Source organism: Pollachius pollachius, assembly GCF_949987615.1.
Source record: "Pollachius pollachius genome assembly, chromosome: 11".
Taxonomy (NCBI): domain Eukaryota; kingdom Metazoa; phylum Chordata; class Actinopteri; order Gadiformes; family Gadidae; genus Pollachius; species Pollachius pollachius.
In genome coordinates this window covers 1488934-1561022 of record NC_136944.1, presented here as the reverse complement: position 1 = coordinate 1561022, position 72089 = coordinate 1488934, and the positions used below count along the sequence as shown (strand labels likewise).

The following is a 72089-nucleotide window of genomic DNA, read 5'->3' as shown; positions in this document are numbered from 1 at the left end:
CTGGTCTGCCGTCCTTACCCTAATGCGTCCTTAGGGGTCAGGTTTATACTGTTTTAGGGTTCTTGCTGTTGAGTGGCGACCAATACTTTCAACATTCTTACTATCCTCCGGAATGATTGCCTGCTCTTCATGAGCCTCTTCAAGAAACATGGGTGTCGATGTTAAGATTCCAGTCGTGATAGTTTTGGATGTGAATGACGATATTGTGATATAATTTATCATAATTTCGGAATTGACCATTGATATTGCAGTTGCCAGTGTTTCTATATTATTCTCTTTTGGTGTCATTGTTGGGGTCACCTCTACTTCTGCTAGCATTGTTGTCTGTTTTATCTTATTCTGAACAGTAGCTGCTGTAGCATTTGTTGCTAGTGTGGTTATTGGCTCACTCATTTGTGAGCCAATAAATAAATTGTTGTTTCTGCTCTAATGGGAGTTACATTAGTGATTGCTAGTATTGTTGTTTCTTCCCTAATATAAGTTACATTAGTGGTTGCTGGTATTGTTGTTTCTTCTCAAATATAAGTTACATTAGTGATTGAAGGTTGTGCTAAATCCCTGACATCAGAAGTTTCATTAATCTTACCTTCATCTGGAGTCTAATTTAATCTATTAGCGGTTACAATTGAATCTTTCTCAATATCTCTAACTGGAACTTAATCTAATTTGTCGTGGCTGGGGTTGTATTTACTTTGTCATTATCTGAAGTTTTCCTGACTTATTTTGTTCAAATTCACTGCCCTTACCCGGTTGATTTTTGATTATGCATTGGAGTTCTGGTTCTAGTGTAAAGTTGAATGTTCTTTCGGACACTATTTTAATTTCATTTATAATTTGTACTCGCTGTTGTAGTCCCATGTTTTTTGTGATTTTACTGTCAACACCACTTCATTGGTTTTGGCTGAATATACACTTTACACTGACTTTTCCTCCAAGGTAGTTCATACTTCCGGTGGAAAGTTAATGCACATAACGTTTGTGTTCATTAACTCGGTTTTGCGTTGGTATCTGGGCATATAAGACTGTTCTCTCATTCTTTTTAACTATTCCTGAATGTGTTGGGGCTGGATTGTCCTGTGTTTCTTTTACGCTTCATTCAGTACCAGCCCCTGATTCCTGGCTGTTCCAGGTCTGTGTTGTCTCCGTAGTTTCATCCTTCGCCGGGATCTGTCCTTGCGCCAGCGGAATCTGGCCCAACCTGTTGAGGATCAGGAGCAGGCTCGCCATTTTCAGCATCATCGTGTGGCTGTGGCTCCTGGCTCGGCTGGGTCTGGTCCTGGGGTAGTTGGTCAGCCCCGGGCGTGTCTGCATCTGGCTCCTCCTCACGCTCTTCCCTTGTCCTGGGTTGAGCGGCTTTTGTGCAGTGGTTGAGGTGATGCCACGTAGCACTTCCTTCCACCTGGATGGCTGTTGGTGTTGTGTTGGTGACATTTTATGGTCCTTCCCTCCTGGGCTGGTTCCACTTCCTCCTGAAGACCTTTAGGTACACCTGGTCACCTGGCTCCATCCCTCTTGGTGGTTCCTCCTCCAACTCTGGAACTTTGTGTTTTTTCTGTTGGAATACAAACTCATGTACAGCAGTTAGATGTTCAAACATATTTTCCTTAATTCTATTTCTAATTACTCTAATGGAAGTCCCTTATGGGGCCCTCGAAATGTAGGTGAAGGTATGGGTCGCGTCGTGAGCATTTCATGCAGTGTTAGATGAGTCATTCTGTTTGCTTGCATGCGATAACTCATTAGTTCTAGTGGTAGTGCTTCTACCCAATTATATTTAGTGCTTGCATAGATTGTTGATTTTTGTTATCAGTATCGCATTCCATATTCTGAGCTAATTTCAAACCTTGGCATGACCTCTCTAGTCAAAAGGTTTGATTACAGTATCCACCTTGATTTATTTTCACACTACTTCCCTCTTTGCGCATGGCTAATGCCATGCACATTTAATGATAAGCAAACCTAACAACGCCGTTGGTGCAACCAACATTGAAGTGCCTAACCTTAACCATCCGTAAACTAAAACCAATCTATTGGGAAGGGAAATCAAAGCCAGTGTATCCAAAACCAAAGGTCGATATTGGTGGGTTTACCATCACCCTAACCCTGAAATCGCTGTTCCCAAAGTCATGCAGTAAACCGAAAACGTTACATTCGTAGGCCTATATACCGCAAAGGTTAAATAAACGAAAATGTGACATGCCCCATTCCAAGTCCACCACTTCCGCTGCCAGAGCTGACATATCTAATTCCTGTTCCTCCTCCACCTTTCACCAACTGGCTCTTCCTATGATGGTTGCAGCTCGCCACTTCATGATCAAGTGAGCCAGTGCTCACAGTGACTCTGCCAAGTAATCGTGAATGTGCCTGCCATAGGTTGTCAAGGTTTCAAGGTGGGATCTTACCCGTCGTTGGCCAACCAGCCTTCCATACTGGTTTATTGCAGGATGCCGTGCCTGGGATACAATCAATCCCCACCCATAAGGTAGTATAGATTGCAAAGTGGAGGGATGGAGACAGAGTCTTCAGTCCCAGTTACCCATGCAGCCAAGTGTGTGCGTAATGGATACACATCAGGGCGATTACCCTGTGTGTGTGAGGGGGCGCATGATGGGGTAAATCCAAAGGTAATTTATCAGAGTTAATAATATCATATCAAATGCTATCATTTTATAAAAGTGTTAGAGCAGTAGTAATGGCATTTGAAAGGTAAAACCACTACTTCTGAATGTAAATTGAGAATCTAGCATGTAGGATCCCTTCCCAGCAGATGTAGCGTCAATCCACCAACAAAAAGCACAATATTTTGGTTGGTGGATAAAACTTTCATTTTCAATATTAGGCGACTCACTTCTGTGTTAATGGTTACTCATAATCACAAATCCCTTCATAATTCTACCCGATTGTCCTACACTAACTATTTAAATTGGATGACTTAATCTTCTTTTATTCTACCTATTGCTGGCATTTGATGTTCTCCACATTTTGATTCACTTCTATGTACCCAACACGCCTCTCCGTGTTGTCCTTATCTAGTTTTTTAGTTGGTCAACATCGAAACAATACATTATTTCCATTTTCTATTTTACCTTATTGTTTTATCTGAAGTATGCGTTTAGTCGTCTACTCCGTCACTCTGAGTAGGGGAGGATTCTCCCTTACCTCGGTGGCCCTGACACACACACGAGAACAGGCTCACACACACACACACACTTTTTTTTTTTAAACCCTTATTTTTCACTGTGGATAACATGAATTAGAAATTTGGATAACATTTTATCATACTTATTTAGTCTAATTTTAAGTATTGCGGATTATTATTTCTAGATCACTTTTAATAAAATGTCTGTTATTACCGTAATCCCTAAGGAAATATTTTATTGTTTGTTTATTTGTTTATGTTTATTGTGTTGTCATTTTGGTACATAGACCTCGTCAGGTCTTGGTGAGTGAAACTGTATTTACCCCAGCGCTGGTTGACCCCTGGACTTCTGTGGACGAGCGGGCGGTGTGCATGCTATGGACAACTTTAAATGCAAATTGTTCATGTTATGGAGTCTCGATAATTATTCCTAAACCCTGTGAACACCATGTAACTCTAATACTCCAATACAGGGCTTTCCCCTGATTTATCATCTCTAGGTTGGTCCGCACCCGCCCTCTCGGCGTTCTTTACATTCCTCTCCCTTCTCCAAACAGTTACTCCCTCTGAACCAACCCGGTGTTTCACCAGTGCTCTGTGTACCAAGATCTATTGATCCATATCACATGGCGCTACGATGCGATGAAAAGTCTCCAAGGTTGTCACGACACACAGAACCACAGTCACTGATCCCAGTGGTGGTTTTAGGATTTTTCTAAAACGGGCCATTGAGGGGCCACAGGTTACATTCAGGGGCCAAGTACAGTGTACATCCAAGCACACAAATAATCTATTCAGTACAGTGCAAATACATTTTCTTTCTCTCTCTCTCTCTCTCTCTCTCTCTCTCTCTCTCTCTCTCTCTCTCTCTCTCTCACACTCACTCACTCACTCACTCACTCACTCACTCACTCACACACGCACACACATGTACACCTCAAAAATAAGAATTCTCAGATTGTCATGCTTTGAGCTGAAACGCATGACAAATTCATCCAAATCTAATGACCTGGGGTCTCATTTATAACCGTTGCCTACGCACAAAACGGGGCTGAACGTGGCGTACGTGACTTTCCTCGCCAAGGTTGTGATCTATAAAAAACTAATTTGACGGGAGAATGTGCACAGCCCTAAGCAAACTCTGACCCATGCGTACGCATGGTTTGGAGGAACAGGAGAATTGGCGACATAGACGGTGTGGTGGTGAACTGAAGTCAGACTGAAGAAATGTGAGAAGAACGATTATGTTTTATCATTGGCCTTCATAAGTTTAATTTCAATTATTATCTTTTATCATATCAATATTAATTTAAACAAAAATAAATAAATATAAAGAGAAAAGTCAACTCTCTAGCTTTCAATTAAATCCTGCTACATTTGTTCGATTTAATCCGACTGTACATTACTTTGAAAGGACGAACCTCAGTTTCGTGATTTAGACCTCACTTGACCTCACCCCCAGAGGTCCACGGTGCAATGTTTTTTTTTACCACTGGGATGCTGACGGCGTTTCCCCCCTCAGTCACTCTGCCGCAGCCTCAGGGAAGAGACCCTGACTGCAGCTGTGATGATGGAGTCGGAGCGGGAACCGGGCCCCTCGAGAAAAAACATACTTTTGGCGATGAGAAAAGGCGGTTTCAAGATAACTGGACATACGCTTACTTTGCCGTACCTCACGGGTCGGATAAAGTCATGTGCCTGATCTGCAAGCAGGTTAATGCAATGCTGAATGACTTCAACATAAAACGCCATTATGATACAAATCATAAAACCTACGACAAATTTACCGGCGAGGAGCGCACCGGTAAGCTTGAACAACTTAAAAGAGGCTACGCTGCACAGCAGTCAGTTTTCACAAATCTAACCAAATCCGGTGACGCTGTAACACAGGCTAGCTACATTGTAGCTCAAGAAATTGCCTGCCGGAGCAAGCCCTTCAGTGATGGAGAATTTGTGCGAGGCTGCATTTTGAAAGTGGCCGACATTGTATGCCCCGAGAAAAAAGCAAAGCTCTGTGACATAAGTTTGTTGAATGACACAGTGACACGACAAATTGAAGATCTGGCAAACAATCTCAAAGATCAACTGGGACAACGTATCGAGGGACTAGGAAAGGGAGCCTTTTCCATCGCACTGGATGAAAGCACGGACATTTCTGATACAGCGCAATTGCTGATTTTCATCCGAAAGGTTACAGAGAACTTTGAAATAGGCGAGGAGCTGCTTAGTTTGGAGAGTATCAAAGACAGAACAAGGGCAGTCGACATTTGTGATGCTGTGTGTCGCAGTCTTGAGGCATACAATATGAAGCTGCCGTCTATGGTCGGTGTCACAACAGATGGAGCACCGACAATGGTTGGAAGAAAGGCAGGTGCCGTGTCGCTGCTCTCTGAGAAAGTGGCCAACAGCGGAGGTGAGAAACTAATCAAATATCACTGCATAATACACCAAGAAGCCCTCGCTGCTCAAACGCTTGAAATAGAACATGTCATGGAGATTGTTGTGAAGACAGTTAATTTCCAGAGGTCTGAATCACCGCCAATTCAAGACTTTTTTGGAGCAATCGGAGGCAGATTTTGGTGATGTTATATACTTCTCTGCTGTCAGGTGGCTGAGCAGAGGTGCCACATTGAAGTGTTTTTTTTAACTTGAGGAAGGAAATAAGAGAGTTCATGGAGTCAAAAGGACAGGATTTGACACAGCTAAGTGACACAAAATGGCTCTGTGACCTAGCGCTCCTTGTTGATGTGAACACTTGTCTCAGCGATCTCAATTTTATACTGCAGGGCCATGGGAAGCTTATTTCCACACTATTTGACAACGTCAAAGCTTTCCAGAGAAAAATTTTACTGCTGCAGGGACAGCTCAAACAGGGAGATCTTACCCTTTTTCTGCCTGCAAGGTGCTCGTAGATGAAACAGACACAGATCGGTGCCACGTTCTGCATCACCTGCGTTCAGACCACAACCAAAACCAAATAAAAAAACCAAGAGGAGGAATTCGAGCACCGCTTCTCCGACTTCAGGAACCACGAGAGTCAATCAACCTCTTCTCAAATCCTTTCTCATTTGTCCCTGCGGAAGAGCCTGTAGAAATGCAGTTTGAGCTCATTGACCTACAGGAGAGCTCTGAGGCCAGAGCAGCATATCGTGACAGGAATCTCATCGAGTTCTACAAAGGACTTTCCCCAGCGACATACCCTGCACTGTGCCAGCATGCCATCAGAATGGTCTCTTTATTCGGGAGCACATATACTTTTGAGAAGACCTTCTCCACCAAGGCCACAAACAAATACAAGTTGAGATCCAGGCTTACAGATGGCCATCTACATGATGTCCTTCGTATTGCAACGAAGTAGATGGAGCCGGACATCAGACGAATCATGGCCAACCGAAAACAGCACCACAAATCCCACGCCAATACAAAAAGGTTTGTTGACCTAGTAACAAATATTGTGTGATTTAATGACAAGCTTATTCATGAAAGGCAATGAGATATTAGTGATGATGATGACTTGTTTGGTAAGCTTCTATTTTAAAAGTCTCTCTCTTTCTCCCCCTCCCTGTGTGTGTGTGTGTGTGTGTGTGTGTGTTTGTGTGTGTGTGTGTGTGTGTGTGTGTGTGTCTGTGTGTTTGTGTGTGTGTGTGTGTGTGTGTGTGTGTGTGTGTGTGTCTGTGTGTGTGTGTCTGTCTGTGTGTCTGCAGGTTTTCCTGAGGTGATTTTGTAGCTGGAATTGCTCCTGAATAAGGTTCATGCTGATAAGAAAGGAAGGCACACTGAGACTGACTGTTCTAAATAAGTTTTTATTCTGAAATGCACACAGGACTGTTATATCCCAAATTATACTGTAGGGGGCAGAGAACCCCAGGGATTGTGTGTTAGTTACAATGTTTCTTAAGGTTTTCTCAAGTTGTGCCAGATTTTGCCTAATTTGTTATTTAAAATGTGTTTATACTGGATGCAGACCAATACATGTAACTGTAGAGATGCAACCTGGTCATTAAAAGGATTACAAATGGGATTTTTTTCTGTTTTATAAAAAATGTTTCCTTTGGCGGCCCTCAGTCAAATTTTGGGTTCCTAAATTGGCCCTCAACTGTCAAAACTTTGAGAACCCCTGCTGTAAACACATAGTCAAATGTCAATTAAATCCCAAGTGTGGAAAACCAAGCCACATACTCCTCATCACAATCGTTATATTATTGTCCGTTCCTCTTGATGCTTTTCATGACAAATCAGGCATTAAAAAGGGGTTATGTTCAAGAACATTTTACGTGGGTGATTACAAACTGATTATCCAAGGTGTTCTCGGTCTGTCTTATTACCGTAACCCTATAAATACAGTGGTGAACCCCGTGCGTAATGCTGCACCATGGCACTGCTGGCACTGCTGGAGGACCATGCAAATGGCAGGATTCAGAGGGAGAGGGTCTTCAGGGAACATAACGATTTATTGGTACATAAAAATATGTACCTTTATGTCAGACCACTTCTTTTTTAATTCTGGGACTGTGCTCTCCGTGCCACTGACAGAGTTCACTGCTGCAGCAACATGTTGCCACTAACTCTGCTTTTTGTTGTTAGTGATCCCAATCCCATGACCGCCCAACAAAACTACTTTTCGGGCCTCCACCTCACCCACAAGTGTCTCCACTTCAACCTCCGTGAAATTTCTCTTTTTTGTTTTTCTCAGTCCTTCTGCCATTGTTCCCGACAAGACATAATACTTGCATCTGAGTCTGTTTCATATGCATATCGCATTCATGAGGTTGTTTGCATTGACGATTTATGGTTAAAAATGGGCGCGTACAGGGCGGAACATGAAGCTGATTCAGCTGTGCACACTTGTAGGCAATCTGTGATTTATAAAGCAAAGATTGCTTAGAGTTGTGCGTACGCAGGGTTTTAGGTCTGAATATTTTTTGGCGCACGCAAAACTTGGCTTTTGGGCGTATGTACACTTTTAGTAACGATCCCACGCACAGTTTTATAAATGTGAGCCCTGGCCCGTCAGGATTCACTTTAGGACACACTACCAACCACACACAAACACACATATACACACATACACCAAGTACACACACACACACCAAATACAGCACAGCAAATTCAGAACAAAAGCAAAAGTAAAAAAGTTTACTGACTTACAAGATTAGTTGTTTTCAGCTGCTGTTAGCTTTGTAATTTATTATTATTAATAAAATTGAATTTAATTGAATTATTACCTCCATGTCCCTACACATCACTGCATCAAAAGTCCCTCCCATGTGCCATATAGTGCTTGATTTTGCTGTCCTCTTCTCCCATTTCTCAGAGATCATTTTTATCTCATCTTTGAGCAGTAGACGGTCTCTACTCAACTGCCACATTCATCTTTTTGGTGTAAAAACAATATTATTAACACAATTTATTTGAGTTTATTCTACTCGTTAGTTTAATTGTTCTATTTTATCTCTGCCGTTTTGAATGTGCTCTCCTCCCCGGTGCTGCTCTCTCCTCTATGCTGGAATGTGCTGGGCTATTTTTAGTCCTGCTCTGCTCCTGTGCCCCATCCCTCTGCTCCTCTCTGATCACGGTCTGAGTCAACGCAGCACTGTTTAAATCCAGGAAGGCTTACACATTTACTTCAGACAAATTAATTATTCTCTTTCTGTCAAATTTATTCATGACAGAATAATCTAAAAGAAAACGGGCCATACAAGTCTGCAAGGTAACTTATCCTATTGCGGCTTGAATACACAAGGAAACGATTTATGCAACTTTTTATAGCTTATCGTAAAAACGGCCAAATTTGTTGTATAAGATACTGAGTGGAACTAGGCACTAACTCGTCATTAATTACAAAAAAAAGGTTGACCGAGCATTGAAGCTGGCCTTTTGCTTAAAACATGAACGGTCAAGTACTCCAGTTCTGAACTACCGAACCAGAACTTTAAACAAGAAACCTATTTCCTCAAAGTGCCAAGATCAGAAATAAAAATTCACCCAATCGATCCAAGACCAGAAAACTCTGTTCAATCGGCCCAAAATCAGAAAAGATTCACTCAATCGATCCAAGATCAGAAAACTGTTCAAACAGCCCAATCATAAAAGAAAATTCAGGAGTCTGCATTTCAAGGAAACCTTTCTCAAAAAAAACCCACCTCTCAATACATTAACAACTCTGAATTCCCAACTGACAAACCTCCACTTAGGACTTTGTCAGAAAAACCCTAAAAACTTACGCCGCTCCAGAGTCCCCGTTCTGGGGGTAGATCTACGGGCCTGCTCGCCCTGTCCTATTGGAACTTTCCCACAAATTCATTCTTCTAAAAGACAATAACAGGACTTAACAGTAGGCCTACAACCCGTATCAATTGAGAACCACAAAGCGTTTTGGTTAGTTAAAACCACAGAGCATTTATTGTCAGTGTGCACACGTCAATCCTTCCCAGGGCTCCTTTCTTTCTCTCTCTCTTTCTATAACAATGGTTTGTTAATTTGAAGCGACATTTTACCTGCCGCTCAACGTTCAGACAGGGCCGGAACAGATCAAACAACTTTTCCTATATATAGTAAGAACGTAGCTTACCTTTTTTATGATGAGCTCTGTTGGATGACCCGTTCGCACCCCGTTCTGCACCCCGTTCTCACAAAATCCTGTTTGTGACGCCAAATATGTGATAGAAAATAACCAAATTCTATCACTTCAACTAACTAAGAGAGCATGAGGAATCAAGGAGTCCGGAGCAAGTATGACATAAGACTTTATTGTTCAACAAGCAATAGCAAGGCCGAGTAGTTTGCAAAGCACTGTCGATCATAAGATACCTGCCATTTTATCCTCACAAACCAAGCTATTCCCCATATGGTATGCCCGCCCACAGCATGCATTTTTCTCCTTTTATGGTAAGGCCGGTGTTTGCACAGGTTGGAGAGGATACAGCACCAAAGAGATGGACCTTCATTCTGTATTCCTCCAGATTCCTGCTTATGTCTCCATCTGGCCACCACAGAAATCTGAGCAGATTTGTGTCTTTTTCATGAACACGTGCTTGGTGAAACATGCTCTCGATATCTGCCATAATGGCAATGGGCTCTTGTCGGAATCTGAGCAGAACTCCAATGAGAGAGTTTGTCAAGTCTGGGCCCTGAAGGAGTACATTGTTCAGTGAGGTGCCTTTATAGGATGATGCACAGTCGAAAACCACACGGATCAATTTTTTACGTTTATAGTAGACACCATGATGTGGTATATACCATATCTTGCCATTTTCCAGTTGCAGATCCTCTGGAGGAACCCTTTCAGCATATCCTTTTTCGATGATGTCACTCATGAAGCCTTTATACTCAGTAGCATAGACTTGATCTCTTTGAAATTTCCTTTTTAGGTAAAATGTTCGCTGCTCAGCCATTTGCCGGTTGTTTGGCATTATGATTTTCTGATCATGAAGAGGTAAACGTAAGTAGTAGTGACCATCTTTGAGTGTAAGAGAACTTGATACAATCTGCATGTACATTCGGTCATCAGCTGACATTTCCCTTTTTTCCTCATATCCTTTCTCTGGGAAGTCGTGTGCATACTGTTTCTCTAGAAGTTGCTAAAGGTGAACAATTGAGATCCGGTTCACTAATGCCACAGGATGTTCATCGTCCTTGATAGGGGACCTAAGTGGACCATTAACCACCCAACCCAGCAGTGTTTTTACTGCATATGGACCATCCTTTTGTGAATTGATGATATTCCATGGTTCCATAGCTTTTGGTGCATTTACTCCTATAAGAAGTTCCACATCAGCATCAATCTCTTTGACCTTGATCTCCTTTAGATGAGGCCACTCTTTAAGGTCCAGCTGGGTGAGTATGTTTCTCTATGTAACAGGAATCTTGTTCTGTGTATATACCTTTGGCAGTTTCAGGTATACATCCTATTCAATATTGCTTACTTCTAGGCCCGTTATTTCATAGCACTTGACCGTTTTTTCTGTACACATGGTCTGCAGAAGGACTTCAGTTCTACGGCCGCTAGCGTTGAGCGTCCTCATTAGGTTCTCTGTACAAAATGTGTCTGTGCTGCCCGGGTCCAGGAAGGCATAGGTAAGTATACTGTTACTTCCATTGCACATTTTTACTTGCACCGGCACAATAGCCAGGATACAGTCTTTGCCAGCCCCAGTTCCTTCACCTTCTCCCAGTGAGACGAGAGCAGTGCTGATGGATGTCTCTTCAGGCTTTGGTCTCTGCGGTGCATTATGAGGTGACGTAACATCCGTAGTTGGTTGAGATCTTTTAATGTGCAGAATGGTAGGGTGTTTGAAATTGCAAGTTTGACAGGTCATTCTTTTCACAAAGTTTTTGACTCATGTGCCCCACTTTCAAACATCCAAAGCAGAATCCATTCTTTCTAAGAAACTCAACTTTAGTTTCACGTGGCTGTGCATCCATCCTCTTGCATTCTGATAATGGATGCTTGCCAGCACAAAATGGTCATGAGTCATAAGGAGCAGCAGACATTATGTATTTAACAGGTGACTTCTCTGGTATCGTTTCTTCAACTCTGCTGTCGGACACCATTTCTACTGTTGTAGCAAAGCTGCTTCGCTTGCTCTTAATTGTGCTTGGTTTTGATTCAGCGAATCAAGGTTCAAGGTTCAAGGTTGCTTTATTCATACCCGTGGGTAAATATGGTTTGCAGGTCAAGAAAAGGGCGATCACACACTTAGCATACACAGTAAAAAAAAGAAAAAGGACACAACAAAATACAGAAGACAAGACAGACACGCAGACACACAGACAAAAATCACAGTGGTGCTCAGTACAACAGAAAGTGCAACAAAGTTATGCACCACTAGTGGCGCTGCAACAATTTATTAGTACAGATAATGGCTGCAGGAACAAAACTGTTCCTGTAGCGGTTTGTTCTGCTTTTGGGAACTTTGAGCCTCTGTCTAGAGGGAAGCAGCTGAAATGCACTGTTTAAAGGATGGGTGTTATCACTTTGAATGGATTGCGATAGCAATCCATTCAAAGAGTCTTTCTAAGAGTCATCAAACCATCTAAGAAAGTCATCTATAACCGGTCCATGGCTGCTCTCCCCACCCCTAAGCAGGCTGACTACTACCGAGTCATCTGCATACTTTAAAATCAATCTATTTTTGTACTGGCTCCGACACATGTTGGTATAAAGAATAAAAAGCAAAGGTGAAAGCACACAGCCCTGTGGGGAGCCAGTGGATGAGCCGACAGGGTCTGACAAAGTTCTGTTTTTTCTCACTCTCTGTGTCCTACGTGTTAAAAAGTCAAGAATCCACCCCGCAAGATTCTTACTCACATCAAATTGTTCTAAAAGCCAGTTAGTTAAAATATGGGGCTGGATGGTATTAAAAGCTGAACTGAAGACAACAAATAAAAGCCTGGCATGAGATCCGGGTCCCTCCAAATGATTGAGAATTGAATTAAATATAGTGACTGTGGCATCCTCTCCTCCCTGTGTGGTCTATATGCAAATTGCAAGGGGTCAAGCACACACTCAGTTTTCCTAAAAAGGTTTTCATTAAAATAGAGGTAAGAGCAACTGGTCTAAAATCACTGAGTATGTTTTGGACAGCTGGATTTGGGAACAGGGACTATGACAGCATCTTTCCATATTTCTGGCACATGCTGTTCTTTAAGAGACATGTTAAAAATGTAATTGAAGACATGACTGAGTTGAACTGCACATGACTTAAGCAGACGCCCATAGATATTGTCTGGCTCTTGACTTTTATTCACTTTGATTTTAGGAAATGCCTTATCTACTTCTTTTTGTTCAATTTTAAAGTGCTGAGTGTCTACAAGCATATCCTCCAGTTCCTGAGTTGTGTTGCTAAAATCCACTGTGTCAAAACGATTATAAAAAACATTAAAAGCATTTGACAACTCAATGTCAGAGTTAAAACCATTCAGAATAATACGGCTGCAGCTTTTTGGATTCTGGTGGCCTATTATGGTCTTCATGCTAGACCATACAGAACCCAGATTGTTTGATGCCATATTGTCTTCAATTTTAGATTCATAAGCATTTTTTGCTTTTGAGATCTCAGTTTTCAGCTCCCTGCTGGCTGTTTGCTGATCTGCTAAACTTCCTTGTTTGCAAGCCTCTTTTTTTCCCAGACCACCTTTAATTGCCCTGGTTACCCATGGCTTATTGTTTGGATACATTTTAACAGTTTTGCTAGAAATGATCATGTCTTTACAGAACACAGCATAAGAGCAACACACATCTGTCAGTTCATCAAGATCGTCACAAGTGTTTTTAAAAGTGTCCCAGTCTCTGCAGTCAAAGCATTCCTGAAGGCAAAGTGTAGAGTCTTCAGTCCACACTTTTACAACCCTAGTTTGCACTTTCTCCTTCTTTAAAACAGATTTATAAATTGGCAATAAATGCACACAGTTATGATCCACTGAGCCCAGCGGTGGGAGTGAGACGGATTTGTATGCATTTTTAATTGACCCGTAGCAGAGATCCAGTGTCTTGTCCCGTCTGGTTGGGCAGGAAACATACTGGTAGAAATTTGGCAAGGTCTTTTTAAGCGACACTTGATTAAAATCTCCTGTAATAATGATTGGCGCATTGGATGAGATGGACTGCAGTTTCTGCACCGAATCAAAAATAGTGCTGCAAGCTGACGCAGCGTTTGCCTTGGGGTGAATGTATACTGTGGTTATGAAGAGTTGTGGAAACTCGCGGGGCAAGTAAAAGGGGTGCAATGAGACAGATAAAAGTTTGATATCGGGTGTGCAGATGCGGTCCCTGATTGTCATGGAACTACAGTATGTTTTGTTGATGTAAACACTTACCCCGCTGCCCTGTCTTTTCCCCGTAGTTTCAGTGTCTCGGTCCAGGCGCAGGGGAGCTCCAAAGCCGTCAATAGCGAGTTCTGTGTCCTGGTCGCTTTCAGTGAACCTTGTCTCTGTGAAGGCCAAAACACAGCAATCTTTGTAGTCCTTTTGGAAACGAGCTATCCCCTGGAGTTCGTCCAGTTAGTTTCTTAGTGACTGTACGTTTCCCATGATGACAGAAGGCAAAGGAATCTTATCAAGATGCTGTTTCCTGAACCGGAGTCTGATGCCTCCCCGTTTCCCACGCTTCCTCCATTTTGCCTTAGTTTCTCCACTGGATACTGGAGAGGATCTACGAAGAAAGTCTGAAATTTCATGCCTTACATCTGCGGCGCGAGTTGGTCTTGCAAAGTTGATTTGCAACAACTCCTGTCGCGAGTATTGCGTCGCGGTCTGCTTGACAGCCCAGCTCTCCCAGGCAAGTATCAGGCAAAACAAAGTTTCCAAAGCAACGATGTGAATAAAATCCAGTCTTATGTGTTGGCACCAAGAACACTTTCCATAAGATAGCAATAAGCACACTTAAAAACACTTAAAACGAGTAAAAAACGGGTACAAAACTCAAACATACAGACGCCAAACTTTTCATTCCCTGCCGGTCGCAGCGTATACATGCGCTCCCGGTGTTCCCCATACTAAAGCCGTCTTACATGTTTTACTTTGGGAGGTTCAAGGATGTCACCAAAGAGTGGATCTTGTAATATTTTAGATTGCCTTTCAATATATACAACAAGGTCATCAAGTCTTGCCCTCCTTTGGCTTCGCTCGAGAATGTCACAGGCTTTTCTTCGTCCTCTCTCTTTTATTTTATAAGGCAGGTTTGATATAATGAGTTTTAAGTTGGAGGGCAGGTCAAGCTCGCCCATATCCTGCAGATCCCGCATTGTATTACAACAGCCCCTAACAAAGAGCGCATGAGAATGCAGTGTTTTTCCATCTTCGGCATTTATGTTATCCCAAGTAAGGGCCTTTTCCATATATGCATTGGCAATTCTTAATTCATGGCCAAAATGAGCCTTTAGCAGTCTCTTGGCCTCTGTAAATCCTACAATGGCTTTCATATGAAGACAGCTTTTAACCAGTTCTCTGCAGGACCCCGAGGTGAATTGCTCCAGGTAGTATAACCTGTCTTGGTTATTACTGGTCTTGTACTCAATGCCATGTTGAAATGCCCTTATAAATATTTGGTAGTTTAAAGGATTACCATCAAAAACTGGGATCTCCCTTGCAGGGAGTAAGGTCTCTTTGTGTTGAAGGACCAATAGGTTGGCAATATCATTTTTTCTTTCCATTACCGTTAATCATCATTCGAATCTGACAAGTTGATATTTTGGTCATTATTGTTGGTCACTTCAATTTGTGTATTTCCATGGATCCATCCTTGAAGTCCAGTAATATCCCTTTGTTGAGGAGGCACAGGACTTGGGCTTTAATGAGGGCTTACATTGTCTGCCCGTTCTGATAGCCTTGCTTGTTGGTTTAAAAGCCTCTGGAGTGGGGTTTTGGGCATGGCTCCAATTTCGGCAAATGTAATTGGAGATGGTTCGAGACCACTGTCAAGATTTCCCTCATAGTTTTCCAGATATTCATTCATGGCATCATGTTGTGTTTGTGGTTGATACGATTGGGGAGGTTTTGCATAAGGCTCCCCATTTTCCAGAACTCTCAATCTTGCATCGGATTCGGCCAGGCTTATCTCCAGTATCATTCGCTCCATTTTAGATTGCAATTGAGCCTCCTCCATTTGTAGTTCATGCTTTGCTTTATGGCCTGCTGCCTGGGCTAGGAGAGCCGCTCTGTCTGCAGCCACTTAAATGCGGGCTGAGGAAACTGAAGAAGTCATTGATTTTGTTTTCCCTGAGGTTCTTGATGCATTCGAAATGCTGTCCTGTGGCCCAATGAGCCTTTGAGGGTCCGGTTTATTCCACATTTCCACATCCTTTACAAAATTCCTGAATGTAGACATCTTTGGCTCATACCAGTTCATTCTTTCATGTTCCATTATTACATCAGATAATAACCTTTGAACATTTGCATGAATTTCCTCAAATTCCTTCACGGACCAAATTCCTTCAGGGAACATTTCCACCAGGCACCAGTAGAGTCTTTATTTCGTTCATTTTGCGTTCATGCGTCAAGTTTTCCTCTCCGCATTTAGGGCATTTAGCAGACGCTTTTATACAAAGCGACTTACAATAAGTACATTTGTGTGTGCGTGTGCGTGTGTGTGTGTGTTTGTGTGTGTGTGTGTGTGTTTGACCCTGTGTGTGTGCGTGTGTAGCTGACTGAAGTGTCCTCGTCAGGCTCTTCTTAATCACGTCTCTAATTGTTCAGACCGTAATTGAACATCAGTACCTGGTGGAGGAGTGGAGCTTCAGCCTCTGATGGTTTGAGAGGAGAGTGAGTACACCAGTGTCTGAATTACCTGGTGACTCTCAGGTTTTGTTGAGCTAGTTAACGGCGATTAACTAAGTATCTGCTGATGAACCCAGAGGGGGACAGGAATACGTCCTTAACAGCCCGCGGAAACGGGACTTGTGCAATGAAGAATTCATGCTGATTGTGTGAGGTGTAGTGTGTCACACACGGGGCCCTATCTTGCATCCGGCGCAATTGACTCAATCACTGGTTCATGTGTCGTTGCTAGTTTGCAATTGGTGAGGAGTTCTTTTCCCTCCTGCGCCACGAGTCGGAAAATTAGGGAATGATCTTGCGGCCCAAAGGGCGGTTTGGCAAAAGGAGGAGGAGTGTTCTGGCGCAAACATTCCCTGGTGCTATTTTGCAGTTTCAGAAACCACTTGCGCCACAAACCAGGAAATACCTGGTTTAAAGTCAGTGGCGCGTTGTTCAGATGCTATTTTAAGGGCGCATGCATAATGTTGCTTGTGCACCTCGCGCATACACTTTGCTTCTCTCATCTACCTAGCCACACATTCTTGGTACATTATTTGGGAAAGAACAGCTGATACAGCGGTAATAAGTTGTGCTTTTAAATCAATGCATCTGCACCGTACAGCAAACACATATTTTCTTGACACAGACATTGTGTACATGCCCATAACTTTTAGGATTAATGAGTATTTGATTGTGAGAAAACATTGTTTTACCGCGAGTGAGTGTTAAAAAGAATGAATGAATGCGGGCGCACGTGTGTGTATGTGTAAAATAATTAATGAATGCGGGCGCGTGTGTGTGCGTCCATCTGTTTAAACACACTCAAACTAAACACGTAACGCATAATACAGTCCATGGCAATGTATATTAACTGGGGGACACATGCATACTAGGAACACAAGTCGAAAACGATAATGCATACAATACTGATAAAAAACAATGTTTATAATGTATTGCGTTCATCATTAAATAGGACCACAGTTACCACATATCATGTGTTATATCATATAAGTTTTCTTTGCCGAAATTTATTTGAGGACTATTTCTGAAGTTGTGGAAGAAAACCTTATTCCATGTGTGAATCAGGCCGTATTATTTGGCCATAAACTGAGCCATTTGAAGTTTGAAATTCATGTGCATCTGTCTCATGGAGACTGCAGACGCGCTGTCAAAATATCAACTTGTCAGATTCAAATGCACTCATGGCTCTTAAAGGGGATGGGAGCTGGCACTCTCATTGGTTTATTGCACGCTACGCCCAAACCACACCTACGGGTAATTAGGCTACTTCAGCCTAACCCTTTTTAGATTAGCGCCGGGCGCAAGAGTCATTCTTTGCGCTGGTAAACTAGCGACATCGCCATAGAACTGCCCACAAAGTTACTTGCGCTTGGCGCTTCTCACTTGCGTTTCAGACCGTTAAAATAGGGCCCGTGGTGTTACATGGTGTCACGTGGTGTCACATGGTGTTAGAAGGTGTCACATGGTGTCACATGTATGTCTTTGGTGTCACATGGTATGGTGTATTTGCTGTGTGAATCAATGGCGCACAGCTTCCGGGACCCCACACCACCACCGCCCCTACGATGATTTGAAGCATCATCACCTGATCCACGCTTTGGCCCCCACGCCCCTGACTGCTGACCTCTGACCTCTGAACTCTCTCTGTCCGCAGGGTCCGCAGGACGCAGCGGCCCCCCCGGACCCCTCCATGGCCCAGGCCTACCCCACTGCCCAGTACGCACCCCCCTCCCAGTCCCAGGGCGGCCTCCCCCTCCCCGAGTACGCCACCTCTCACCCCCACCCCCACTCGGGGGTGCAGCCAGAGTACGTGGGGGGGCCGTCGCCCGGGAGGGAGCTCAGCATGTACCCCCCGCCACAGAGCCTCGGAGACACGGGGGCGCCGGAGAGAGCCGGCGGGGTGGTGGCCGGCATCGCCACGGTAACCAGCTCCCTACTCATCGTATCTATATCTATAGATCTAAAGATCTATAGATATAGATATCTAGCTCGGTCGGAGGTCACAACACGCTGATCTAAATCTTTGTGTGTGTGTGTGTGTGTGTGTGTGTGTGTGTGTGTGTGTGTGTGTGTGTGTGTGTGTGTGTGTGTGTGTGTGTGTGTGCAGTATATTAAGCAGTTTTAAGCCGTTTCTGCTGTTGTTGTTTTTAATACTTGCGTTTTTAGTCTGCAACCCTCGGCCTCTACAGCGACTCCAGCTCCTTATGGTCCAAACACAACTCTCTCTCTCTCTCTCACTCTGTGTCTCTCTCTCTCTGGGGGAGGGAAAAAAAGTACATCTGGAAATCTCATCACCCCCCCACCCACGTCAGCCTTTTTGTCTCCAAGTCACACACCCACCCACACACACACATACACACACACACACACACACACACACACACATACACACACACACACACACACACACACACACACACACATACACACACACACACACACCAGCCCTTCTCTTAGCTCTCTTTTTGTTTGCTTTCTTTTCTTACACTCTACACTCTCCCTCTCCTTCTCCTTCCTACCTTCCTCTCTCTTTCTCTCTCCCTCTCCTTCTCCCTCTCCCTCACCTTCTCCCGCTTCTTCTCCTTCCTCACTCTCCTTCCTACCTCTATGTCTCCCTATCTCTCTACCTCTCTTTCTCCCTCTTGTCTCTCCATTTCTCTCTCTCTCTTCCTCTCTATGTTCCTCCTGTTCTTTTTAAACGTAATGAATCGCTCAAGTGTTCAGTGATTTGCAGAACTTTTTTTTGTCTCTCGTTCAGCTCTCTCTCTCTTTCTCCTCCCTTTCTCTCACTGTCTCTCTCATTATTTTCTCTCTGTCTCTAAACCTGCAAAGTGTGTGTGTGTGTGGGTGTGGTTGTGTGTGTGTGTGTGTGTGTGTCGTTGTGTGTGTGTGTGTGTGTGTGTGTGTGTGTGTGTGTGTGTGTGTGTGTGTGTGTGTGTGTGTGTGTGTGTGTGTGTGTGTGTACAGGATCATCCAAGAAGAATTACCTCATCGGGCTTCATTGAGCTCACACCCCTCCCTCCGCACTCTGGAAATGTAGTTGCCCCTGTCTTTTTCTTTGTGTGTGTGTGTGTGTGTGTGTGTGTGTGATTGTATGATAAAGTTATAAAGGTATATCAAACGCTTCACGTTGATAAGTTGAGTTGACCTTTGACTGTCAGAAAGCATCCATCTTTCTCCCAGTCATTCTGTGCCTTTTTAATTGGCATTTTACTTTTACCTGAATGTATTCACGCTTCTTTATCCTTTAAGGCAATAAGACTCGTCACTATTTTCTTGTTTATCGAAATGTAATTATTTAGTTAAATTTTCGAATGGATTTCTACGAGTGGAGACTTCTAGTTTTAAAGTTTTAAAGGACACAGGGCTGTGTGAGTTTTAAAAAAGTGTTTCCATTAAGTTGAGGCAGAAGAGAAGGAGGGCGTGATGTGGAGAACCATGGCAACGCCTTGTTTACCAGACTCTAGAAGGTGGAGGAGAGCATCTCCTTCCCCATCATGGTTTAGGAATATCTTCAATATCACTCGTGTTCTGATGACTCCTTATGGGAGTGTTTGAGACACATATCATAAAGAGAACCTCCTTCCATGTGAAATGTGGAAGGACAGGGATCTGGTGCCAGATCTGGTGCCAGATCGGGTGACAGTTCTGGTGTCAAATCTGCTGTCAGATCTGGTGTCAGATGTGGAGCACAGATTTTTTTACTCTTGAATTTACTGTTACTAAATGCCCTTACTGTTACTGTTGAATAGAATAATTATTTTACATTTTCCATGTAGAGGGACAACAGGAGGGCCATATTCAAAAGTTTACATCTCAGTTCTGGTTTGGATGTAAATACAAATGTCACTTATTATAGAGTCTATAATAAGTGACATTTAAATTTGGTACTATAAAGTTAATTTTTATCGAAATGATCTTTGAATCGAGTTTAACCGATAACATACTGCAGTCTCTGCATCAGTGCTTTGGATTGAACTACCTGCTTGTTCCCTGGTCTAAACCCTGGTACTGTGTGGTTCCCTGGTCTAATCCCTTGTACTGTGCTGTTCCCTGGTCTAATCCCTGGTCTAATCTCTGGTACTGTATAGTTCCCTGGTCTAATCCCTGGTCTAATTCCTGGTACTGTGTTGTTCCCTGGTCTAATTCCTGGTATGTGTGGTTCCCTGGTCTAATCCCTGGTACAGTGTAGTTCCCTGGTCTAATCCCTGGTCTAATCCCTGGTACTGTTTTGTGCCCCGGTCTAATGCCTGGTTTTACCCCTGATACTGTGTTGTTCCCTGGTCTAATCCCTGGTACTGTGTTGTTCCCTGGTCTAATCCCTGGTAATGTGTTCTTCCTCTTTATAATACCTGGTATTGTATGGCTCCCTGGTCTAATCCCTGGTCAAATCCCTGGTACTGTGTTGTTCCCTCGTCTAATCCCTGGTACTGTGTTGTTCCCTGGTCTAATCCCTGGTTTTATCCCTGATTTTATCCCTGCTACTGTTTTGTTCCCTGGTCTTGTCCGTGGTACTGTGTGGTTCCCTGGTCGGTCTAATCCCTGGTACTGTGTGGTTCCCTGGTCTATTCCCTGGTACAGTGTGGTTCCTTGGTCGAATCCCTGGTAGTCTGTGGTTCCCTGGTCTAATCCCTGGTACTGTGTGGTTCCCTGGTCTAATCCCTGGTACTGTGTGGTTCCCTGGTCTAATCCCTGGTACTCTCTGGTTCCCTGGTCTAATTCCTTGTACAGTTTGTTGTTCCCTGGTCTAATCCCTGATCTAATCCATGGTACTGTGTGTTTCCCTTGTCTAATCCCTGGTCTAATCCCTGGTACTTTGTGGTTCCCTGGCCTAATCCCTGGTACTGTGTGGTTCCCTGGTCTAATCCCTGGTACTGTGTGGTTCCCTGGTCTAATCCCTGGTACTGTATGGTTCCCTGGTCTAATCCCTGGTACTGTGTGGTTCCCTGGTCTAATCCCTGGTACTGTATGGTTCCCTGGTCTAATCCCTGGTACTGTGCTCCCCCTGCAGCAGACAGAGGAGGCGCTGCCGTCGGACCTCCACACCCAGACCCCCTCGGAGAGCAGCGACTGTAAGGCTCCGCCAAAGAGGCTCCACGTCTCCAACATCCCCTTCAGGTTCAGGGACCCCGATCTCAGGCAGATGTTTGGCGTGAGTACAAGCCCCTAGTGACCTCTGACCTCCAGGTGGGGGCCGCTGGTCTAACAACACTTTTCATCGACCTGAGGGGCCGCCTTTAAGTGTTTCCTCTAGGGGCCCCCTCTAAGTGTTTCCTCTAGGGGCCCCCTCTAAGTGTTTCCTCTAGGGGCCCCCTCTAAGTGTTTCCTCTAGAGGGCCCCTCTAAGTGTTTCCTCTAGAGGGCCCCTCTAAGTGTTTCCTCTAGAGGGCCCCTCTAAGTGTTTCCTCTAGGGGCCCCCTCTAAGTGTTTCCTCTACGGGCCCACTCTAAGTGTTTCCTCTAGAGGGCCCCTCTAAGTGTTTCCTCTAGAGGGCCCCTCTAAGTGTTTCCTCTAGAGGGCCCCTCTAAGTGTTTCCTCTAGGGGCCCCCTCTAAGTGTTTCCTCTAGGGGCCCCCTCTAAGTGTTTCCTCTAGAGGGCCCCTCTAAGTGTTTCCTCTAGAGGGCCCCTCTAAGTGTTTCCTCTAGAGGGCCCCTCTAAGTGTTTCCTCTAGAGGGCCCCTCTAAGTGTTTCCTCTAGGTGCCCCCTCTTAGTGTTTCCTATAGGGGCCTCCTCCAATAGTGTGTTCCTGAATCCTCGGATGCCAGCCTTCCGATTCGGAAGTCGGGAAATCTCACAGCTTTCTTGCGGCATTTCTTGGAGGCACGGCCCCTTTTTGTCTTCATCTCTCGGGATTCTGAGAGTAGACCGAGAACAGTTATGACGCTCAGAGCAAAAATGGCTGCGCCCGTGAAGAGATTTCTTTTCTTTGTATTTGTACCACGTTGGTCATTTTAATGTTGATTTTAAATGCTTTTACACACTTGATTACATTGCTACTTTATTCCGGTCACCAATTTATGCATTGCACGGTCATGCTGTGCGTGCAATATAATGCAATGTTGTGTTGTTTGTTTTCTGGCTGGTTTGCTAAAGAGGCTTAAGACGAACAGAAATGCTATAAATGCTCCGAGACCGGAAATTACGTCAAAAGTGCAACTCGGAAGGCTGGTGTCCGAGGATTCGGGAACACACCATAAATGTTTCCCCTAGGAGCCACCATATATGTTTCCATATATTATTCACTTATTGTCTTTTTTCCTTTCTTTTTCGGTTTCAGCAATTTGGCAAAATCTTAGATGTGGAAATCATCTTTAACGAGCGCGGCTCCAAGGTAAGAATCCCTCCTCTGTGTCTGAACCTAGCTGTCATGTAATTACACTCAGAGTTCTAAATTAACACCCGCCAACCCGCAAAATGTGGGTTAAAAATCATTTTGAGGGGTGTTAATACAAACTTACTAGCCAGTTTGGCCGGTGATGCATGAGGCAATCATGTCAGTCAGAGCCGCTCTACTGTTCTTGCTCCCTGGGAAGTACTGACTTAATTTACCATGAACACTGTCGTGATGCTACGTGATGACGTATAAGACGACCATTGGCTGTGCTCAGGCAGTGCAACCAACCAGCGCAAGAAACCATGGAAACAGAAAACACGAAGAAGAAAAATTAATCAACGGAGCAGAAACTATCAAAAGAAGGGAGAGAGCTAGCTAAAGTAAATTAAAAAGTAGCCTAAACTTAAACTAAATGCGGCGTTGGTTGGTTGGACAGACGTCTGGGGGCGATAAGAGGAAGGAGGCAGGGGATGAGATTGAGAATATAAACAACAATGCGTGCAAAACGCAAAAAAAAAAGTTCAATTCCAAATGGCTGACGGGTCGTGAATTGCTTGTGTTTGATCACGAAAATATCGTTATGTTTTGTAAGGACTGCCGCATGTACGCAAAAGAAAAAAACAAAACAAACAATTGCGTGTTTGGGAACGAATAATTTTGAAGTCGAGGCTGTAAAGGACCATGAGAGTGCCTGGAGTCGTCAGGAGAGCTTCAGGATTAAATGGGAAAATGAACCGGAAAAAATTTGGCTAGTGGAAATTCTGATTGGCTGGTAACTTTAGAAAATTACCAGCCAAATTGGCTGGTAATCAAAAAAGTTAATTTAGAACCCTGATTACTTATTAAAAGTAATATTATTATTAATCTGATTACAATGTTTGAAGTAAAAGTCGCAGTTGACCGGACTTCTTTAGTGATCTTCTGTCGTTACGTGTCTGATCTGAGCCCTAAGTAGAACCTAGGGATTATCCTGGTTCTATCTTCTAGTTTAGGATTATCCTGGTTCTATCTTCTTGTCCAGGATTATCCTGGTTTCATATTCTAGTTTAGGATTATCCTGGTTATATCTTCTTGTTCAGGATTATCCTGGTTCTATCTTCTAGTTTAGGATTATCCTTTTTCTATCTTCATGTTTAGGATTATCCTGATTCCATATTCTAGTTTAGGATTATCCTGGTTCCATCTTCTAGTTTAGGATTATCCTGGTTCTATCTTCTAGTTTAGGATTATCTTTCCAAGGCAGGACATGTTAAGCAATTTTATTCCAATGTTTTCATGAGTTCTAAAATCTTAAAATGAATTGTAATCGGCCTATTGGTCAAGAAGTTCTCAGAAGGACTTTGGTAACCCAGTTTGATGTTCTGGGTGAACTGGTCTGAAGGTTACCTCACCCAGTCCCTCTGTGGTCACATCCCTCTTTGGTCACTCTGTGGTCCCTCTGTGGTCCCTCTGTGGTCCCTCTGTGGTCCCGTCCCTCTGTGGTCCCTCTGTGGTCCCTCTGTGGTCCCGTCCCTCTGTGGTCCCTCTGTGGTCCCTCTGTGGTCCCTCTGTGGTCCCGTCCCTCTTTGGTCCCTCTGTGATCCGTCCCTCTGTGATCCGTCCCTCTTTGGTCCCTCTGTGATCCGTCCCTCTGTGATCCGTCCCTCTGTGGTCCCTCTGTGGTCCGTCCCTCTGTGGTCCGTCCCTCTGTGATCCGTCCCTCTGTGGTCCCCCTGTGGTCCGTCCCTCTGTGATCCGTCCCTCTGTGATCCGTCCCTCTGTGGTCCCCCTGTGGTCCGTCCCTCTGTGGTCGGTCCCTCTGTGATCCGTCCCTCTGTGGTCCCTCTGTGGTCCGTCCCTCTGTGATCCGTCCCTCTGTGGTCCCTCTGTGGTCGGTCCCTCTGTGGTCCGTCCCTCTGTGATCCGTCCCTCAGGGCTTCGGTTTCGTGACCTTTGAACTCATCGCCGATGCAGACCGCGCCCGGGAGAGGCTGCACGCCACCGTGGTCGAGGGACGCAAAATAGAGGTGGGTCTTTTTTTTACCCCTTTTGACTGCTGTGTGTGTGTGTGTGTGTGTGTGTGTGTGTGTGTGTGTGTGTTTGGGTGTATATTTGTGTGTTTGTATGTGTGCGTTTGAATGTATATGTGTGTGTATATTTGTGTTTGTTTGTGTGTGCTTTACGGCATCAAAAGCACACTTCAGTGACATCGTGGTGTTGAGAACCTCGACCCACCTGCAACTCAAACCAGCGGCTCAGTGCAACATGTCCCCTGTTAACATTAACATCCAATACTGTCTGGACTGTACTGTGCAATAACTCATAAATCTAACCCCCCAGAGAGAGTTGCGGCTCCTGAACCCGGTCCCCGAAGAAATGATTAAAATACACATTTGAGGGACTTTCTTCGAAAAGAGATTAAAGTTTGCTAATGCTTAAAAACAGGAGAATGAATCCAATGAGAAACCTTTCCTCTTAAGGACATGTTAGTATGTCTCTCAGGCTCACTCTGAACGGAAATCAACCACTGAATCTCTCTTGTCCTCATGCTGACTCTTTACTCTCATATTTCGGTTTCAGCAGCAGATTCTCAAGCAACATTCCAAAGGAAATGTCTATGTTTTGATGAGAATAAGCAGAAAGCGATGACTGTTTTATCTGACCCAACCTGTGAGCTCTGTCAGTGTGTCTGTTGAGAGCTGAAATACTGAATACATCTAGAATTATTTTTCCGCCTGAGTAAGATGCTGCTCATCCCTTTCTCATCTCCCACTTTTCCACCGTTTCATCCAACATTAGCTTGTATAGCGCCCCCACCCTCTTCACCCACTCAACACAGTTACCATGGTTACAGTAGGCAAACAAGTGGGCAAGGCCAAAATAACATAAAGGCTTGGGAATGGTAAGTGTGAAGTGAGCCTTCCTGCCAGCACCTCCTCCCCCCGTGAAGCTTTGCCACGTTTGACTGTTTTTGTTCTTATGGATTGTGGCTGGGTTCATGCCATATGATTTGGTTTATAAACACATGTGTATGTTTTCCGTCGTGCCGACGTGTGTTTGAGCACTCTGTGAGCTGAGAGCGAGAGAGGAGTGAGAACCAGTCTGCACCTTGTCTCTCGCTCTGTGAGCGTGTGGACCGGGCGCGTTGTTAGACCTGGGCATTCGAGGCTATAGCCCCGGATCTTTTGGTTATAGCCCCGGATCGCGGTGCCGTCAAAAAAAACAAAAACATAATGCTGAAAATAGCCCCGCAGAGTTTACTTCTTTGTGGTTGAATTACCAGCAGCCACAGATGCAACATTGTAGTGAGTGAAAACAACAAAATTCTGAAGTGTCTATACATGCGCAGATTTAGAATAACTTCACAAAAATTCAACTTCGCTATTCTTTCTTCTCTGCATAGCGCCAGTGTTGGGAAAGTTCAGTTTCTATGTGAACTAGTTCAAAGTTCAGTTCACAAACTTTTAAATGAACTAGTTCAGTTAAACGTTCATAATTCAAAATTTTTAACTAAGTTCACAGTTCCAAAAAATGAACTAGTTCATAGTTCTTTTTTTCAATATGTTGCTATGAGCTATTCGTTTTTTCTGTTATTTTGAACATTGAGCCCCCTTTGTGGTTTGTCTAGGATGAAATAGAGTGGTTGAATCAAGTATCGTAGCGAAATACAGTCGCTATCGTGTTTTATTGCACATTTAGCGCATTTTGTAAATCCCATTGATTTATGTTGTAAGACTCATTGCTCGTTGGCCGGAAACGGAAAGGGGGGTGTTCACGTTTGGTTGTAGACTTTTCGCTCGGTTCTAGCCCTACTGATGAGACGGAGAACCGAGCGAAAAGACTACAACCAAACGTGAACAGCCCCCCTTTCCGTTTCCGGCCAACAAGCAATGATTCTATGAGGTATTCTAATCCGCTGAGCTATGAGCCAGAGAGCTAACATTATGGATTGTACATATTTATAATTCGAAATTCGTCTCAGCCTTTATACCACAGATACTCTAGGGTCTAAAGCATATAACCGCCTTGTCAAATTACAGTTTAATTCATTTTCCACAATTTAACAGCTCTCGTTTTGAAGAATAATCACCGCGCCATTCGTTTCAATGGGAATTGCGCCGGTCTATACTTTCAAAATAAAGTGTACATATTTATAATTTGAAATTCGTCCCAGCCTTTATACGACAGATACTATAGGGTCTATAGCATATAACCGCGTTTTCCGATTACAGTTTAATGTAACAGTAAACTGGCAACCCCGCAACGGCAAATTAATCACACGGAGATTACCATGGCAACCGGTCAAACAACATGGCGAGCTGCGCGCGCATCCGCTGTGTTGATAAACAAATAACCCCCATATTGAACGAAGTGTGGCAAACCCGGTGGTCGGGGGCTGTGCTCCCCAATAAAGTATGCGCAAGCCTGGTGTCGGAACGAGGGTTTTTATTGGAGGACCGCTCAGGGGAATAAGGAAAATCATAAATCAACCAAGGTTACTTCCGCTATGGGGAAAAGGGGGGGGGGGGGGGGTAGGGTCTCCGGCCGGGCCCGTCCTGGTGTCCGGCGTGGATGCTGCTCCCGGCGTCCTTTCGCTATTCCTGGGGGAAAGTATTCCATAGGTCAGGACAACATCATGTCAGTCTCACCCCTGCGTCTCGTACCTTGACTGCCGTGTGCTCGGCCTTTAATGCCCTCCTGCCGCCGCCTTCCCCCAGGTGATCTCACTCCCCCTGATCGTCTGTGCCTGCTTGATTGCAGGGCGGTTCCAGCCGTGTTGGAAGGGATGTATCTCCCTTGCACTACTTGTCCATGGAGGGGGCGCTGTTCCGTGCGTTGACTGGTTTCCTCCCAGTCCTCCGGCGTGGGGTTGCCACAGAAGTTACACCAAGTGAGCGTGCCGTTCACAGACACCAGAATGAACGAGTTCACAGTAATGTTCATCAGGCAGTAATACAGTACGTTCAGTTCACGTTCGCCCAAAATATGAACGAGTTCATGACCTATCGTTCAATGAACGCGTTCAGGCACAACACTGCATAGCGCATTTCATCGCTGATGGTGTTTCGTGCTGCTAGCCTTTTAATGAGATCAGAGTGTGTTGAGAAGGACAGTAATAAAATATCTTTGGTAAGATGGATGTAAGAAGAGAGACACGCAGTGAATTCAACCCGGTCCACTTGACATCGGGTAGGTGCATGATAGTGGTACCGTAAAACTTCAATAGCCCAGGCTTTTATTTTTTTCTATCACTGAACTTCGAACAAAACTCTTGCTCAGCAAAGATGGGAAATACTATCAAATGTATTATTTAATCCAGTATGAATAATATTACCGTACATATTTACCAGGCAATCGAATAAAGCCTGAACACGCACGCACGCCACACACACACACACACACACACACACACACACACACACACACACACACACACACACACACACACACACTTTTAAGGAGTTTTTTACCCGCTCCGTATCCAGCTTGTTCCACGCTTTAAGCACCCAGGCTACTAGTATGCGGCGAGCTGGGGCTCTCATGTTCCCCCCTGCGGTGTATTCCTTGTCCGCATCCCCTGCCATCCAGTTGTCATACGATTCATGCAGACTGGTTTTTACGGCTGGTTCCATGGATGTACTTTGCGTGTGCCGTGTTTTCCCGCCGATGTGGCGAAGCTGTATGGCTATGCTGTTGAGAGCTTAAATAAATGGACTATATAAGTTGACTATGAACAATTATTGAAGTTTAACATTTTGTTCAGCAAATTTGACAACTGACCGATGCAATATTGTAGCCAGTGAAAAACGCTAAATTCTGACTTGGACATTTATGGGCAGGTTTAGAATAATTTGTTGCAAAATTACGCAAATTTGATTCTCTATGCATAGCCCAGCACGTCGATATTGCGGTTTAGTGCTGCTCTAGTTTGCACAGATTCAGGAGACCCGCAGAGTGAACTCAACCCAGTCCACTTGACATCGGGTAGGCGCATGACTATTTGGCTACAGGCTTTTCTAATGTCTCATTTTGGCTGCTGGTGTATGTGGTGCACTTCCCTATCCTTAACGTAAACATTAACCTACCCAGTAGGCCTGCCCCGACGTGAGTCAGACATGACGATTGGTCTTTCCTTTACTTCTCAAACTACGTTACAATTTCATGTTCATCAGCCCGATTTTCAAATTTTCTCGGAGGAGAAAGTTTTAAAAGGACTCTAACTTCTGGGCTACAGCCCCGAATGTTTTCAATTGATAGGGACGCTCCTGGTGTGGACGTCTGTCTCCCTGTTCTTTCTGTTCTTTTGTTGATCATCCCTGAAGACTTTGCAACCCTGATCAACCCTGACCTGTTCACATGTAACCCCCCTCTTCCGAGACCTCCACTGGCTCCCTGTAATAGCTTGCATCAGATTCAAGATGATGGTACTGGCATACAAGGCAGTCGATGGAACTGCCCCTGCCTACCTCCAAGCATTAGTAAAGCCACACACCCCAGCTCGATCCCTCCGTTCAACTACCTCAGCTGGACGTCTGGTACCGCCATCGCTAAAAGCCAGCAAAGGTCGATCAGCGAAGTCACAACTTTTTTTTGTTTTGGGACCTCAGTGGTGGAACGAGCTCCCTACCGATGTCAGGACCGCAGAGTCGCTCACCAGCTTCCGCAAAAGACTCAAAACTCACCTGTTCAGAGTTCATCTCGACTCTGCATAGACCAATGCACAGCCACCATTGAATGTTGTACTTCCTGGCACTTGTACATTGCACTTATTCAAGGTACTTAATTGTGTAGCATCTACAGTAGCTGCTATCGTTGCTTTACACGGGGAATGGGTTAGCCTAGCGATTGTAATGCTTGCACTTGGTTCAATGAACATCTTTACTGTACCGACAGCGATATATTGTTTCACTTCTTATGACAAATGTACTTATTGTAACAAATGCACTTATTGTAAGTCGCTTTGGATAAAAGCGTCTGCTAAATGCCCTAAATGTAAATGTAAATGTAAATGATCTTAGATACCCCTCCTAAGCACATGGTTTGAAGCTGGAATGATTTAATTGGTTGATCAGTTGAATGAATGATTCGCTCCATGTGCTCTGACCCGGTCTCTGGTCCGGTCCTGTTTCTTCTGCTTCTCTTCATCCCTTTGATTCACGTTGGGAAGGCTGATGTTCTGAGTGTGAATGCAGATGTGGCTTGGTCTCAGATAGGACATGCATAATGGACATTGTCTCTTGATGATATTTCCTTTCTCTTCCTGTGTCTTTCCTCCAAACACCCAAAGGTGCATTCATCATAACATCAGCGTTCACATCTTTTCGTTTCCATCTCTTCATCTTCCATCGCATTGGTTTAATCTCTCTGATGTGTCACTCAAAGGGTGGAAGCATGCCGTTTATAAACTGTTAAAAACTAAATAGCAAAGAAAATAGATTTTGCTTGTTTTGTTTCTCTGTGGACGTGTTGCTGAGTAACAACCAATGAGAGCTGCTGCTCACGTTCTGAGCAGCAGCTCAGAACCCTGGGGCCTTGGGAGACCTCGTCCCTCTAGGAAATGTCCCTCCAGGAAACGTCCATCTAGGAGGTGTCCTTCTAGGAGTTGCCTCTCGGCCCTAAGGAGACGTCCCTCGGCCTCTAGGAGATGTCCCCCTAGGAGACGTCCCTCTAGGAGTTGTTCATTGGCCCCTAAGAGACTTCCCTAGGCCGCAGGAGACGTCCCCCTAGGAGACGTCCCTCTAGGAGTCGTTCATTGGCCCCTAAGAGACTTCCCTCGGCCTCTAGGAGACGTCTCCCTAGGAGACGTCCCTCTAGGAGTCGTTCATTGGCCCCTACGAGACTTCCCTCGGCCTCTAGGAGACTTCCCTCTAGGAGTCATCCCTCGGCCCCTAAGAGACGACCCTCTGCCCCTAGGAGTCGTCCCTTGGGCCCTAGGAGACGTCCCTCTAGGATTCATCCTTTGGCCCCTAGGAGACGTCCCTCGGGCCCTAGGAGTCGTCCTTTGGCCCCTAGGAGACATCCCTCTAGGAGATCTCCCTCTAGGAGACTTACCTCTAGGAGATGTCCTTATAGAAGTCGTCCCTAGGGCCCTTGGAGTCGTCCCTGGGCCCCTGGAGACGTGCATGGAGCCTGACTCCCTGAGTGTCCGTCCTCACAGCATGCTGTCTCCTCAGGTGAACAATGCGACGGCCCGGGTCATGACCAACAAGAAGACGGTCAGCCCCTATGCAAACGGTGAGATGCCCCAACGCTGTCTGGGAGGATTCACTTCATTACTTCCATGTTTTGAAGTAAACCTGAATGTACTCAATTATTCTTCTGAATTTTTTTAATACAAAACACACGAGTGATGTTGAACAAAACTGTCCTTCAAATGTTTTATAGCACATTAAAAGTATGTGTATTCTCTCTCTCTCTCTCTCTCTCTCTCTCTCTCTCTCTCTCTCTCTCTCTCTCTCTCTCTCTCTCTCTCTCTCTCTCTCTCTCTCCAGGCTGGAAGCTAAACCCAGTGGTCTACAGTCCAGAGTTCTATGCAGGTAAAGACAAATTTTTACGTTCCACTTGCAGGAACTAGATGAAGAAATACTTTACATTTTATAATGAAAGAAAAAGATGGTGAGCTGGTGATGTATTATATTATAGATTTTGCCTATATATATATGCCCAGAGAACGTACATAAAAAGGCATCAAAGAACGTACATAAAACAGGGTCAAGGAAAGGAGACACTGCCAGGGGATCAGGGGAGGTGTGGGGGAATGGTGCTGCATCGGGAACGGCCAACAGACGCGGGTTCCAGACAGGGGCTGGTCCACATGCTGGCAAAGAGGTGCTACAGGAGTTAATACACACACACACATATATTAGCACTGTTCTCTCTTGTCCTTTGCCTCCTTTCTATATGTATGTCTAGTATATGCTACACGTGAACCTCCTAAAATGGCGCAATTTGATTGATACGCTATCAAAAAACGGAAAAAAAAATCGAAAAAAACAACGCTAAAAAACAAATAAATCCTGGCAAAAAGTGTGATGTAGTTTATTTTTGAATTGTTCAGGTGTAGTATATACTATTAACCCCCCCCCCCCGTCTCTCCAGTCCCAGGCTTCCCCTACCCAGCAGCCACTGCGGCGGCAGCGTTCAGAGGAGCCAACCTGCGGGGCCGGGGGCGGACCGTCTACAACGCCTTCAGGGCCGCCGCCCCCCCCCCTCATATCCCCGCCTACGGAGGGTGAGACCCCCCCCCCCTTTGGGCCTTACTGCATTGTTGTGGTTGTGGGTCTGTCGTTGTCTAAGGCCCCGTCCACACGGAAGCCATTTTTGGGGAAAACGCAGAAGTCTTGTGAGTTTGGGCCGACTGTCCAGATGGATTCGTGCCCCAAAACACTTTTTTGAAAACAGGTCCCTATGTGGATAAGAGAAAATAAATATGTTCTACAACGTTTCTACAGCTCGTTGTGTTTTCGCAATGAGTCCGTCTTTACGAAGATATTCCTCAAACGCATCAAAGGAAAACGGAGGGAAAAGATTGCTTTCGCCCATGTGGATGAGACCTAAGCTCCAACCAGTCGTACGGTGTATGTGTGTGTGTGAGTGCATGTAGTACGGTGTGTGCATGTAGTACGGTGTGTGTGTGTGTTTATATGCTACGGTATGTGTGTGTGTCGTACGGTGTGTTTTTGTGTGTGTGTCGCATGGCGTGTGTGTATGTGTCGTACATTGTGTGTGTGTGTGTGTGTATATCGTACGCTGTGTGTGTGTATGTGGTACGGTGTTTCTGTGTGTGTTTATGTGGCACGGTATGTGTGTGTGTCGTACAGTGTGTTTCTGTGTGTTTGTGTCGCACGGTGTGCGTGTGTGTGTATGTCGCATGGTGTGTGTGTGTGTTTGTCGTACGTTGTGTGTGTGTCGTAAGGTGTGTGTGTGTCGTAAATAAAGTCACACACACACACAGACATAAACACACACACACAAACAACACAAGTGTCTGTCTGTCTGTGTAAGTGTGTGTGTTAGTGTGTGTGTGTGTGTCTGTCAGCCAGCTGAAGACAGGCTGTATTGTGCCGTTCGTTTCTTGATCTTATTGAAGAGCTGATGCGACGTGTCTCAATAACCGAGATCAGGGGACCATGTGGTCGCAACAAGGGGCCTCGGAGTCGCTCTGCTCACAGCCGCCTCCAGCGATACACCCGGGGGGGGCTACCCAGGGACCTTGACCTTTGACCTGTGATTGCTTATCAAAGATAGCAAGAAAGGCTAATGACTGGTCGGAGGAAGGGCTAATGACTGATGTCCTATGTCCCTCCTCCTCCCTCCTCTCATGGACCAGTGGCTCAGGAGGACAGCCAGAGTGTTGCTGGTTTGATCTCCTGCTGCTCCTAGCTGCTCCTCCTAGCTGCTCCTCCTAGCTCAGGTCGTAGGCTGAGGGATTGCATGGTTGACACCGCCGTCGACGTATGAAAGGGTAAATGTGATGAGATCATTTCAACTTCAGCCAACATTTACCTAGCTCCACCCCCATGTTGTCCAGCCCAATCAGACCATCACATGTTTGAGCTCCGCCCCCATGTTTTGTTCTCCTCTCTGATTGGACTCACCCTCTGGCTGATCGGGGGTTGGTGGCTAGCCCAGCACTCATGCACATGAACATGCACTAATACCAGTGTTCTGTTTGTTGGTTGCAGTGTCGTTTACCAGGATGGATTTTATGGGGCAGATCTTTATGTAAGTATTAACAATGTCAATGCATGCTGCGCCCAACCCCTACGCTGCTGCCATCGCCACGACAACCCTCCTCACATCATCAAACCCAATGGGAACCCCCCCCCCCAACACACACCATTTAAAGCACCTCGAAAAAGAAAGCTAACCCTTAATAAGTACAATAAATTATTATTATTAATAATTGCAACTCACAACACATGGCCGTAGCATGGATTCATGTGTGTGTGTGTGTGTGTGTGTGTCCTCCTAGCAGGCTGCAGGGTACTGACACTACGCTGTGCTGCTGGTTTAAGGGCATCAGAGCAGACCCTCATTAGCCTCTACTGGACCAGACATCCTCTCTCTCTCTCTCTCTCTCTCTCTCTCTCTCTCTCTCTCTCTCTCTCTCTCTCTCTCTCTCTCTCTCTCTCTCTCTCTCTCTCTCTCTCTCTCTCTCTCTCTCTCTCTCCGCTCTCGCTTTTGCCCATGCTTCAGGACACATATTTGTCATTGCATTGCAACTAATACAATCTACGATCCCGGTCTTGCTGTTTGCACACTATTTCTGATGATGATCTGTCATATGATATACATGACTGTATATTTTTGTATATTGGAGGTTTGTGTACTGACTCTTGTATTCCGTTCCCTGAGTGTTCATGTATGTACACATTCCCTTAGGGCGGGTACACGGCCTACAGATACGCCCAGCCTACTGCTGCCACAGCTGCTGCTTACAGTGACAGGTGAGATAGGCAGCTCTCTCTCTCTCTCTCTCTCTCTCTCTCTCTCTCTCTCTCTCTCTCTCTCTCTCTCTCTCTCTTATGAGTGGCCGCCTGGGACAGAATTCATACTTGGTCTTACACACACTATTATAATCTTGTATATACACCAGTATACTCATACACACACATTATTATACTCCTTTTACATGTATGTATGACAGTGTATAGTAGTGTATGTGAGAGTGTATAGTAGTGTATGTGAGAGAGTATGGTAGTGTATGTGAGAGAGTATAGAAGTGTATGTGAGAGAGAATAGTAGTGTATGTGAGAAAGTATAGTCAATGGAGGCTTCTCCAGTGAGGAGAGGGAGGAAGATCCTCCTTAATTGTTAAGAATAAAAAATGTAAATTGTCCGGACTACTATAATGAATTGATGCCCTTAAATATGATTACTTTAATGCCTTTGTATATGTTATGATCGTTTCCCTGGGTAAATGGACATTAGCACCCCCTATCGCCTATTGACAATTACTTCAGAGAGGACGTTCCTTCCTCAGCCTCCATTGACTCCCATTCATTTCCACGAAAGTGTAGGCGGCCGGTGAATAACATGGGGTTCAATGGGAGAGAGGAGGAAAGTCCTCCTCTGAGTGGGTGTGACTAGCTAAGGGATCTGGATCCCGCCTACGTCTATTCACGAATAGGCTGAAGCCCTTGTTGCACAATGAACCAATAAGCAGGAGGAGGGTTTATCCCCTCAAGTCTATGCTACAAGAACCAATGATCCCACTCACAGTCGAATGCCTCATTTCCACCGAGTGGTGCGCTACTGTTCGTTGCGTTACAGTGCGGCTCTGTTCGCTTATTGACGTTTCCGTAGCCCGCGGCCGGGCTGTGGAGCCCGCGGCCGGGCTGTGGAGCCCGCGGCAGGGCAGAGCTGCCCGCGGCCGGTCGGCGGAGCCCGCGGCCGGGCAGGGCCGCCTGGGGCCGAGCTGCGGAGGGCGCGAGAAGGGTTGACTTGATCGATAAATGAAGTCCCTCAGTCTTAATTGGCTTAACACCATGACCAACATTCTGAAACATCCATTAACATCAGGCCCGCCGCTCCCTATACGCAGAGTGCGTAGGGCACCAAGTACCTGGAAGGGCACCAAAAATTAAGGTTTGTAAAAAAAAAAAAGAAAAAAAAATGCTACATTATTAAATTACAAAAATATATAAATTAGTTATGAAGAGGCCCACCGTTGTTTTATCTTAATTATATAACCTATAGAGGGATCATTTGTTTATAAACACGGCGGATGTGAGCGCAGAAAGAAAGAAAGAAAATTTGTTTGACCGGTTGCCAAGGTTATCTCCGTGTGGTTAATTTGCAGTTGCGGTGTTAATTAGTGATTTTGTCAGCTTAATTTTACATTAAACTGTAATCAGAAAATGCAGTAATATGCTATAGATCATATAGTATCTGTGGTATAAGGGCTGGGACGAATTTCGATCTATAAATATGTACACTTTATGTTGAAAGTATAGGCCGTCGCGATTCCCATTGAAACGAATGGCGCGGTGATTATTCTTCAAAACGAGAGCTGGTAAATTGTGAAAAATGAATTAAACTGTAATCAGACTATGCGGTTATATGCTATAGACCCTAGAGTATCTGTGGTATAAAGACTGGGACGAATTTTGAATTTTAAATATGTACAGTCCATAACGTTAGCTCTCTGGCTCATAGCTCAGCGGACTAGAATACCTCCTGTTGCCAAGTCGTAGGTACGGTCCGTCATATTTACGTGAAAAACGTTATATTTGGATTGTAAAACGCATGAAAATATAAATGAATGATCGTGATTTCTTTTCCTTGGCAAGTGACCATGGTATAAGCGGGATAATGCCTGTCGAGGTGTCAAAAACATGTTTGATCGATCCTAATTAAAGAGGACTACTTTTTGAGGGAGATGAACTCAAACAGAGTATATATTTAATAAGCATGCAATACGAATAAGAAAAAGCATGATTATTAAAGTATTTGATTTGTTTTATTATGTTGGCAAGCAAGAAGTTGAATTAATGGGGTAATCAGTCTTATTAGAGGGGTTTGTGCAACCAACCGCACAACAAGACATGATTGCGTCTCTTGTCGCTCTCGTCTCTTTCTGCCAACGTCATGCGCGTAGAGCGGGGAGTGACGTAGAGTGACGCAGACTGATAATCCCTCTATCACTCAGGGCCGGCGCTCCCCCCTGCTCGGAAGTCCTGTCCAGGGCACAATTAATGCAGAGTCGCCTAGGGCACCGAAACGGCCAGCGCCGGCCCTGATTAACATCCACATTTGCTTCAAACAATGTTAGGCTTACAGCCCATGTAAATAGTTGTGAAATAATGTTATTTTTGTTCTTTTAATTGTTACTCTGACCGTTCTGTTTGATATTGTGTAAAGTGTGATTCAGAGCATGATGCATTTTAAATGGCATCACTTTTGGTATTGTTTCTTTTTTTTTCTTAAAACAATTGTAGCTGAAAATAAACATAGCCAAATTACAACCAATAGCTTCAGTCATTGAGGGCAAAAATACGCCCAATGATAGGCCCAGATTTTTTTATTTAGTTTTACAAATCAAGAGTAGGCCTGATTTGACTAATTGGCTTTGCATCCTTTCCTTCTGCCCTTGTAGTCCAAGACATGCTGCCCACCAGCTTTCAAAGTACAATGCTGCCACTGGTGGATTTGTATGAATTCACATAATTATCCCTTCCTGCTATTTTGTAGTTCACCAAAACACCCTGAAACAACTCCAGTGTCCCATACTTATGCCACAATAGGCCACTGTCAGTGCAAGCAGGCCAATGGCAACCAAGCGCGCAGTCCTTCCTCCCTCACTTTAAAAACCACCAGCCGCCATTGAGTATAGTAGTGTGGGTAGTTGGGTATGTTGCTGTTTGCACAGTAGTTGGGTATGTGAGAGAGTATAGTAGTGTATGTGAGAGAGTATAGTTGTTTATGCAAGATAATATAGTAGTGTGTGTGAGAGTATAGTGGTTTATGCAAGAGAATATAGTAGTGTGTGTGAGGGAGAATAGTAGTGTATGTGAAAGTATAGTAGTGTGTGTGTGAGAGTATAGATGTTTATGCAAGAGAATATAGTAGTGTGTGTGAGAGAGTATAGTAGTGTGTGAGAGAGTTTGAATGAAACGAAAGTGAGTTTGAATGAAACGAAAGTGAGTTTGAATGAAACGAAAGTGAGTTTAAATGAAACGGAAGTAAGTTTGAATGAAACGGAATAGAGTTTGAATGAAACGGAAGTGAGTTTGATTCCTCAGTTCCTTATTGGCTGACAGAAGAGGCGGTAGTTTCTGGCGCTCAAAATACTGTGCTGTTATCTCACTCTGGAATTTCCAGTGATTCTGGTTATGTTGTTATGCTGCGTTCGCACCAAAAACATATTTGGTCGCTTGTTCGCGTGGTCGCCTGAGTTTGAGAGAGGCTTTCTCTTGTGACCGCCAATTCATTCTCAACTATGGCCGGTCTCTACGTGTTGTGGGAGTACCAGAAGACGTCAGAAAAAACGACCCAATCGTTTAGGATTCATCATTTTTTTTCTCCGGATGATATCATGAATCTTAACGACTGCGTCAGGTTCTCGGACGTCTCTGGTCCTTCCACATCAATCTGAAGTCCAGATTAAACCACGACATGGAGGAGAAAGGGATTGTTGCCGTTTGCAGACTCCCAGAGCTCCTCCGGCGAGGAGGTGCAGGAGGTCCCGCCGGCCCCCGGAGCTGAGCTCCCGGTCCCCGCCGGAGGAGCTCCGGGAGTCCGCAAACGTCAACAACACCCTTTCTCCTCCATGCCGTGGTTCAATTGTAATGACCACGGAAGAGGCAGTGAATGAAGTATTGCTTAGACAGCGATTTATTAGATACCACCACTAAAAAAACGTTGGAACACACACAAGACCGGTAACCACGACCACGCCGGTAACCACAACAAATCCTACGAAGCCGAATCCCCACGAGAGCTCCCCTGCTAAGGCCCGCCCCCATCTCCCAAACCCTGTGACGCTACAATATTATATTATAAAGATATCTATATATTATATCATCGTATATTATTTAGATATAGAGCTCCTGGACTCACGCCGGAGCTCCCGGAGGTTTCTAGATTAGAATATTTTATAGAACGGGTGATATTATGAATCTTAAACGACTGCGTCGTTTTTTCTGACGTCTCTGGTACTTCCACAACACGTAGAGACATGGTTGAGAATGAATTGGCGGTCACAAGAGGAAGCCTCTCTCAAACTCAGGCGGCCTCGCGAACAAGCGACTAAGTCATTTTTTGGTGTGAACGCAGCATAACATCATCGCTGGAGATTCAAGAGTGAAATGCCAGAAGCTACCGCCTCTTCTGTCAGCCAATCAGGAACTGAGGAATCAAACTCACTTCCGTTTCAGGCAAACTCTCTCAGACACACTACTATACTCTCTCACATACCCAACTATACTCTCTCACATACACTACTGTACTCTCTCACATACACGACAATACACTCATACATACATGTAAAAGGAGTATAATAGTGTGTGAAGTCTGTCCCAGGCGGCCCCTCATACTCTCTCTCTCTCTCTCTCTCTCTCTCGCTCTCCCTCTCCCTCTCACCACCTCAGTTACACAGCACTTGCTTTTCTAAATGTCTTCTCAAACATTTTCCTGTTCCTTCAAGCTGATTGAATGTGTGGCGTATATTGAGAGCAAGGGCAGGCAGGGGTCACATGGCCGTGGGTCACATGACCAGGGCAGTGGCCAGTGAATGTCCCCTCACATCACAGCGACAGCTCAGTTTGATTGATGTGAAGGACGTGTCCTCAGCCTTCTCCGTGGACGGTTCCTCACTGGTCTCCAGCTCCTCCTGAGGATGTATCAACCCTCATACCCCTGAGGAGGAGAGAACTCCTGGGGAGAGTGATCTCTTGAGGAGAGTGATCTCCTGATGATCTTCTGAGGAGAGTGATCTCTTGAGGAGAGTGATCTCCTGATGATCTTCTGAGGAGAGTGATCTCTTGAGGAGAGTGATCCCTTGAGGAGAGTGAACTTCTGAGGAGCAGCCAGCCAGACAGATGTGTATTCCATTGTCTTGAACTAACCCAACCTCCACCTCTTCTTTAATAACATTCATAACACAATGAATCATTTATGATAAATTAGTGAGCGCTGGAGCGTAATTGCACAGAACTTGTAGAACTCTGTCTTATTTGGTCCATTATTCACCCCCTCTCAGAGAGGGCTCTCTGAATGAACCACCAACTCCCCCCCCCCCCCCCCCCCCCTCTCTCTCTCTCTCTCTCTCTCTTTTAGAGGGCTCTCTGAATGAACCACCCCTCCCTCTCTCTCTCTCTCTCTCTCTCTCTCTCTCTCTCTCTCTCTCGCTCTCGCTCTCGCTCTCCCTCTCCCTCTCACCACCTCAGCACTAGGTCTGACTTAGCTATGACTCCAGGCTAATTAAAAGATAACTCATGTACCCCAATCAATTTAATAGCCGTTTTTCAAAAGGCCCCCAAAAGATTATTCTCTCCATTTCCTAAGCTAACATGGACACCATAACCTCAGCTAACATGGACACCATAACCTCAGCTAACATGGACACCATTACCTCAGTTAACATGGACACCATTAGTAAACTGGAACACCATTAGTAAATGTTTGATGCTGTTCTGGTCAGGTGGTCTCCTTGTCTCGGTCCCTCTCCTGTTTGAGTGCAGACCTCTGTTCTTAGCTCCTCTGGTTCCATCGTAGGTCCGAACAGAGTCCTGAGGGTTAGAGACTCAAACACAAGAGATGTTCACCTTCCTGGGAGCTCCTGGCCCCCAGCCGCGTGAGGCAGACGAGGAACACACTGACAGGACACGTTCACCACTGTGTGGTGAGCGGGGTTCGCCACTGTGTTGTGAGCGGGGTTCGCCACACAGTGTTGAGCGGGGTTCACCACTGTGTGGTGAGCGGGGTTCACCACACAGTGTTGAGCGAGGTTCACCACACAGTGTGACGGTGAAAGGCCTATACTCTAAATGCCCCTAAGGCGTTTGGTGTAACACTAAACTGACATTAGTGTATTAGCAAATTGTATTTTTTTTTATAAAGTGCAACAATGGTCTGATGGTGTTTTGTTGATGTGCACAATAAGATCAGCTTTTCAACCCATTGGTTTGGTATTAGTCTGATTGTCATGTTTGTAAACATATTTAATGACGATATTTGCAATATTTTCAGATGTGCAGTCCCTCCAAATTGATTGCCATTCCTCGCTGTGTGTGTGTTCATGTGAGTGTGTGTGTGCATGCGTGCGTGTGTGTGTGTATGTGTGTGCACACACACAGAAGTGACGGTCTGACTCTGCTCGGGGAGATAAGGCAGGTCAAACGCTGAGTGCGGAGGCGGTGGCAGGGGGAATTTGACTGTACACTGAATAACAATGTCCAAAACGAATCAGGATTAGCTTCTAATCTCTGCAGCCACTGGGCCGCTGTGCAAATCAGCTCATTTATAGGCACAAGGCCCCGGCCTCTCTGATTGGCTGTTATCAAAGTTGCTAGGGGAATGGAGGTAGGGGAAGATAGTGTGAGTCCTTGCCTACAGGAGGTGAACTCTGGAACAACACAACTCCATCACTGGGCCTATAGAACAACACAACTCAATCACTGGGCCTCTGGAACGACACAACTCCATCACTGGGCCTTTGCTCCCTCTGCCTCAGGAGGTGGACTGTGGTGCTGGTGTTAGTGAGGAGGCCCTGTGGTGCTGGTGTTAGTGAGGAGGCCCTATGGTGTTAGTGAGGAGGCCCTGTGGTGCTGGTGTTAGTGAGGAGGTCCTGTGGTGCTGGTGTTAGTGAGGAGGCCCTGTGGTGCTGGTGTTAGTGAGGAGGCCCTGTGGTGCTGGTGTTAGTGAGGAGGCCCTGTGGTGCTGGTATTAGTGAGGAGGCCCTGTGGTGTTAGTGAGGAGGCCCTGTGGTGCTGGTGTTAGTGAGGAGGCCCTGTGGTGCTGGTGTTAGTGAGGAGGCCCTATGGTGTTAGTGAGGAGGTCCTGTGGTGCTGGTGTTAGTGAGGAGGCCCTGTGGTGTTAGTGAGGAGGCCCTGTGGTGTTAGTGAGGAGGTCCTGTGGTGCTGGTGTTAGTGAGGAGGCCCTGTGGTGCTGGTGTTAGTGAGGAGGTCCTGTGGTGCTGGTGTTAGTCAGGAGGCCCTGTGGTGCAGGTGTTAGTGAGGAGGCCCTGTGGTGCTGGTGTTAGTGAGGAGGCCCTATGGTGTTAGTGAGGAGGTCCTGTGGTGTTAGTGAGGAGGCCCTGTGGTGTTAGTGAGGAGGTCCTGTGGTGCTGGTGTTAGTGAGGAGGCCCTATGGTGTTAGTGAGGAGGCCCTGTGGTGTTAGTGAGGAGGCCCTGTGGTGTTAGTGAGGAGGTCCTGTGGTGCTGGTGTTAGTGAGGAGGCCCTGTGGTGCTGGTGTTAGTGAGGAGGCCCTGTGGTGCTGGTGTTAGTGAGGAGGCCCTGTGGTGTTAGTGAGGAGGCCCTGTGGTGTTAGTGAGGAGGCCCTGTGGTGCTGGTGTTAGTGAGGAGGCCCTGTGGTGCTGGTGTTAGTGAGGAGTCCCTGTGGTGTTAGTGAGGAGGCCCTGTGGTGTTAGTGAGGAGGTCCTGTGGTGCTGGTGTTAGTGAGGAGGCCCTGTGGTGCTGGTGTTAGTGAGGAGGCCCTGTGGTGCTGGTGTTAGTGAGGAGGCCCTATGGTGTTAGTGAGGAGGCCCTGTGGTGTTAGTGAGGAGGCCCTGTGGTGCTGGTGTTAGTGAGGAGGCCCTGTGGTGCTGGTGTTAGTGAGGAGGCCCTGTGGTGTTAGTGAGGAGGCCCTGGGGTGCTGGTGTTAGTGAGGAGGCCCTGTGGTGCTGGTGTTAGTGAGGAGGCCCTGTGGTGCTGGTATTAGTGAGGAGGCCCTATGGTGTTAGTGAGGAGGCCCTGTGGTGCTGGTATTAGTGAGGAGGCCCTATGGTGTTAGTGAGGAGGCCCTGTGGTGCTGGTGTTAGTGAGGAGGCCCTGTGGTGCTGGTGTTAGTGAGGAGGCCCTGTGGTGCTGGTGTTAGTGAGGAGGCCCTGTGGTGTTAGTGAGGAGGCCCTGGGGTGCTGGTGTTAGTGAGGAGGCCCTGTGGTGCTGGTGTTAGTGAGGAGGCCCTGTGGTGTTAGTGAGGAGGCCCTGTGGTGTTAGTGAGGAGGTCCTGTGGTGCTGGTGTTAGTGAGGAGGCCCTGTGGTGCTGGTGTTAGTGAGGAGGCCCTATGGTGTTAGTGAGGAGGCCCTGTGGTGCTGGTGTTAGTGAGGAGGCCCTGTGGTGCTGGTGTTAGTGAGGAGGCCCTGTGGTGCTGGTGTTAGTGAGGAGGCCCTGTGGTGTTAGTGAGGAGGCCCTGTGGTGCTGGTGTTAGTGAGGAGGCCCTGTGGTGCTGGTGTTAGTGAGGAGGCCCTATGGTGTTCGTGAGGAGGCCCTGTGGTGCTGGTGTTAGTGAGGAGGCCCTGTGGTGTTAGTGAGGAGGCCCTGTGGTGCTGGTGTTAGTGAGGAGGCCCTGTGGTGCTGGTGTTAGTGAGGAGGCCCTATGGTGTTAGTGAGGAGGCCCTGTGGTGCTGGTGTTAGTGAGGAGGCCCTGTGGTGCTGGTGTTAGTGAGGAGGCCCTATGGTGTTAGTGAGGAGGCCCTGTGGTGCTGGTGTTAGTGAGGAAGCCCTGTGGTGCTGGTGTTAGTGAGGAGGCCCTGTGGTGCTGGTGTTAGTGAGGAGGCCCTGTGGTGTTAGTGAGGAGGCCCTGTGGTGCTGGTGTTAGTGAGGAGGCCCTGTGGTGCTGGTGTTAGTGAGGAGGCCCTATGGTGTTAGTGAGGAGGCCCTGTGGTGTTAGTGAGGAGGTCCTGTGGTGCTGGTGTTAGTGAGGAGGCCCTGTGGTGCTGGTGTTAGTGAGGAGGCCCTATGGTGTTAGTGAGGAGGCCCTGTGGTGCTGGTGTTAGTGAGGAGGCCCTGTGGTGCTGGTGTTAGTGAGGAGGCCCTATGGTGTTAGTGAGGAGGCCCTGTGGTGCTGGTGTTAGTGAGGAGGCCCTGTGGTGCTGGTGTTAGTGAGGAGGCCCTGTGGTGCTGGTGTTAGTGAGGAGGCCCTGTGGTGCTGGTGTTAGTGAGGAGGCCCTATGGTGTTAGTGAGGAGGCCCTGTGGTGCTGGTGTTAGTGAGGAGGCCCTGTGGTGCTGGTGTTAGTGAGGAGGCCCTGTGGTGCTGGTGTTAGTGAGGAGGCCCTGTGGTGCTGGTGTTAGTGAGGAGGCCCTGTGGTGCTGGTGTTAGTGAGGAGGCCCTATGGTGTTAGTGAGGAGGCCCTGTGGTGCTGGTGTTAGTGAGGAGGCCCTGTGGTGCTGGTGTTAGTGAGGAGGCCCTGTGGTGCTGGTGTTAGTGAGGAGGCCCTATGGTGTTAGTGAGGAGGCCCTGTGGTGCTGGTGTTAGTGAGGAGGCCCTGTGGTGCTGGTGTTAGTGAGGAGGCCCTGTGGTGCTGGTGTTAGTGAGGAGGCCCTGTGGTGCTGGTGTTAGTGAGGAGGCCCTGTGGTGCTGGTGTTAGTGAGGAGGCCCTATGGTGTTAGTGAGGAGGCCCTGTGGTGCTGGTGTTAGTGAGGAGGCCCTGTGGTGCTGGTGTTAGTGAGGAGGCCCTGTGGTGTTAGTGAGGAGGCCCTGTGGTGCTGGTGTTAGTGAGGAGGCCCTGTGGTGCTGGTGTGAGGAGTGTCTTGCAGCGACGCTGTGTCCTGTAGGTTTCCGGGGCTCTGCGTGTCTCCAGGGACAGCAGAGTGAAAGTGAGGCGGGGTTCAGGGAGTGTAACAAACCATCCAACCGGTGTCCTTGTCTCCTCCTTGTCTCCATAGCTACGGACGAGTGTATGCTGCCGACCCGTACAACCACACGCTCTCACCCGCAGCCTCCTACAGCATGGGGGCCGCCATGGTGATGCCCCTCCTCCACCTGTCTGTCAGGCCCCTCCTTCACCTGTCTGTCTGGCCCCTCCTTCACCTGTCTGTCATCTCTACCTACGGTCTAAAACATCTGTTCATTTCCATCTCTCTATTAATCTATCTGTCTGTCTGTCTGTCTGTCTGTCTGTCTGTCTGTCTGTCTGTCTGTCTGTCTGTCTATCAGCTCATCTTGGCTCTCCTCCTTTATGTTGATCATCATGTTTCTATCTCTTTCACACACACACACACACACACACACACACACACACACACACACACACACACACACACGGACCCCTCTGATCTGCATGGCCCGCCCCCCTTGTTTCCTGCTGCTTGACTTCTCCTCCTCAGTGTGATTTGTAAAACCAGGATGAGGCCTCAGAATACCACAGAACCCATCTGGTCCACATGTAGGACCGCGGAACCCATCTGGTCCACATGTAGGACCGCGGAACCCATCTGGTCCACATGTAGGACCATGGAACCCATCTGGTCCACATGTAGGACCACGTAACCCATCTGGTCCCCATGTAGGACCACGGAACCCAGCTGGTCCACATGTAGACTCAGATGCACAAAGTAAAAAAAACCTGAAAGGATCGGATGTAATTCACCCATTGGAGTCATTTAGTGGACGTTTTGGATGTAATCAAACTGTCAATCAGACATCAAGCGGTGTTCTCTGTATTGCTGCTCTCATCAAGCCATCAGGCTAAGTCCAGGTCCTCAAACACATTCTGACCCTCAGACTGAAGCTCCATCGTCGTCCTAAAGACGTTCAAACAGGTCACAGAGCACACTGTTTGGGGGCCAGACGCTCTCAGAGGACACCATCCACCTCCACGGTCCTCACTCTAGAACCCTCCTGATACAACCCGGTATCACGCGATTTCCTGCTCATGCGCACAAACGTTAATCTATTGAATTGTGTCCCGGAACACGATTGTCAGACTTTTTTCGTGCTACACAGAACGAAGTGTAAACCAATGCATTCTGAATGGGAGCGTTTCTCCAATGTTTTCATGCTACCCAGACGAAATGTGAACTAATTCATTTTGAATGGGAGCGTTTTTCAGGCGAAAGAGAGAGTGTGCGCAGACAATACAGTACTCTAGTTATATATATGTCAATATTTCAGATTTTTTAAACAGACCTCCTCAAAGACTGAAATGAATGTGCTCCACAAATCGAACGTGTCTGAGAAACGCGCGTTTCTCAGACAATTAACGTACTCCACAAAACGAAACGAGAGAGAGAGAAAGAGAGAGGGAGCGAGAGAGGCTTCAGAAGGGGTGTGTGCAGATAGTACACTGCATCCTCTACTTATATATATGTCAATATTTCCGATTTTTTTTAGTAGACCTCCTCAAAAACTGAAATGAAAGTGCTCCACAGAAACACACATTTTTGCATTTTTGAAATAGACCTCCTCAAAACTAAAAAAACAAACGTAAAAAAAAATAACGTGCTGCGCAGAACGAAATGTAAACCAATGCATTCTGAATGGGAGCGTTTCTCCGATGTTTTCGTGCTACACAGAACGAAATGTAAACTAATTCATTTTGAATGGAAGCATTTTTCAGACGAGAGACAGAGAGAGATGGAGTGTGCGCAGACAGTACAGTGCAGTCTCTAGTTATTTATATGTCAATATTTCCGCAGACCTCCTCCAAAACTGAAACAAACGTGCTCCACAGAACGAGTGTTTCTCAGACATTTATCGTGCTCCACAGAACGAAAGAGATAGTAGATAGTAGCATAAGATAGGATAGCCCTTTATTAATACCCCTTGGGAGAAATTCACAGGTGACCAGCAATACAGTGGGAAAAGAGAAGTGCTAAAACAGTATATATACAATAAATTTAGTAATTTAAAATAAAATTATAGTAAAAAAATATTTGAATAAGATAAAATAAACATACTATATACATGTCAGTATCCGTTTGCAGGTGACCTGTGTGTTAAGTAAATAAATAAATATGAAATATGATGTATAATATAAATATAGGTATAAATATAAATGTGCCAAATGTGCAGGGTTCCTGAGGTAATGGAAGAAAAATAAAAAATAACAAGGTTAACAACAGTCAGTCCTGAGGTGTGGGGTTTAGTCCTTAATCAGGTCGGGAAAAAAGGAGCTGTTGGGGCTGTGGAGACGTTGGGAGCGGGGGGTGGAGGTGTTATAAAGTCTGATAGCTGATAGAAGAGCCCCCCGAGTGCTTTGAGGCACGTGGCTGAGTGAGTCTGTGGCTGAATGTGCTCCTGAGTCGCCTCAGCTCGGCGTAGAGAGGGTGAGAGGGATTGTCCATGATCGCCTGCAGCTTTCCCCTCATCCTCCTCTCTGTCACAGCCTCCACACAGTCCAGCTTCATCCCCACCACAGAGCTCGCCTTCCTCACCAGCTTATTCAGCCCGCGGGCACCTCTGCTCCCGATGCCTCCTCCCCGGCACACTACAGCAGAGACGGTGGCACTGGCTACCACAGACTGGTGGAACATCCGTGGTAGCCTAGTGCCCACATTGAAAGACCTGAGCCTCCTCAGGAAGAACAGCCTACTCTGTCCCTTCCTGTAGAGGGCCTCAGTGTTGTCTGACCAGTCCAGTTTATTGTTCAGATGCACCCCAAGGAACATGTAGGTGTCCACCATCTCCACCTCCTCCCCATTTATGAAAACAGGTATTGGGGTGCTCTTTCTGCGCCAGAAGGCCACCACCAGCTCCTTGGTGTAGTACAATGCACCATCTACTTATGTTTGTGTCAAAACAATAAATGCATCAAAGGGTAAATGTAGTGAAATGTAGGGGATACTCTGATTTCCCCATCTTTTACAGCAGACCACCTCAAAAACATTTTGCTCTCATGCTCACAAAAAGTAATCCATTGAACTGATTGTCTGACTTATTTCGTGCCACACAGAACGAAATTCAAACCATTGCCTTTCAATTGGGATATTTTCTTCGACCACAGAAGGGGTGTGCAGATAGTACAGTGCACCCTCTACTTATGTATGTGTCAAAACAACAAATGCATCAAAGGGTAAATGTAGTGTATTAGGGATACTCTGATTTCCCTGTTTTTTACAGCAGACCTCCTCAAAAACCTTTTGTTCTCATGCTCACGGAAAGTAATTGAATAGTGTCCCAGAGCACGATTGTCCCACATTATTCGTACCGCACAGAACGAAATGTAAACCCATGCATTTTGGATTGGAGCGTCTCTCAGAATAAACACATACACAGATATATATATATATATATATATATATATATATATATATATATATATGGAGAGGCCCTCTTAAGCCCATCAGTTCCTTGGCTCCGCAGTGCATCAGTGTCCCTCTCTCTGGCTCCCTCTCTCTCGTTTCCATTGTGTTTCTAGAATTTATATCGATATAACGAGAAAGAATGTAATGATAACGGCAAGAAAAGAAAGGCTCCATGGTCATAATAATTTAAATATAATTAAATTAAAGCGTGAAACGAGGAAATGAGACGTTCTAGTTGTGGGCCTGCAGAGGCTGAATTTTTACCGAATCCGGCCCATAACCTTATTTTTTACATCTTTTTTATGTTATGAATATTTTATTATCGTCTGATATACCTGAACCACACTTACACATTGGTGGAAGTGGATTTTCAACGGTCAGATAGGCTACAGATCTTGTTATAACGATAATTGAATAAAAGCTACATGGTCTAAATATTATAATACAATAATTGTATGTTTATAGATATATCATATATATTTTAATATTAAATTAATTCAATATTAAACCAATGCATTTCAATCGGCTGATTTTTTTCGACTTCAGAAGTGGGGGCAGGCTGCCGCCACCCCCACTTTACAATAAGATATGCGAAAACATGGTAGTTACTGAGGAACTAATGAGTAAGGAATGATGAACGACCACCTTATTCAGTAACTACTGAGGAGCTACTGGTAGACAGACAGACAGACTAGGGGATACTGTATTAATTAATCATTCTGTGAATTAGCAAACTGACCAATTTATTATGAAAGCAACTGAATTTTCCTGGGCTTTCACAATTAGTTATTAAATTAACAGGGCACAGACGGGTTGATTGTTGTATCTTAATGTTAAAAGTGGTTGCATTAGTAATGTTAAAATCTTAAAAGCAATTGTCCACCGCTGCAGGGCAAGCTTTAAACCTGCCGCCCTTGGTTTCAAGCGCTGTTGAGGGCTGGCATGGGTCCCACACTGGATCGACTGGTAGAGCTGGATCGGACTGATGATGAGTTGTTACTCCTTCGCGAACCATTCATTCACCAGTAGTTAAGCTTTTTGAATCATTCGTTCACCAGTAGCTAAGCTTTTTGAATAATTTGTTTACCAGTGGTGAAGCTTTTTGAATCATTCTTTTACCATTCGTTTACCAGTATTGAAGCTTTTTTAATTATTCGTTTACCAGTAGCTACGTTTATTGAACCATAATATCACCTAGTCCGTTTCACAGTAACTCCTCGGTAGTAACTGAATAACTGTCACCTAGGTCCCCAGTTAGGGACCCAGTTAGGGCCCCAGTTGTTCATCATTCATTACTCAGTAACGAATACAGTAGTCCCCAAGTCTGTTTACCAGTAACTCCTCAGTAGTTACTGAATGACTGTCAGGTGGGCCCCAGTTAGGACCCCCGTTGTTCATCATTCGTTACTCAGTAACGAATACAGTAGTCCCCAAGTCTGTTTACCAGTAACTCCTCAGTAGTTACTGAATGACTGTCACTTAGGGGCCCGTTAGGTCCCCGTTAGGGCCCTGGTCATTCATCATTTGTTCCTCAGTAACTACCCATGATTTTGCGTACCTCATTGTAAAGTGTTACCTAATTCAATATTAAACCAGTGCATTGCAATCAGGAGAGTTTTTTCGACTTCAGAAGGGGGGGCGGGCTGCTCAGTGCACGCTCTAGCATACAGATCTTGTTATAATGATAATTGAATAAAAGCTACATGTCTACTTATAATATTATAACGAAATCATTTTATATTTAAAATAAATATATATATTTATTTTAATATTTAATTAATTCAATGTTAAACCATTGCATTTCAATCAGGAGATTTTTTTAGACTTCAGAAGGGCGGCACAGTGCACGCTCTATATCGCCCCCCATTTCGTTCTATTTCACACAGTTTAGACTTGTAATTAATATGTTTCTTTTGTAATCAACGTTACTCTTTTTTTTGAATCACTGGTGGCTAGTAGGCTATAACGTCACTAGTCTGAGAGATGTGCGGACACATTCAACCAGGCAGGGTTAGAAAATAATAGTTTGAAATAATTCATTAAGTGATCATGTGTGAGAGGTCATTCCTCCTCCTGAGTGTGTATTGGGTGTGTATTGACAACACAGTCTCACTCCGAGAACGTCAAATACCGACTGTTGGCAATGGCACTTTAGCGTCGGTCGCTGACGGGAAAGGTACCCTTCAGCGTCGTCTGCAGACGGAGAGGGGGTTCAATTCACTTCAATGTAATGCCATCCCCGGCGATGTTTGACGTTCAGAGCAGGAGCTCCAGCAGCCCATTCACTCTGGTTAGGAAGTAGACGGATATTCCAAGGTTTCCTTCAAAAGCCACCTTTGAATATGTTTCTTTTTTCTGCAGTTTAGACTTGTAATTAATAAGTTACTTTTTTTATTGAACTTGAATCTTTTTTTTTTAATCGGTCTGGTCGCTTGTTATGTGACTCTGAGAGACTAGCATGGACAGATTTTCTAGTGACACATTAATCTGTACGCGCGCTCTGTAGAGCACGTTCGTTTCAGTTTTTGAGGAGGTCTGCTTAAAAAATCGGAAATACACAGTTCGTTCTGTGTAGCACGAAAAAAGTCGGACAATCGTGCTCTGGGACACGATTCAATAGATTACCGATCGTGCGCATAAGCACAAAATCGCGTGATACCGGGTTGCCTGATGAGACCGCTCCCCCCCCTAAGCTCCCCCCTCTATTGCCCCCCCGACCCCTAGTGACCCCCCCTCCCCCAGGGACCTGCCCCCGTCAGGACTCTGTGACCTCTTCAAGGTGTTCTAGACGACAATGGAGGTCAGGGGGGCTGAAGGTCAGCACCCCCTCCTCCTCCTCCTCCTCCTCTGTGCAGCATGACTCCTCCTGTCCTCCTGTTCTCCTCCTGTTCTCCAGTTTTCCTCCTGTTCTCCTCCTGTTCTCCTGTTCTCCTCCTGCTCTCCTCCGGCTCTCCTCCTGTTCTCCTGTTCTCCTCCTGGTCTCCTCCTGGTCTCCTCCTGTTCTCCTTCTGCTCTCCTGTCCTCCTCCTGTTCTCCTCCTGTCCTCCTCCTGGTCTCCTCCTGCTCCCCGTGTTCCTACCCCCAGCGGGGGGCCTGAGGCTCTGGGGCGCCCGCTGCATGAAGGGCGCTCATCCATTTCACCCCCATGTTGTTCCACCGGAGAACGGTATGGTACTGTAAACAGAGACTGCTCCAGCTGGGCAAAACAAGGGCTAACAAAACCTGTGTGTTTGTGTGTGCGTGCATGCGTGTGTCTGTCTGTGTGTGTGTGTGTGTGTGTGTGTGTGTGTGTGTGTGCGTGTCTGTGTGCGTGTTTGTGTGTGTGTGTGTGTGTGTGTGTGTGTGTGTGTGTGCACAGAATGCTTTCGTCCCGCTGAGCGATGCCAAGGGGCGGAGCCACGGCGCGGGTGAGGAGCTGGGGCTGGTCCTCTCCTCCCTGCAGGCCAGCCTCTACCGCGGCGGCTACGGCCGCTTCGCCCCCTACTAGCCGCGCAGGCCTCCGCCCTCCCGCTACACCGTCTTCCACCAGAGCAGATAGCGACGGGCCGGGCCGGGGGCCGCGGACTTGTGTGAGAGCGATTAAATGACAAGGAAAGAGATAGAGATTTCTGAGGGCTGGGTATTGCAATACATGCAGTTGTGCATCTTTTAACATCTCCCTTAGGAGAGGTTCAGAAGACTTAAAGATTAAAATGACAACTGATATTTTTCATCTTATACCTCAGATATTTTGTGCTGTGTATTTTGATATTGTGGGTTTTTAATTTCTAAGGTTTCAAAACATAGATTGTCGGCTGTAGAGAATTTTTCTGTGGTCTTATAGCAATGCTGAAAGGTAAGCATTTAGAGGAATTCCAATGTTAACAGATTTAAATTGTTAGGGCTCGTGAGAGACTCTGCAATCCAACCTTGTAACATAGATCAGAGTCACCATTTTGGGGTAATCACGTTTTGTAAAAGTGTTGAAGTGACTATACTAGTGACTATACTAGTCCAGTTGCTGTTTCTTAGTTATTTTGTGTTACCTTAGCTTTTGGTGCTTCCATGTCAATTTAGATATTTTTTATGGTTTGAAATCTGTGCGAAAAGGAGATTAGGAACAAAATATATAGATAGGTCATAATTAATATTGAATACGAGTTATTCTCTAAACCTGCACTAGATAGCGATAAGTGACTGGTCGACTTTACGTCACCAACAACCAAACCAAACACACATTATTGCAATTACTGTTTCCTATTGGTTCAAATGCCTGCCATGTGACGCCATCTGCAGTCGTTGGGATGGGGTCGTAAACGCACGGCAACAATCGAACAGAAGTTACAGATCCTGTTTCCCACAGTAGAAGAGATGGTTGGAGTGTTAGTGTTCTTAGTGTAGAGAGCAGCTTCTGACCCAGGTTCAGAACCTCAGCGTTCAGAAGCTCCGTCATGCTGGTTCATATCGCGTCCCTCAAGCCAAAGGTCCGAGCAGACGCCACCGGGGCACCGTGTGTACAGTTTACATAGATTTGAATAATCTAAGAACTAGAATAATGTATGGTTATGTCGGGTTTGCTGTTCATTAATATAGTTGCTAGTCCAAATCCTGAACAGTGTTTGCCATCCAAAAGCTAATTTTTTATATATATAAATAACAACAAATATAGAGACATACATTTTCCAGTATATTGATTGTTAATAACTGATGACTTTTTATATAATGGGACATCTAATATAAATTAGATATAAATTAGATTAAATACAAAATAGCGAAGTTGAAAAGCTACCACATCACTTTCCAATGTTTACTTTGAGTTCTGGTTGCTTGATGGTGAATGGATTATCATTTCAGAATACCTTGGAGGAATGAGGGTATGACAAACCAATGGTGTATTATATTTAAACTGTGCAGTGAAGATGTTATCTGATATTAAATACACAACAATATGTTTTAGACTTAGACTAGTAGAACCAATCGTTAGGGAGAGCTATCTCGTTTTTTATCAAATCATATTCAGAATTTATATTATCTCTTTACAAGTTGCAATGTAGATATACTAATTGTATTTTTGCCAATGATATTATTTTGCACACATATAACCTGTATTTTCTGTTGCTTTGAGAGCCTGTGGGACAAACCATTGTGGTATGTTCCACATTTCTACTTGTTATTTTTTACATTTGATTCCACAATATCTTGAATTCCTTTTCTCATATCATCTCTACGGTGGAATATTTTTTATTATTACTATGATTATTATGGTTATCATGGCTTTCTGTCAGACTTTTCCACTTGTTTGAATATAAAACCATATAAATGTGAGATGCATAAAGAGGATTCACCTACTATGTAAATAGAAGAATAAATTACAAATGTGTGGTGGAATATAAAGTGAAACTCAGGCAACAGAGACAAGACCACATGAGATACGACCACATGACTACAGGAGATACGACCCCACGACCACAGGAGACACAACCACAGGAGATACGACCCCACGACCACAGGATACGACCCCACGACCACAGGAGATACGACCCCACGACCACAGGAGACACAACCACAGGAGATACGACCCCACAACCACAGGATACGACCCCACGACCACAGCAGACACAACCACAGGAGATACGACCCCACGACCACAGGAGATACGACCCCACAACCACAGGAGACACAACCACAGGAGATAAGACCCCACGACCACAGGAGACACAACCACAGGAGATACGACCCCACGACCACAGGATACGACCCCACGACCACAGGAGATACGACCCCACGACCACAGGAGATACGACCCCACAACCACAGGAGACACAACCACAGGAGATACGACCCCACGACCACAGGAGACACAACCACAGGAGATACGACCCCACGACCACAGGATACGACCCCATGACCACAGGAGACACAACCACAGGAGATACGACCCCACGACCACAGGATACAACCCCACAACCACAGGAGATACGACCCCACGACCGCAGGAGACACGACCACAGGAGATACAACCACAGGAGATACGACCCCACGACCACAGGAGATCCACAGCCCTCAACGCCCAGAACGCTCCTCTTCGCATTATGTTTACATTACCCAGTAGCGGCGTGGCCAAACCTCCTCGTTTCTATTCATGAGAAACAGGACACTTCAGAAGGAGCGTTTCTGGAGCGTTATAATCTCTGCTTCCAGTGGGGGTTTTCTAAACGCTTCCTCAGTCATTGTATGTGCATGCACTATCGTTCTTCCACCTGAACATCAATAAAGTTTTGTTTTCTCAATCTTCTGTCCTGTTTGTGGGTTCTGGCCTCAACGTCTGCCCAGTTTGCAATGGGAAAGCAAATGTCCAAAACCTAGAAAAGATCTTTCATTCTTTCATGTTACGCAGAAATATTTTCAAATATATTGGTTTAATAAAATTGCATGGCTAATAATTACGGCATTACACCATCATCTCTTTACAGTTGATCGACAATGATCTAGCCAACACCTTGTGGCCCGTTAGGAAGGTGAGGCATTAGCTATGGCTAGCTACGGTTAGCTATGGCTAGCTACAGTTAGCATAGAGTCAGACTGTCAAGCCTAGGGTGTTCTAAATGCTAAATATCTGAGATAACGATATATTGTTCTTGTTGCACACATAAAAATTAAGAAGATAAACCTACATAAAACAAATTACTTTGATACTTTTCAGTTTAAAATATTGCAACACATAATCCATAAACTAAAGAATCCCTGGGCCGAATGCCAGCACAGACGTCCGGACGGGTTCAACGGCATTGGCCTAGGTAACAGTTACCTAGGTTACGGTATGATGATGACGCATCACCTACAACATATTAGTGATGGATTCAATGATTAATTTCCTTGATTCAGTTCTTGTTGGTCAGTTCGCCAAGAAGAGTCGTTCAGAATCGTTTGTTTGTTCGTTCAGTCGAGTTTCCGGTAGCGGTGAATCGAATCATGGAATGCATGGTTCTCAGCTGAGTCAGTCAAACTCACTTCCTCCCTCGTTCTCATTCTCAAATGATCGTGGAAGTCGGTCATCAATAAATTATTAAAACTTTAACCGCAGCGGGAAGGTGGGGGTGTAGTTGATTATTGGATGTTTAACATATCAGCAAGATAATATATTTGATATGATGGTGGGGAACAAACCATGAAAGAATGAGACAGATTGACGAGACATTCAAATATTTGATTAATCTGGCATGACACAGAAAGTACATAGAGAGCATGAATTTATCATTTCACTGATATTGAATCGTATTATCCTATGCTCGCTCACCAAGCCTCTTCCCTCTTCACCACTGTGACGGCTCTCTGGCCCTCGTTTGTCCTAATGCCTAATGCCTTTGTTTGTCCTAATGCTGTGGTCTTCTTGCTTCACTCAGGGGTGTGGGCGTGGCTGATTAGGCTGATTGGGCGCCGGTGCACGGGCGCCCTGCAGCCTTTAAAAGGTCCTCCGCTCCGCCCACCGGCGGAAGGCAGCAGGGCCACACCCACCTGACGGCTAGTTCGTTCCGTGCCTGTGTTGGAAGGCAGACGGCTACCGTAGTGCATTTTTGTTTGGCTGTACTCGTGCTCGTCTGGTTTTGATTTGGCGCAGACGTTTTGCGCATTTGAGGGTTTTGTTAATCATCTGTTCTGTGAATCCGAATAAACCATTATTTGTTCATGGTGAACCATAGTCTGACCCGCTCATTTGTGTTGCATCCTTTCGGGCTGTGACAACCGCTCACAGTCAGTGAACGAACAGCGAGTCAGCGACTAGTGGGTCTGTGAGGAGTCGAGTCCAAGAACGAACGAGAGAGAAGAATCAGTTTGGTTTGTTTGTGTTAAAGATTTGTTCATTTGAACTGATTCGGTCGCGAACGACCCATCACTACAACACATCCCATGATGCTTCCTGATGTACATGACCTGTAAGTCAAAACTGGAGTCAAAAGTGCAGGATGTAGAATTAAGCGGCTGATTTTGTTGTGTCTTGGTCACTTTTGAATAAAACCTTTATTTCAGTTGGTTGATCTGCCACCCAAGCACTACACGCCTTCATTTCACACACCGCACCTTAAACACAAGGACTTAACTACTGGAGTAATATCGATGATCATTTGGAAAATAAAATAGGATGTAAATTCAGATTTGGTGTAAAACAACACATTAACCTATTTATTCTCTTTGTTGATCTACTAGTGTGTATTCAAACCACTATTTCAATTATATTCTCTGTGGTGAGATACAGCCAACTGTACTTGTTGACAAGTTTAATGTAATTGAAGGAAAAACCGAATAACTCTCTCCCCATTTTGATCACTGAAGTTAGAAAACACATTGCCAGGGGTTACGGAGAAAGATAAGCAATATAAATGTTCAAATGTGATGAATAATTCACATTACAGTAGGTAATAATGTCCCACTCCATCAGAAAAAGTTAATCAATAATGAACTCATACCGGGTCACTGCATCGTTAGTCTAATTGGTTATTATCTTTCCTGTAATTGAAGAAGTAGAGTGTGTGGCGGTTACACTGGTAATACTTTCCCAAAACCTTCTGATGCAGAAACCAAGCATGGATTCAGTTGGAGACATAAAGATAGAGCGGTGGTGGTACACTGGTAGTCTAGATTAACCCCTAACTATTGCTCCATCAGTTAGAGGGTGGTGTTAACCCAAGTCCCAACCACAGCGAGTTCTACCAGCATCCAATGTGGAAGTGACAAACATTGCAGTAGCACCCGGTGGCCACTACGAGGTGGTAACAAAAGTGAGCAATTCTTCGTTGACTCATTTGTTAAACTGGCCGTTTTCACAGTCTTATTAAACCTATTTACAGCCTTGTCCAAAAATCCATTCTAGTCAGTATGTTCATATCTCCATGACAACACTGAGGGGGTTGAATTTATTTTTAGCAGGCTAGTTTTTATTTTATTGGAGGTTAACGTTTATGGATAATTAGGGGTGCGGCCTCTTGAGTGACAGCTAGCCGCTGATCCTCACCTCGCCTCGGACGCTAATTTTAAGGATTAGCATGCTATGTACGTCAACTTGACCTCGACTGCGTTCATTCCTATTGTTCATTCAGGTGCCAAGATGCCTTGCTCTGCGGTCAACTGTACCAACCGATGGTTTAAAAACTAATTAGCTACGAGCTAATTCGGTGTGCGTCACCTATATGGGCGTATCTCCCTCCCCCCGACGTCACATCAATGCCTTTTTTTGGTTAGAGGAAATGAGGCGGAGTCAAACTATGACAAGATGGCGCACTCATAAGCCAATAGAATTGGATGCAGATGGAATAACTGAGGTCTGCCCGGATGCTACATCCATTTTATATACTATCTATGTGTTAACCAATAACTATCGCTCCATCAGCTAGAGGGTGGTGCGAACCCCAAACAATCGCTCCATCACAGCTAGAAGATGGTGCTTACCCCTAACTATTGCTCTATCAGCTAGAGGGTGGTGTTTGGTGGTCTAGATGGTGCTACTCTTAGTCCAGGAGAAGGACCAAGATGTTGCCCAATGCTAACTGAAGTTTAGGCATTTTACAAATATCACCAAAAATAGTGTTCATCAGTTCACAATACTGAGGAGTTTTTATACATCGTATATCGCCTTTCTAAAGCCTGCATAAAGCAAAAGAAAAGGAGGCAGAGGCAATAATGAACGGATGTGTTTGTTTAGAACTCAGATGTTTTTTCATGTTGAATTGTGGCCAAGTTAGGTTATTACAGATGTGTGTGTATATCTATAGTAAATCACAAGTGTTTACCGTATTTCAGGTATTTAAAAAATACGCTAAACACTTGTGATTTTTTCCAATTCAACTTTTTTATTCTGATAGAACACAATCTTAGTGTTGTATATTTATTGTCTTCTGACCTCAAACTTTTATTATTTAAAATATTTATTCTCCAAAACATCATACTAACAGTTAATTCGGTCAACTGTTAGAAACAAATTGGGTCAATTATATAGATTAAAATAACATATAATTCAAAACCTTGCCCTCCCTATGATCAATTGTCTCTATATCCATAAAACTAAACTTTTAGACTGATAAGAGACTTTTAAAAAAAGTAAACTATGCCAATGCATTTAACTGATAAGATATCAAGATCGTGTCCTTTATCATTACATTTATTGTGGTAAATATGTAAGTTATTTCACACTTTCTAAATCAATTTGATAATAATGATAATGATAATAAAACATATTTAATCATCAATTTTAAATAAAAACATAACACAAACAGAGTTGACATTGATGGTAACAGAGATGACGTGCATAGCAGAGTTGACCACCCATAGTTATAAGACAAAAGCAATTACACGTTCACCTTAACTTCCGGCTTAATCTGAACATTTAAACAACATTTTATATACAGACATTTTTTTTTATCCTAATTAATACATCTGGGATATAAATATTTCATGAATCTGAATAATAATGGTGTGTGTCTCGTACAATACTGACAGCCAAGAACTAAGCGCAAAACCAGTGGCAAACGCAATAACAAGTCAACACTAACACTAGCAGTAAGCCCATCATCCAAGACCTGTATGCATTCAGGAAACGTGGCATCCATGTTTCACTTTTTTTAGCTAGTCTGCAGCAATTTCGGCCCATATTTCTTGGTCTATCTCCATATGACGTCCCGTCATAGTGGTTGGTTGTTAAATGATTCTGAGGACATCATCGAAGAGATACCACAAGGTATCGTTGCGGTTTGGCCAAAAGAAGCGATTCCTGCCCACATTGTGCATGCATTTGACCTTTGCATGGGTCTCGTTGACCTCGACAATGGTCCCAGGATAAATGTCATTATCATATTTGATTACACACCACTGCCCAATGACATTTCTGCCATTCCACATGATGTCATGTGTTGCCTGCACCTGTTGCTGTTCAGTGGAGACACCATGGCTGGGCTGGACATCAAATTCAAACCTTTGTGTGTTTGTAACCGATGGGTTTCTGCGTTGTGTCTGGTATTCGTTCAGTGAGGCACACACAGGAGTCGAGTTATGGGGGTTTATTTCTTTTAAAGGAGAAAAAAGAAACACGGGCGTCACACACAATCCAAGATATCTCTCTCCACTCAGCTCCATGCATCAGCACCCACTCAAGCTAAACATATCCTGCGACTAATAATGAATACATGTAGATAAATTATAAAAATGTAAACAAAGCACAAAACGATCTCAAAGAAATTAATTAAATAAAAAACACTATATCAAATATATACACTAATAAGTTAATAAGATATAATAAAGAATTGTCATTTTCCTCTCACACTCATTTTACATTATACAATAAGCAAAAAAACATCACAGGCATACCTTTTAAATTAGAAAAAAGAAACACGGGCGTCACACACAATCCAAGATATCTCTCTCCACTCTACAAAACAAAGGAAACAAACAATTGACCACACATTAGTGTTGACTCGGTCGCGAACGAATCAGTTCGAATGAACGAATCGTTAAGACGAACAAACTGAACTGGTTCCTCTCTCTCGTTCGCCTCGTTCGTCTCGTTTGCCTCGTTCGCCTCGTTCGTTCTCAGAGTCGACTCCTCCCAGACCCACTAGTCGCTGACAGTTCGTTCACTCACTGTGTGAGTGGTGAGGAGGGACTGACTGAGAGACGTCACGACTCACGAGAGCCAGCCAATCGTATGCTGTTCTAGGACTGAGTCTTGGACGCTCTCGTTGAATTTTAGTCAATGAGAGACAGAAAGCGACAGGTTTAATGGGGAAAAAACAAATGGGCTTAGTGAGCGAGCTATCTATTATTCACATTGGCCATCTGTTGCATGGACGTATTTAAAGGATGCATTGTACATATTTATAATTCGAAATTCGTCCCAGCCTTTATACCACATTTTTCACAACCTCGCAATTCGTTTCAATGGAAATCGCAACAGTATACTTTCAACATAAAGTGTACATATTTATCATTTGAAATTCGTCCCAGCCTTTATACCAGAAACTCTAGAGCAGTGATTCTTAACCATAGGGCCGCGGCCCAAAGTTGGGCCGCCAGCGCCCCCTAGAGGGCCGCGAAAAACTTTCAGTTTTGTACCTGTGGGCCGCAAGGGCCGCGGGACTTTGTAGATTATCAAGTGAAGACAGAGATATGTTGTGCATGAGACGCTCAGTAACTTACAATGCCGTTTTCGACCACGCGGTGGCGGTAATGCATCACGCAGTTGTTTAGATCCTAAACAACTGCGTGATGCATTACTGCCACCGCAAACTTTAGGAAGCGCGAATACACAGAGAAGAAGAGTCTTCTTCGCTCGCTGCGGCAAATATGGATAAGTTTTTTAAAAGAAAACATGACGACGAACATCCTGACCCCTCCACCCTAAAGACAAAGTTTTTGCGGAAATACAATGTCGACTTGATTAAATACGGTTTCGTAAATGGAGGAACAGAGGCAGTGCCAAAAGCCCAGTGTGTGGAGTGTGGGCTAATGCTGTCCAACGAAGCCCTCAAGCCCTCACAACTACAGCGGCATCTAGAGACCAAGCACCCGATGCTCGTGGGAAAGCCGGTGGATTATTTTAAGAGGAAGGAGAGTGGACTGCAGATGCAGAACAGGTCTGTCGTGTCACTGACGAGCAACTCTAAATGCGCATTGAAAGCGAGCTACCTCGTAGCCAGACGTGTTGCACAGACTAAGAAGGCATTCACCATAGCGGAGGAGTTGGTTCTGCCTGCCGCTGTTGATATGTGCCGTGAGATGATCGGAGAGGCCGCTGCAAAAAAGCTGCTGACCATCCCACTCTCAAACGACACTGTGAGTCACCGTATCGCAGACATGGCCTCAGACATACAGCATCAACTTATAGAAAGAATAAAAAGTAGCCCTTTTTTTTCTTTGCAACTAGACGAGTCCACGGATGTCACGAATGCTGCACTGCTGCTAGTTTTTGTTCGCTATCGCTGGGACAGTAGTTTGCACGAAGACATACTGTTTTGTGGAGAGCTACCAAAATGCACTACGGCTCAGGAATGTTTCCGCTGCATGGATAACTACTTCACTGAGAAGGGCCTGGACTGGAAGAACTGCGTCGGGGTGTGCAGCGACGGTGCAGCATCAATGACTGGCAGGCATCATGGTGTCATTAGACAGATACTTGATCATGCACCAGAAGCTAAATGGACACACTGTTTTCTCTCTTTTTTTCGAAAGCCTTGCAGCAAAAAAGATGTCACCAGATCTCCACCAGGTGATGGGTGTAAGTGTGAAAACCATAAACTTTATTAAAAACAATGCAGTGAACTCCAGATGTTTTGCTAAGCTTTGTGAGGACATAGAAGCAGATCATGTCCAGCTGCTATATCACAGTGAAGTGAGATGGCTCTCAAGAGGACTGGTCCTCAATCGTTTGTTTGAACTGAGGAATGAGGTCTTCTCTTTTCTCACTGAGAAAAAATCTCATCTTGCACATTACTATGCTGACACAATGTTCACAGCAAAACTTGCCTACCTCTGACATTTTTTCACTACTGAACCAACTGAACACCTCACTTCAAGGAAGAAACAGCAACATATTTTTTGTTGCAGACAAAGTTGAAGCTTTCAAGAGGAAACTTGCTTTGTGGACCAAGAGGGCCCAGGAAAAGAGGATGGACATGTTTCCACTTTTGTCTGACATTTTGGAAAACTCCCCTCATGTCAATATCAGTGACTCAGTCTCCCAGCACCTCTCACAACTGGCAGAGAAATTTGGTGACTACTTTCCTGAGGATCCCAGAGAGGAAAACATGTGGATTTTGGACCCATTTGCATTGGATCCCACTGCAAGTGATGTTGCTTTGCCCTCACACCTGGAATCCCAGCTTCTGGAAGTTTCCACTGACAGCACTTTAAAGCTGCAGCGGGGCAAACTGGACCTGGGCTCCTTCTGGATTGCAGTGTCAAAGGAGTACCCATGTCTTGCACTGAGGGCTGTGAAACTCCTGCTCCCATTCACAACTACGTACCTGTGTGAATCAGGGTTCTCCATTGTGGCCACAACTAAGACCAAAGCCCGAAACAGACTCAGAGCAACACTGGAGGCTACTCTGAGATTGACCCTTTCTCCCATTCCGCCCAGACTGGATCTGATTATGTCTCAGAGGCAGGCCCAAGTGTCTCATTAAGAGGCGATGATAAAAAGGGAGTTGTTGTTCATTGTTGTTATTATTTGTGTCATTGTTCATTTGTCACAGATATAAAGATTCTTCTGTCATGAAAAAATGGAGACTGCAATTTTCAAATGGCTTTGCAGATTATAAGGCTATAGTTTCATTTGCACTTTATTTCAATTTTATTTACAGTTTATTTATTTAATTTAAAAATAGATTTATATTATTTGAATGCATTTATTTTATCACCCCCTTTTTTTTTTTAAGTAAAATCCTAATATTGGTCTTTTTTTTAAATTATGATTAAAAATCCTGACTTGATTCTTGAAAATGTTCTTGTCACAGCCTGATTTGGTCCAGGAATTATCAGCCTCTTCAGTGTCATGATACAGTATGTGTTACATACACATGTTTAATAAAAGTCTTTGTGATGATCCCATTTTATCATTTCATTTTATTTTACAAGGTTTTTGCTTGTTAAACAGTAAGTGGATTTGGTTTATTATTGAATACAAATTAAACTGAGAGTGAGGTCAGTTAAACCTATACAGTGTTAATATTTAGTGGGCCCCGGGCCACTTTGTACTTTAAAAATTGGGCCTTAAGGTCAAAAAGGTTAAGAACCCCTGCTCTAGAGTCTATAGTGTAGCGACCCTGGGACATTTAAAGAGTTTGTGTGTTATGTGTTGCATTGTATTTCGTTGTCCGTTATGCCAGTTGTTCTCTGTGCATGCATTGGATGTTCTTCTTGTCAATCAGTGTGGGGGGCGAATCATCAGGTCAGCTGGGGGAGGGCCTTGGGAGAACAGGAGGGTGGGGGCTTGCACGTTGAAGGGACCGGGTTGGGGGGTTGCCCGGGTAACCGGTTGTTGTTAGTGTGGCTTTTTGCCGTTGGTTACGGGTTTTCAGTGACCTGGTTTGTCACCGGCGAGGTCATTACAATAGCGTATAACTGCTTTGTCTGATGACAGTTTAGTGCATTTTTCACAATTAACCAGCTCTCGTTTTGAAGGCAGTGTTAATTTTGGCAGCTAGATTTAGTCTTTGGCTGCACAGGGTTCTGTTTATGGGAGCCTAAAACACCCGGGACACCCACCATCATTGCTAAATCAAGTCTATTATTTTGCTGATATGTCAAACATCCAATAATCAACTACACCCCCCATCCCGCTGCGTTTGGTTAAAGTTGTAATGTTGACGTATGAGAATGAGAACGAGGGAGGCGGTAAGTCTGAGCCGTTCATTCCATGATTCTACCGGAAACTCGACTGAACGAACGAACAAACTAACGAACGAGGGGCTGAGTCTGACTGACTCAGAGAACCGTGTATGATTCGATTCACCGCTACCGGAAACTCGACTGAACGAACGAACGAACGAACGAACGATTCGCGAACGACTCCCCTTGGCGAACTGAATCACGCAAACTGGTTCGCGGAAACAAATCAATAAATCCATCTCTACCACACATACCGAATCACACAACTGCATTTGAAACGTCAACACAGGACATGCAACGATCCTCCTCCCATGCCGAATCTCACGCGGCCAGGAAACCCCGTATCAAACTACCACCGGCTCAAGCTAGTTCACAAAACCCCTAAAAGCTAAACAAACTAAAAGTCTGCCCTTCCAACAATTAAATGACTGAAAATTGTCTACACACCAGGGAATTTCTCCCACGTGCCCAAAATCACGCAGCAAAGCAGTGTGAACCACCACAACCGTCCATGGGCAACAAACAAAAGTTTTACCAAAATAATCAAAGGGAGAGAGACACAAACACAACTCACCAGCTCCGTGCACCAGCACCCACTGAAGCTTGACACACAGGTGTAACGCCAAACCACTCCCCAAGAAAACAAAAGCATGCCATAGAAAACAATAATGTGGAGCCAACCTTTAGAGAAGTTCACAATAAAACAAAAAAATATGAACATTGACCAACAATAAAACAAAATCAAATTAAATTTAGCTCGGCTACATGTTGTGACGTGCACTCTCAAGTATCTGCCTAGTTGAACAGAGACAGATGACATCTCTGTTTACGTGGTCCAGAACATGGGACAGGTGTGTCCATATAGCAGGAGGACCTTTCTCTTTTGATGCTGAGATGGATGTAAAGCACACATGTTTGTCCACTTCACCCACATGAAGGATCCCAGTGTGCAGAGTTGCCTGCTTCTGAGAGGATGAAAAGTGAACTGCCTGAATCTCTGCTGACGATTTGCGTACATAATTCTCGGAGAAATCAATGTGGATCAAACACTCATGAGATTTCATGTTTTTCTTGAGCTCACGGTAGTGAATATACTGTGCTTTGATATTGAATTGATGTCTCATTAAAACTCTCACCTGGTTTTGAAACATCTCATTGAGGTGTCCTAGACAACTTCGTAACCCTTCCTTTAACAGTCCCCTAATTACTAGGTATCTACCCGGTAAATAAATGGTAAATCCTAGTGTATTACTGGGTAATTACCACTGGTAATAAGAAGGTAAATACAGAGGAATTACCTGGTAAATATATGGTAAATCATAGTGTATTACAGGATAATTACCACTGGTAATAAGAAGGTAAATACAGAGGAATTACAGCTGAAGTACGAAGTAAAACCTCCACTATTACCCATCAACTAAACAAAGTACTGTGTAGTTGTAACTGTTATAGGTTGGTAATAACTCAGATATTATTCTGTACTTCCTAGGAAATGAGGAAACCAATTCTTAGAAACACCTATTAATTCAAGTTACAATTGTAATAATCCAAGGTTTATGTTGGTAACAGCCCAAGTTTAATGATGTACTATCTAGAAATTAGCATAGTACTTTCCAATAAATTACTTTTTCTTACATAGTTATATCCATAGCTACACCCATTTAGAAAGGGTTTATTAGATTTACCTTAGAAACTATGGAATCACTTACCTGGTAACAACCTCTGCAGGAACAGTTTTCCTCTAGTGTCATGGTACATCTTCTTAAATACTGGGTACAAAGCCGTTTGTTTCCAAGGTTTTACCACGTTATTATCATATAATTTATAATAGTAGTGGCGAGGTAGAGACCAAGCAGCTCCCGGTCGAAAGTGCTGTACTTCTGCTCGTTGGGACGCAACTGACGGCTGAAGAAGTCAAGTGGCTGCCAGGCCCCGCCCACCCACAGGCATCAGGCATCCGAGGTGATGGCGATGGAGGCTGTGGGAGAAGGGTGTGCCAGCATGGTGGCGTTCGCCAGGGCTGCCTTAGTGGCAACAAAAGCCTTGTCCCTGCCCTCAGTCCACTCCACAGCGTGCTTGGGCTTACCTTGCAAGGCCTCATGCAAGGGTCGCATGAGCTGGGCAGCTCGAGGGATGAAACGGAACTGTGCGACTGCCTCCACCTTTGATGGGAGAGGGGCTGCACCGTCCTTAGTGACTATGTGTCCCAGGAAATCGATGATGGAGAGACCAAACTGGCACTTGGCGGGGTTGACAATTAGCCCATGTTGGCTGAGCCGCTCAAAAAGCGTCCGGAGGTGCGCCAGGTGCTGGGATTTGGACGTGCTCGCCACTAGGATGTCATCCAAGTACACAAAAAGAAAAGGCAGCTCCCGTAAAACAGAGTCCATGAGGCGTTGAAAAGATTGAGCCGCGTTTCTAAGGCCAAACGGCATCCGCAGGAACTCAAACAGACCAAACGGCGTGATCACTGCTGTTTTGGGAATGTCCAGTGGGTGTAGAGGCACCTGATGATATCCCCGGACAAGGTCCACCTTGGAAAGAATCACCATACCAGCCAGGTGGGCCGAAAAATCCTGAATATTCGGCACTGGGTACTGGTCAGGCGTCGTTGCCTCATTTAGCCGCCGGTAGTCGCCACACGGGCGCCAGCCGCCGCCGGGTTTGGGGACTATGTGGAGGGGTGAGGCCCACGGGCTGTCGGACCGGCGAACTATACCCAGGCGCTCCATGTTCGCAAACTCAGCCTTCGCAACGGCAAGCTTGGTCGGGTCGAGGCGCCGAGCACGGGCGTAGACGGGTGGACCAGTAGTGGCGAGATGGCGCTCCACACCATGCTTCACGGCAGACTCAGAGAAAGTAGGCTGAGTGAGGGCTGGGAAACCGGCAAGTAGATGGTGGAAGTCATCTGAGATGGAGAGCATGCTAGACAGTCGTATGGAGTTAGCCCCGCTGAGCGTGCACGCATAGGAACAAAACGTGACGGCGTCAATCAAACAGCGGTTCTTTACATCCACCAACAGTCCATGCGCACACAAAAAATCGGCGCCGAGGAGGGGAACGGAGACCTTTGCTGTAATAAAGTCCCAGCCAAACCGGTGGCCTCCGAAACACAATTCAATATACCTCGTTCCATAGGTACGGATGGGGCTACCATTAGCAGCTTCCATAGAGGGGCCGTGGCCATCGGTCACCATGTCCAAACGGGAAGCAGGAAGGACGCTCCTCTGTGCTCCCGTGTCGCACAGGAATCGCCGTCCGGAGATGCTGTCGCGGATGAAAAGCAGCCTGCCAGCATGGCCGACGCTCATGGCCACTACCGAGCTGGCCCTGGTGTTTCCCAACCCGCCGTAACTGCATGGCGGACGGCATTTAAGAGCCTTCGGTCCAAACTTTGCATGGTAGAAACACATGCCTGAAGACTGCTGCGGGCCTGAAGACTGCTGGGGGTCAGAAGACAGCTGCCGACGAGAAGTGGTGGCAGCGATGAGCGTGGAGTCATCCAGTGTCACAGGAGCGATGTGCGCGGGAAAAATCGCGGCCACACAGTGCCCTTGACCCGCCAGGAAAAATTTATCAGCCTCCTCAGCCAGCCTCCGACAGTCAGTGATCATGGTGTTGGCCAAAGCAGCCCTCACTTGGGAAGGCAGCTGACGCAGGAAAAGCTGAACAAAAAGAAAATCGGGTTCGTGCTCACCCATGAGATCCAGTATACGGTCCATGAGCTCAGACGGTTTGCTGTCGCCGAGCCCTTGAAGTGAGAAAAGCCTGCTGGCTCTCTCAGCGTCCGACAGTTCAAATGTCTTTAACAGGTGGGCTTTGAGTGCTGCATACTTCTCCCTTGCTGGAGGATTTTTAAGGAGGCTCACCTCTCTCAATGCTGTCGAATTTCCAAGAGCTGACACAACGAAGTAGTACCTCGTCATATCCACGGTGATCTCCCGCAACTGGGCGAACCATGCCGACGCCGACGATTCCCAGAATTCGGGGAGCTTGAGAGTAACAGCGTTCGCGGTCATGGTCGTGTCGGGTCCCTGGATATGTCCAGCAGACTAACGTCGGGGTCACCAGTGTGGAAATTGCATTAAATGAAGGATACAATTTCGCACGTTGAGCACACAGTTGTGTGACTCGTTTATTTAGTTTTAGAAAACCAGGAATCAAAACGTGCTGCAAGAGAACATATGCCGCATCGGGCTCCGCGTCATGAGAAGCTCGTAATCCTTAAAGGGACAGCGATCCCTGAAACACAGAGACAGTAAAAGACATGCCTAACACAGTGTAAAGAACAACACATAACAAAATACTGTAGGTGAATTATGTTACACTCACTACAATAGATACATTCCATTGACCATGCAATCAACACAAACTTGTACCATGTATGTTTTGCAACGTTACTAAGTAAAACATGACAATTTACCCACTAAGTAAGCTGAAACTGTACTGTAAAAGGAAGCCTTGTTTGTTTCCATGGTATTACCAGGGTCTTACCATATAAATTGTAATAGATTATTCCCTTTTCCATGCAATCAACACAAACTTATACCCAGTATGTTCTGCAGCATTACTAAATAAAACATGACAATTTACCCAGTAAGTAAGCTGAAACTGTACTGGAAAAGGAAGCCTCATTTGTTTCCATGATATTATCAGCTTCTTACCATATAAGTTGTAGGTTATTCCCTTTTTCATGCAAGCAACAGAAACTTGTATTATATATGTTCTGCAATGTTACTAAGTAAAGCATGACAATTTACCCACTAAGTAAGCAGAAACTGTACTGTAAAAGGAAGCCTTGTTTGTTTCCATGGTATTACCAGGCTCTTATCATATAAGTTGTAACTGGTTATTCCCTTTATCGTGCAATCAACACAAACTTGTACCATATATGTTCTGCAATGTTGTTCACCAGTAGTTAAGCACTTTAATTTTTGTTATAAAACCCCAAACCACTGTTGATGAAAGGCATATTAAAGTTAAACAAAATCAAAGGCTTATCTTTCAAACAATGCATATCTCACAAACAGGCACTGAACACTGAAAAAATCTGACAAAGAAAAGAGCCATCCACATCAACTAAATTTAAATGTTACTGATGGTGTTTTGATAATACCAGACCTGCAAACTCCTCAGAGTAAAAATGGTGACAGTGTCTCATTGTAATGAGAATCTTCTCATTACAATGAGAAGATTTCAAATGACAGACTTGGATGCAGAATGTAGCCCTTTATTGTACAGAAATTTGCTGTTGGTGTATTAGCCTAGGTCCTAGGACAACACCCTTGCCAGATTATTTATAAAAATAGCCCTATGTTGTTAGAATTTACTAACTTTATGCAACGTCTAAATTTGTGCAGTACTCGGCATTGACTCAATCCTAAAACTGCAATATTATTGTAAATTGTATCATATCAAAAAAGCGGAAGCTAACGTTAGTTGAATCAAGCAAACAAATAGATGTTGTTTTTTCTCCAAAAAGATTGACTTATCTCAAGTTTAACATCTCAGTCTCGTACGGTGTGGATAGGAATGAGCTCGTGAAGGGACTATTGCACAAGCACACATGAGCGCTTGCTGCGTGCCTGCTTGCTTGCACAATAGCATAGTGCCTGAGAAGGCAGTATCGCTGTCAAATCTGTCTCTGGGTAAAGTAACGTGGCGCCGAATTGAAAAAGGAACTATGTTTCGCTACCATATTTTCAGTAGGTGCGCGTAACTATACTTTTTACATGAAAAAGTAGTTAGGTTACTGTTTTAACGCGTTACTTACTTTGTTACGTGTTACCCACAACACTGTCTACCGGTCACACCGGTCTTACGGTAACGTCAAAATCCATACCGTAGCGCAAATTCAGACTGGTGTACTTCCTATACCATTTATACCGTAGGCCTACACCCCTACTTCAAATTGACGTTCAGAGTTTCCGTCAGACTCGCGCGGTAGCCAGGCGTCTCATCCAAAGACGAGCTCAGTTGGCGCTGTTTCGTGCTTCAAGATTCTGAAGCAAGTGCTGAGATTCCGATTGGCCCAGAGAAATGTCAATTATAAGAATTATCCAATAATGTTTCATATGAAGGACAGTTCTACGCGATTCACGTGAATCACTAAATTGACCAAGAAAACAGCGATTGCGCTAACCAGGGATAACAGAGCCTGTCCCTTCCCGTCCTATTAACTTTATTTTTGGGACAGAGCCTGATTAAATCTGAATATTTTAATAAGTTTGGTGTAATAGGTTATAAACAACATGTCCGATTTGTTTTAATGACAGAAGCTCCGCTAGCTCAATGCTAAAGCGCTAACCGGCGCTAACAGCCTGTCCCCTCCCTTCCTATTAACTGTATTTATGGCTATGCCTTTTTTCTTTTTAATATGACCAGTAATGGCCAGAGGACCAGCATCCTTTCTTGACTGGCAAACAACATAATCTTTGAGTTTTATATGTTCTAGAAATGTTCATTAATTGACAGTCCTAATGTTTATTTTCTTGTCATCTGATACTGAATTACAGTATGGAAGGGGAGATTTGGAGGTTCCTGGTCAGGGCTTGGTCAGCCTACAAATCCCAAGTGGGAAACCGCACAGAGAGGACACTAAAGGGCCATCTCTCATTCATCGAGTGGACTCATTGGTTTGCGAATGAACACAAAGATGCTCCCAAAGGCAGATTGCTGCATGGCATTCACTACTTATTCAAACTGTAGAGGTTGAAGCAGTCTGCATTTTGGTCACTTGCCATAACATTGTCATATGTTTTATCAAAACACCTTCAGTAACATTTAAATGGAGTTGATGTGGACGGCTCTTTATTTTGTCTGATTTTTTCAGTGTTCAGTGCCTGTTTGTGAGATATGCATTGTTTGAAAGATAAGCCTTTGATTTTGTTTAATTTTAATATGGCTTTCATCAACAGTGGTTTGGGGTTTTATAGCAAAAATTAAGGTGCTTAACTACTGTCGAACGACGTTGCAGAACATATATGGTACAAGTTTCTGTTGTAATAGATTTCCACATAATCTATTACAAATTATGTGGTAAGAACCTGGTAATACCATGGAAACAAACAAGGCTTCCCACAGTTTCAGCTTACTTACTGGGTAAATAGTCATGTTTTACTTAGTAACGTTGCAGAGTGACATGGTACAAGTTCCAGTTTACTGCCTGGACAATGGAATGTATCTATTACACATGATATGGTAAGAACCTGTTAATATCATGGAAACAAACAAGGCTTCCTTTTACAGTACAGTTTCAGCTTACTTACTGGGTAAATATTCATGTTTTACTTAGTAACATTGCAGAACGTACATGGTACAAGTTTCTGTTGATTGCATGGAAAAGGGAATAATCTCTTACAAATTATATGGTAATAACGTGGGATCACCATGAGGACCCAGCCCAGGCTGACGACCGGATCTCCTGAGTAGAGAGTGCCCTGCACCAGGTGATGGCCGCTACCATGGCTACCACAGCACAGAATCAGCGGGACCTGGTGCACGTCCGCCAGGAATTGGCGAACGCCCTAGTAGGCGCCGCCGCTCCACCTCTCGTCCCTTCGCCCCGTGAACCCAATGTGGGAATTCCCGAGCGTTATGATGGCGACCCTACCTCTTATAATGCCTTCTTGTGCAACTGCTCCATCATCTTCGCCCTTCAGCCGCTCACCAACCGAAGAAGCCCCGGTGGCTTACACCATCAACCACCTCTCTGGGCGGGCGCGTCTTTGGGGCACAGCTGGGTGGCAGAGAGGGACCCCTACCTGCCGCTCTTTCCAGACCTTCGCAGACGAGCTCAGAAGAGTCGTCGGTACCGGACCTCTGGGGGCCGATGCCGGACGGGAACTGTTAGCCCTTTCCCAGGGAATCCGCTCAGTCACAAACTATGCCATTGACTTCCGTACCAGGGCCCCCATGAGCGACTGGAACCCAGCCGCTCTCCGTGAAGTCTTCTTGTGGGGTCGATTTCTGCTAGAGCCCTGGATGGACATGTGCTAGGGAGGGTAACTTCTCGGACTAACCCTGTGCACATTGCCTGTGCCTCGGCCACGTTGGGTATTTTAACAAATTTAGCCAACAACTTGTATCGTTTGGCCCTGCACACCACGTACACACAATGGTGAACGCTTGTTTTGCTGACAACAAATGTCTCTCCCACAACTCTGCATTCAGCACAGGTTGCCAACTTGTACAATGCGATGACAATGTGTTTTTCCCTTGGAATCAGACGTCGTCCAGGGCTTGGACATTCTAAAATGTTGTAGCCAAAGGCTGGCTGTAAAATGTCCTTCCACTATGACCTCCCGGAAGTCATGCTGGTGCTGTCTCTCCCATACGTAAGGCACTCGACGTTGTCCTCGTATTTCCCTTGCTGCTGCTGCGTACGTTGTAATCTCTCTATTTCTTCATCTACGGATGGAAGTTAAAATAGCCAATTATAACTTCACAGAAAGAACAGTTATGACTTACCCAAGGGAAACAAATTACTGCTGAATTCTTCTCTCCATGTTTGTTGTTACTCTTCTCTATTGGCGGACTAGCCGCTTTTTGTTACATTTGCTACAGCTTTTCTACTTCTACCATTTATTACAGCCGCATATTGGCATACATTTTATGCCTACAGCGCCATCTCCAGGCAGAACTAGTGTAGTTTCCCGCTCCAACCACTTGATGGAAACGCTCCTAATTCAAATTACTTTTTTGCGAACTTTCTAAAGATTTGCTTCACCTTTTATATGGAAACGCAGCTACTGTTACATTAAACTGTAATCAGAAAAAGCGGTCATATGCTTTAGACCCTACAATATCCGTGGTATAAAGGTTGGTACGAATTTTGAATTATAAATATGTACACTTTATGTTGAAAGTATAGAACGTTGCGATTCCCATTGAAACGAATGGCGCATGTAGCCCTTTTACCCCTATAATAAAGAGGGCAGGGCCCTAGGTTCTTCTATCAATCTTAAATTATTATTTTTGAATTCCTATATTTGGTAACCATATAACAAGAGCATCCTTAATGAATATTAAACACTAAACATACACAATATCAACACTACACGTATTAGTAAGCAGCCAACAAAAAAGTAAGTAGTAGAACGTTTACTTATTTTAGAACAAAATATAAATGCATGTGCATGTCACAGATACCATATCACAATATCACAATACAGGCTATAAGTAATAATAACATTACTAAACTAAACTAAGCCGGCATAATAGATAAAAGAAAACAAAAGAAAACAATCCTGTACAAAAAGAAAACCCTGTTGCAGGCCTGTTGATGAATAGTCCTCTTGCTCCTCCGAGCCAAGAGAACT

General features: G+C 45.0%; 1 protein-coding gene across 1 annotated transcript; it reads left to right on the top strand.

Moving 5' to 3' along the window:
- Positions 1-18257: 18257 nt before the first annotated feature.
- On the top strand, positions 18258-51059 carry LOC307082173 (RNA binding protein fox-1 homolog 1-like; the record flags this gene model as incomplete). The annotated part of the gene is made up of 11 exons (XM_079745654.1): positions 18258-18335; positions 21426-21566; positions 22691-22744; positions 24661-24753; positions 30901-30961; positions 31219-31263; positions 31826-31958; positions 33412-33451; positions 34112-34176; positions 44059-44137; positions 50777-51059. 11 exons carry the CDS (start codon positions 18258-18260, stop codon positions 50903-50905), a joined length of 918 nt encoding a protein of 305 aa, XP_079601780.1. The 3' UTR covers positions 50906-51059.
- Positions 51060-72089: the final 21030 nt, after the last annotated feature.